The 72,089-nt window shown below is 38.9% G+C and overlaps 2 protein-coding genes and 1 non-coding gene across 3 annotated transcripts; 2 read left to right on the forward strand and 1 right to left on the reverse strand.

Moving 5' to 3' along the window:
- The first annotated feature begins 27,953 nt into the window (after window positions 1-27,953).
- On the forward strand, window positions 27,954-28,060 carry LOC111888425 (small nucleolar RNA R71). The gene has a single exon (XR_002849192.1). It is a non-coding gene; the product is annotated as a small nucleolar RNA R71 (small nucleolar RNA).
- Window positions 28,061-32,659: 4,599 nt separating this feature from the next.
- On the forward strand, window positions 32,660-35,527 carry LOC111888422 (defective in cullin neddylation protein AAR3). Its single transcript, XM_023884596.3, has 8 exons — window positions 32,660-33,078; window positions 33,439-33,568; window positions 33,666-33,717; window positions 33,817-33,892; window positions 33,994-34,076; window positions 34,182-34,278; window positions 34,403-34,531; window positions 35,084-35,527. Exons 1-8 carry the CDS (start codon window positions 33,018-33,020, stop codon window positions 35,314-35,316), a joined length of 861 nt encoding a protein of 286 aa, XP_023740364.1. The 5' UTR covers window positions 32,660-33,017; the 3' UTR covers window positions 35,317-35,527.
- On the reverse strand, window positions 35,377-42,903 carry LOC111888421 (uncharacterized). The gene is made up of 5 exons (XM_023884595.3): window positions 42,256-42,903; window positions 42,029-42,154; window positions 41,579-41,929; window positions 38,863-39,089; window positions 35,377-36,312 (listed from the first exon to the last, which is right to left on the reverse strand). Exons 1-5 carry the CDS (start codon window positions 42,863-42,865, stop codon window positions 36,055-36,057), a joined length of 1,572 nt encoding a protein of 523 aa, XP_023740363.2. The 5' UTR covers window positions 42,866-42,903; the 3' UTR covers window positions 35,377-36,054.
- Window positions 42,904-72,089: the final 29,186 nt, after the last annotated feature.

A 72,089-nucleotide genomic window follows, 5' to 3' on the forward strand; every position in this document is an offset into this window, starting at 1 on the left:
CTCAAAAGGAGTATAATGATCTGCTGAAGGATGTCAAAGATATTGCGCAAGATGAAAAGGATAAATTCCAGTGTAATATCAAGGCGTTAAGATTGATAAGATTCGCCCTTCAGTCCGACACCTTCAGGTTGGTCAGCTCATGCACGACGGCAAAGGAAGTTTAGGATAGACTTCGCGAACTGTACTCTACAGACGAGGATCTTGAACATTCTTTCCAAACCTTGCTCTTATCTGAGTTTGGAGAATTCAGGCAAGGAGCCGAAGAAACTGTGACCCAGACGTTCGATCGCTTCAATCATCTTCTCAGCAGGATGATAAAACATGACATCGAAAGGAAGCTTATCGAGCAGAAGGTTACGTTCTTAAATGGTCTAAGGTCAGAATGGAGAGAAGTTGTGTCAACAGTTAAAGCCCATGAGCAGTTTAAATCATACTCTTTGGCGAAACTGGTGGGTATTCTCAAGTCCCAGGAGAAGATTGTGCTGCAGGAAAAGAACGTTGTTTCAAGCCTAGGTTCACTGGCCCTCCTGTCAAAAAGTAAAGCTGTGATGGAGGATGAAGACCTCAACTTGGAGGAGTATGACCTCACGTCTGAGGATTATGCTATGATGGTGTCTAACCCCAAGAGGTTCATTAAGAAGAGATTCCCTAGCAACAAAAACCGAAACTGGCAGGGGAGTTATAGTTCAGAAAAGGTTAACAATGAACCGAAGGTTGAAGGGCCCAAGAAGGAACCGAAGGCAGATGGTGATTCTGGAGTAAGTTGTTACTACTGTGGTGGGAAAAACCACTATGCTAAGGATTGTGTCCTCAAAAATATGGCTGAAAAGGATGAGGAAAAGGATGAGGAAGCCTTGTTGCAGAAAAGGCTTGATGAGATGAGAAAGAAGAAATCTACCGCTAACCCTTCCATGAATGCTCTAATTGTGCAGGGTTCGGTTGCTGATGACGAGTTCGGTAGCATGGAAGTTTGGTCAACCGACTCAAAAGACGATGAAGTGAGGAAGCCTTCTCATGGAAAGGCTTGTGTGGCAAAGGAGGAGAGCAGTGGAGGAAGGTGCTTCATGGTGTCCGATGTATCTCAAATGAGGGGATACAACACTGATGGTGGAAGCAATGAACCGAAGGAGCAGCAGGATATGTGCTTTACGGCCAAACCGCTCAGCGTGCAGTTCAACGAGCTCGATGAACTGATCAAGAAGGTACAATCGGTTTTCGTTTCATTTAAAGTACCACAATCCTCATATGAGAAAGAACTAAAAAATGTTAATACAAGAATTTCTCATCTAGATAGTAGTTTAACTCAAACTCGTGTCACCAATTCTAACCTAACTGATCAATTAAGCAGGGTGTCTTCGAAGAGTGAGGAGCGGCGCATGTGGATCGAGTTGAAGGAGTCTGAATTAGTTAAGATAAAAGACGAAAACATTTATTTACAAAGAGACAATTTAAAGTTGTTAAAACAGCGGAATGTTTTTTGTTTAATTGCAAAACGTCTTTATTCTAATATTACTCAGCTTCACTTGGACTGTGAAATAGGCCAAAAGATCCATCGCATGATTTTGCCCTTCCTTGAGTTTAAGGAGGATGAAATCGATGCTGAAGCTTATAATTCTGAGAGTGTGATATCATCTGATGACATTAATCCGACCTACATGTATGGACTGGACAAAATAGAATCTTTCATTAAATCCAAGGACCACAAGGACATGCTTAAAAACCTTTTGGATGAAAATGATAGACTTAAACTGAGAACCGAAACCATACAAAAATTTGACTCTTTAAACGCCAACTTGAGCTCAGAAAACAAAATTGATGTTGAAAATGCATCTGAGCTTAATGAGGACGACAACATGAGTGAAATTTCTGTAGAGGACACGGTTGACTGCTCAGAATTTGTAAAAAGCGAACCTGAAAACCACAAGAATCTAATTTCTGAAAATTCAGTGGAGTTCGCTCGATTGTCCCAACAAAAGTCCCCGATCTTAGCAGAGAAAGCGGTTGTATATCAAAAGGTCAGGACCACTCCAAATCAAGTGTACAAGGTCACTGGAGTAACCGAACATCAGACCGCTGAACTCACAGCTATTGTAAAAGAAGACAATGCTGATGGCTGCGATGAGTACTTCTGGTCAGCTCCAATAGATAATGCAAATGAAACGGTAGGCTTATCCGAAAGAACCTCATGGATGAGTAAAGGCAGATACATACCAGAACCCTTGAATAAGCCAGATAATTTCGATGAGCCAAGTACGAGTGGTACAAAAGACATTCCTCAAGAGAATGGAAGTTCGGCAAAAGAAGACATTCCCTCTAGTTCCTCAGTTCAACGTGAAACTTCTACAGTTCAAAGTAAACCAGCCAAGGAGAAACCGAAAATGAAAGCCAATATTCATCATCAACCGAAGCAGATGAGAAATAAGAAACGCGAAAGGAACCAGAGATACAGGAAGAATCTCTCTGAAAGGAAACAATTCTGGCAATCCCAGAATGCATATTTCTCACATCAAGACAAGAATCTGAAGTTTGAGAACAATCCTATCAAAAAGCATGAGAGCCACAACAACCGAAAGCCAAGGTTCGGTTCGGAAGAGAATACCAACCGAAAGCCAAGGTTCGGTTCAGAAGAGAATACCAACCGAAAGCAAAGGTTCGGTTCTGAGAATGACTCCAACCGAAAGCATAGGTTCGGTTCAGAGAACTGCTCCAACCGAAAGCAAAGGTTCGTTTCTGAAGTCAAAAGAGATCAAAACTCTCAGGTCAGTCCCACCAATGATCAAAAGCAAAAGGGTCACCTAGAGTCTCCAGCTAAGAAGGCATCTCAATCTAAGCCCACTTCTTCTCATTCATCTAATTCTTCTAATTCTTCCAATTCATCTCCATCTTGCTCTAAAGCTCATTCTGTTCGTTCTCAAAAATCTCATTCGTCAGCTGAACAAAAAGGCAAACAGAAGGTTAATGCATCCAAACCAGAGTCTAAACCGAACGCATCTAATCCTAATAAAATCAAAGTTTTTACCATTAAAAAGAAAGATGAAACAACACTTATAAAACGAACATATCTTGTTGACATCTCTCTTACTATTCCTGTTCCTATGAAAAACTCACGTGGACCCAAGAAACTTTGGGTTCCTAAATCTGCTTAATTTTTGCAGGTTATAAGTGACGAGCAGTTCGACGAAGAATGGTACATAGATAGTGGCTGCTCGCATCACATGACAGGAAGGAAAGAAGAGCTCAGGGAATACAGGTCTCTCTCAAATGGTGGCAACGTCAAGTTTGGAAACAATTCTTTCGGCACCATAAAGGGATACAGAATGATAACTAATGGTGATTTTACTATAAGGAAGGTGGCTTATGTGGAAGGACGACAACACAACCTCATCAGTGTATCTCAGCTTGTTGGAGGTACAGGTCTCAAAGTCTCATTCGACGATGAAGGTTTTGAAATTATTGAGAAGAAGACAAAGAAAGTAATTCTCAAGTCGGAGCGTAAGGGTGAAATGTTTCCTCTAAACCTTAAATCCATCAAAGGAAACCCAGCTATTTGTTTGTTATCAAAAGCTCAATCTGACGAAAGCTGGTTGTGGCACCGAAGACTCTCTCATCTCAACTTTAAAGATATCAACAAACTTGTCACTGGAGGTCATGTTCGAGGCCTTCCATTGCTCAAGTTCGACAGAGATCATTTGTGTGCTGCATGCGAAATGGGGAAGCAGAGTCGTCAAAGTCATCCATCTGTAATTAACACAAAAGTTGTTGAACCACTCGAATTACTCCATATTGATTTGTGTGGACCATCATCTATCGAAAGCATCGGTGGTAGCAAGTATATTCTTGTTATTATTGATGACTTTTCACGATTTACATGGGTATTCTTTCTAAAGCTCAAATCTGAAGCAACTCATAAGCTGAAAGTGTTCATCAAGCAGATTGAAGTACAGCTCAAGAAGGTCGTTCGCAACATCAGGAGCGACAATGGTCTGGAATTCAAGAACAGGGAATTTGAAGAATTTCTAGCAAAAAAGGGAATAAGTCACAACTTCTCAGCTCCCTACACACCTCAACAGAACGGAATTGTCGAAAGACGAAACCGATCTTTGTGTGAAGCTGCCCGAACTATGCTAAGTTTCGCTTCCTTACCTCTTTATTTTTGGGCTGATGCAATTTCTGCTGCTTGTTTTACACAGAACAGGTCTTATCTCAACAAACAATTCACGCTCACACCATACGAGATTCTCAACAACAGAAAGCCCAATGTGAAATTTTTCCATGTGTTCGGCTCACGGTGTTTTATCTTTAACTCTAAAGAACACCGCAATAAGTTCGATGTCAAAGCCGACGAGGGAATCTTTCTGGGTTACTCTCTCACTTCCAAAGCATACAGAGTCCTAAACAAGCGTTCGAGAAAAATCGAAGAGACCTATTACGTGACTTTTGACGATAGCTATGTCAAAAAGCTACAGGCCAAAGAAGACACCGTTGGGGAAATCTTTCCTCAAACTGGCCAAGTCACAGTCTCGATCGCTAATCTATACGAGAAGTTTATGGAGCTATTTGACGAACCAGAGAAAGCTACTCTCTCAGAAGTAGGAGCAGCAGACAACAAGGTAGACCACATGAAGCAAATTGTCGAAGAAGCTGCCAGGAGAATGAATGAAGGAGGATCGAATTCTGATGAACCTCCATCCAACGATGCTTCAGTCGAGGGGGAGCCAAGCTCACATGTCGAGGGGGAGCCAAGCTCACATGTCGAGGGGGAGCCAAGCTCACATGTTGAGGGGGAGCCAAACTCACATGTTGAGGGGGAGCCAAGCTCTACAACTGCTACCGAAAGTGCTTCTCCAACCGAAAGTGCTTCTCCAACCGAAGGTGCATCAACGCCTGAAAGTCCAGCACCACAAGAAACCTCTGAACCTCAAGTTTCTCATAGCTCATTAATCGAGGGGGAGCATGGTGATATGTCACTTGACAACGAAAGCCAATCCGAGCCAGAAGAAATGATCAATGCTAAACTAGACCCAACCTTTGATCCAAACTATCCTCCTCTTACCAAATGGACCAGAGATCATCCTATCTCTCAAGTGGTTGGTGATGTCTCCGAAAAGGTTCTGACCCGATCACAACTGAAGGCAAAACAGACATCCTTATTGTCAAAGGTTGAGTTTTGTATGTTTAACTCATTCGTATCAAAAGTTGAACTGAAGACAGTTAACACTGCTCTCGATCACTCTGATTGGGTTCAAGAAATGCAAGACGAACTGAACGAATTTGAAAGGAACAAAGTCTGGCGCCTCATTCCAACTCCTCCAGATGCCTCGGTTGTTGGTCTCAAATGGGTCTTTAGGAATAAAATGGACAAGGAAGGGAATGTTATAAGGAACAAAGCTCGTCTGGTAGTAAAGGGATATTGTCAGGAGGAAGGGATTGATTATGAAGAGACTTTCGCTCCCGTAGCTAGGCTGGAATCTGTCAGAATATTTCTTGCTTACGCTGCCCACAAAAATTTTGAAGTTTTCCAAATGGACGTCAAGTGTGCATTTCTTTATGGAGAACTCGAAGAAACCGTGTATGTGGAGCAACCTCCTGGGTTCGTGAACGAAAAATATCCAAATCATTGCTACATTCTGGATAAAGCTGTGTATGGCCTCAAACAAGCTCCGAGAGCCTGGTATGAAACGCTAACTAAATTCTTAAAGATGTCTAAATTCAAACAAGGTTCGGTTGATCCAACCTTCTTTCGCAAAAAGGAAGGTAACCACCTTATGATAGTTCAAATTTATGTCGATGACATCATCTTTGGCTCTACGAATCCCAGCCTAACAGCTGAGTTCAGAAAGCTGATGGAGACTAAATTTGAAATGAGCTCAATGGGTCCTATTAACTTTTTCCTTGGTTTAAATATTAGACAGGGACCCGGAGGCATCTTTATCAATCAGGAAGCTTACACGAAGACTCTCCTAGCAAAGTTTGGTATGATGGGAGACTCCAAAGTCAAAATCCAAATGGCATTCGGCACCAAGCTAACTCCATCTTTAGACAAACCGGTTGTTGATATCACACTCTATCGTCAAATGATAGGCTCACTAATGTATCTTACTGCTAGCAGGCCTGACATCATGTTTTCTGTGTGTTATTGTGCTCGATTTCAGGCAAACCCACGCGAACCTCACATGCTTGCAGTGAAGAACATTTTACGCTATCTCAAGCGAACCACCTCCTTAGGTCTATGGTATCCTTCCAACTCAGGCTTCTTCGTTCAAGCCTATTCAGATGCTGACCTTGGAGGATGTGGACTCGACAGAAAAAGCACCACTGGTGGCTGTCAATTCCTTGACGGGAAGTTGGTTAGCTGGCAATCCAAGAAACAAACGTGCGTGTCGTTGTCTACTGCCGAAGCGGAATACATAGCCGCTGCATCCTCCACCTCTCAAGTGATTTGGATCCAGAGTCAACTTCGAGACTATGGACTCAATATGAAGAAGATCCCATTATATTGTGACTCTGAAAGTGCAATTAGGATCTGTCATAACCCAGTGCAACACTCTAAAACCAAACACATAGCACTGAGGTATCACTTCATCAAAGATCACGTGGAAGATGGAAACGTCGAAGTACACTTTGTCAGAACCACTGATCAACTGGCTGACGTCTTTACCAAAGCTCTTCCTGAAGCATCATTCAACAGAATACTGCAATGGCTAGGTATGATGGAATCAGAGTCAGTACCTCACACTATCTCTCAACCTCAAACGTAAGAAGCGAAATTAACCGAACGTTCGGGTTCGGTTAAATCATCTGACTCGCTCCTCACCTCTAAGGTAGTTTTCTTGGTTGTATATTTCTTGTACAAAGTTGTTTATCTTATTGTTAATAGTATTTTCTGATTGCATGTCTAAATTCCTTGGTTTTCTAAAATTTTCCAAAACCGAAACCTACCGAAGGTTCGGGTTCGGTTTCTCAAAATTTTCCAAAACCGAAACCTACCGAAGGTTCGGGTTCGGTTTTTCAAAATTTTCTTGAACCGAAACCAACCGAACGCTTGGGTTCAGTTTTTCAAAATTTTTCTTGAACCGAAACCAACCGAATGCTCGGGTTCGGTTTTTCAAATTTTTCCCAACCGAAACCAGCCGAACGTTCGGGTTCGGTTTTTCAAAGTTTTCCAAAGTTTTTTTTTCAGTCTTATTTTCTTTGCTTATTATTTTTTTTTTCTCTTTTAATTTTCTTTTTTTCTTTTATTTTTTTTTCAAAAACTCCAAAAATATTTTTCTCTTTTAATTTTTTTTAGTGTTCGTTCGTTTATGGGGATATAATTGTTGGATTACTTAAGTGTCCCTAGAAGCATGCTGCTGTATGTGTCCCAAGCCTCTTAAGATTTTGAATAATAGCCTTCATGACCTGGTATAAACAAACCTTGTCTTCCCAATAAGGCTACCACATTTATTCTAATCGTGAGCTACCTCACTCTCTTCTCACATGAGTTAAGAGTTTTCTGCTTGGTCCTTATTTTCGCAGCAGAGGTATTTTACTTTCTTACACCATCTCCATTACATTTCTCCATTACATTCGTTTCATCAACGTAACCCTTGAGACTTTCAGAAATTACCACTGAGGTTTATGGTTACACAACAGCTGTGTTTATGATCTAAGCTTCGTGCCACTACGAGCTGAGTGAAACCCAACATTTAACACCAAATCTGAATTAACGGTGAACAATTAATTTGCTCAAGTTTTCACCAAAGAATTGACGGATGTACCTTCATGAAATCTCAAATTTTATTTTATGTGATTCCTATGAAATTGTTAAACACCATAACATTTCTTCCCTTGGGATCCAGTTTTTAATTTTTTTTTTCGAGATTTTATATTTTCCAAGCTATTTAAAATTAATTCCTACCTACTTGTTCAACAGACTACACCGGTCTCACAAGTACTTTGATCACTTTCTTTCTTATTTCAAGATTAGAATTGTTGCATCAAAGCGAAAGTCACCCTGAAGTAGCCTAATTAAAAGAAGCCTTTCAACATTTATTAATAAGTGTTTGATCGTAATTCAACGGGAATCCACATTAACACTTTAAGGTCTCTCTTGACCTTGAAGGAAGAGATTCGTGCCCGGGATCATTTGTTTTGTGTCATTATTGACATCACATTTATTCCTAAAAAGAGTTGCTTTATTTCTTTTCTTTTTACACTCTTCGCACGAAAATCTTTGATTTTCCAAAATTCCGTTACTAATTATTACAGGCTGTATTATTGCTTTGGTAGTTCATTATTAAGCTGTGGTCAAAAATCATCCACGTGGGCAATTTATTCAAAAGATGCGATTTACAAGATAAGACGAAAGGTTGCTGACTCAGGCGGGAGTTAAAAGGATTGAAGTTCAACCGGTGGTTAAAAAGGGGCGCGTGTGAATTTGAAACGCCCATTCTTTTACTGACATCATGGACGCGTGTGCGAATTTCAAGCGACACCCCTCTGGTACTTAAAGGCGCGTGAGGATTTGAAACGATTTGTTCTGAAACGGCGCTTGTTGGGCGGCGTGATCCTAGGAATCTGACACTCTCTCTCCTACGTGATCATCGCATGCCTTAACTGTCACGCATCTGTCATTCCGGAAACCTTTTCGTATTTCCATAGAAGATTTGAAACGATTTTTCTCTCTCCTTTCACCCACTATAAAAGGCAGTCTTCACTACCATTTACCTCTTTACTGCTTCAGAATTTACGAGAGAGCAAAAACTCGAAAAAGCTTTACTGTTCATCTTCTTCTTCCTACCTTCAACAATGGCAGAATCATCTTCCGTCCATGCTACCTCACACATCCTTCCTATTCGTCCACACCAATGCTTGGTGATCGACCTCAACCCTCTGGCGTACGACTCTTATATGTCGCCGATCATCGAGTGCCTGAAGTACTCCCAAATCGCTCCAGCTCTCTCCAGGATTGAGTCTGTGCCCATGGAGATTCTCTCACAGGTGTATGCGACTGCCTATTACGACAAAGCAGTCGAGCGGGTGTTCTTCGAGGTTGCTGATCACAAAACCTCCATTTCTCAACAACGATTTGGTACTTTGCTAGGTTTGGCTTCTGACCCATCGAGAATAAATCCGGAGACGATTCCGTTGGGCCATCTTTACAACATGTTTTACAACATGGGGTACACGGAGGTCCTCACCTCCGTTGCGAAGTTCAAGAAATCCTGCTTGCCGCCACAGTGGAACGGCATGTTCACAGTCTTCTTCAAGGGCTTATCTAAAAGGAGCTCAGGATCTGATGGTTCAAGTCGACTGTTCCTGTCGATTATGTATGCAATTTACAACGGAGTCAACCTAGACTTTGGGTTGGTCCTCTGGCAGCAGCTCATCCAGAGCCTTTCTTCCTCATCACGACATTCTGAGGTGTCGTTTGCCCGGTTCTGGATTCTCATTACAAAATGGGCGATGGATAAGTTGGATATTCCCACTAATGCTGGTGCATCGATGTCTTCGGTCGGTACTTTTCATACCACGAAGATCATCGTCTCTGATGCATCTAAGTTTTCGTTCATTGGCTCTATTCCGGAGACAATGTATGGCGATGTTCCCTCTGACAGCAGGCTCATCCGGACGATTAAGGAGTTCAAAGCGACTGGACCTAGGCAACTTACACCGGAAATGCTAAAGTCCATCCATGATGCTGACAAACCGGTTAACAGGGTCAAAAAGGCGGAAAAAGGGAAGCAAGTGACCAAAGCTCCAAAAGGTCCTTCTCCCAGGAAGAGGAAACAAACAAAACCTGCCCAGTCACCACAACCGAAGCGAAGGAAGACTCAACCGAAGCGAAAGCTTGTCATCCCTTCCTCTTCAAGTGACTCAGAAGGTGAGAGTTCGGATTCGGACGGCTCTCAACGAGGCGAAACCCCTCCAAGAGGCAACACCCCAACCCGATCTCCTACCCCAGACATGGAAATCCATACTTCACCCATTCCTTCACCCACTCAAACAATCCCTACTTCCATTCCCACCATAACCCCCACTACAACCATTCCTACAACATCTTTCCCTATACCACCACCCATTTTCACAACTGCAACCGAAACACCACCTGTAACCGAAACCACACCCGTAACCGAACCACCTCAAACCGAAACCCACCATACAACCAAACCTACCCACACTCAACCACCACCCGAAACTACCCCAACCAACACTCAACCTGAACCTACAAAAACCACCACACCCCCAGCTTCACCACCCCCACCATCTCCAGATCATGCCTCTGATGGAGATAACCCGTTCCTTGGCAGTGAAAACATGACCTTCGATTCGGTCTACTTTAGTCTGTTTCAGGTTCAAAGTGACGAAGAGGATGATGCTCCAGTAACAAGGAAACATCTAAAGGAGCTAAACGAGAAGGTTGATTTGCTTCTTGCGTCATCCACAAACACTCCATCCTCTCTCTCTCTGAAGCCGCTCTTCAGAAGATTGTTGATGCCTTCTCCAGGGCTCAGCATGATTCTGTAGCTTCAGCCACAGCCACCATAGACGCCTCTAGAAAAGCCTGTGAGGCAGCGACCGCAAAAGTCGATAAACTATTCTCAGACGCCTCTTCCCTGTTGAAGTCCTTACAGGAGAGCGCTGATGCCACCAAGACAACTTTGGAACCAATCGTTCAGCAATTGGCAAAGTTCGTCTCAACGGAGTTACAGTCATTCGCTACACTTCGCCAATCAATCAGCAATGACAACTCGGCTCTTCGTGCCTCCATTGATGAGCGCCTCGCTAAGCTACAAGAGGATCTCGCAGCTGAAAATTCGTTAATGGACGTTCTGGCAAGCAAAACCACCGCCCTTAAGGTCAAGAGCACTCAGCTTTCAAACTCTCAACAATAGCTTGAAGCTCTTCGATCTGAACGGGAGGTTATAAAAACTTGTGTTTCGGATGTACACGCTGCCCTATCTAACATCCTAGAAGCACACGATCCGATACTCAATCATTCGGTAAGGCGAACCCTTGCTGAAAAACTTGCTCCTGCCATGGACCTTCTCAGCAAAATCGAAGGCTTACCTAGTTTCGTGTCCGATCCGAAACAAGGGGGAGAAGTAAAGTCCGGATCGAAACCACCTCCTTCCTCCAAAGCTACTCACACAACCGAACCACCTCCGACTGGTCAAGCTTCGGGTTCGGGTGTGAAGGATAAAGGGAAAAACATAGCTGAGGAAGAAGATGAAGATGAAGATGAAGAAACCATTGCGGACATGTTGAAATGTAAAAACAGTCGCAATGTTGATGATGATATCAATCGTGTGGCGCGAGAGGTTGAAGAAGCCGAACGCAAGAGGAAAGAAGCCCACGATCTCCTTGAGAGCAGGAAGACTCTCTTCCCTGCCTGGACTCGGGAGCGAATGATTAAGGAGGCCATAGATACTCCTAGCATCCTATGGCTCGAGCCGGTGATCTCCTTCGACTGCTATAATTCTGTCGATTCGCAGTTCGACATGCCGTTGACTCGAAAGGCGTTTATCTTCCACGCCTTCTCCAATATTTTTGAAGTCCCTCATCCTAACCCTGAGGTTGATAGGGAGCTGATCGAATTCTATCTGAAGGCTGCTCGTCCTCAGTATCAAACATGGAGGGCCCAGAAGATAGTGAATGTTCGGGTTTTGAAGCCTTATACCGAAGGAAGATTCATCAATGTTCGGTTCAGAGTGATTCAAGGGTCTGCAAAAACTGAACATCTTATATCCCTGGCAGATCTACCGAACCTAAATCCTCATGATTGGATCGTTTTGCATAACATCCTCTTGACGAATGAAGTTGAATATGGTCCGATTATAGACCATCTCAAAAGGATGTTAGTCTGTTACATCATGGAGGTAGCCCTAATGGATCAGGAGGTAGCCACAGTATTCAAGAAGAAACCGAAGATAGCTCCTGTGGGATCGGCCAGTGATCTCAATCAAATTAAAATGGGCAAGATCGACCCGAGATGCAATTCGGTTATGTTCACTAGAGCAGAAGGACAGAAATGTCTCTTTGCTTTAGCTGACAAACATCTTTACACCACTGCTTGTCTAGAGCACGTGTTGTCGATTATCCGAAGGTGTAAAGAGAATGCAGCGGATGATGTTAAGTACTTCAACGACATGATCCAATGGTACATCAGGTTTAGACAGATGATACTTGCTCTGATCTCTCGTCTGTTTCAGACTGTGAAGAAGAAAGTACCTGCTACCGCTGCTGGCCCAAGTAACAAGTGAAGATCTCGCTCCAATTGACGCAAAGGGGGAGATTGTTGGGTTGAAGATTCGCTTAAGGATTGCGTCATTGGGCTCGACTGTTAAAACATTTATTTTGTACTCCGGTTTGGGCCTGTCCAACCGAGAGCCTGTTAGGTTTATTATATAAGTATATGCTTGCATGCATATTAGGTTAACGATTCAGAGTATAACGATCTAGATTACAAGATAGAATTACGATTGCTTTGATTTTCTTTATCGTTCCTGTAAACCTCTAACCCTCTACAGTTGATGTTCTTGATCGAGCTCTTCTGAGGGTTGTTTTAAAATCATTCGACACGTTTGATTCATTCTTGACTTGTTCTTTATTTTCGTGTTCTTGCTGTTTAATATCATTCACCTGTTTAAGATCTAATCGATCTTCAAGATTAAGTTTTAATCTCATCAGTTTTGGTTTACAATTTAATTGAATTAAAGGCATAATTATTAAATTTGACCACCTAGTATTTTAAAAGTGTAAAATATACCCTATACTATATGTAACATTAAAAGTCTAACATTATATATATGTATGAGTAAAAGTTAGTCTTACCGTTAGTAGGCCTCATTCACGAAGCTGGTCTATAAGGGGTATTTAAGGAAATTGCCTATAAAATGGCAATTGAATGGGTATCCACTCTTACCCACCGCACTCTTGACTAGTGGAGGGTCGTTAGCCGAACGGGTAGGATAGGACGAAACCTTCCATTATAAGTATAATGAATTACTAAAGTAACTAAATGTTTTTCAAATTCTCAATCTTAGTTACTTAGGCAAAAGTGAATTGATGCAATTCCATGAAATTACACTTTGTGCCCTTGCGAAGACGTTAGTGGAGCGTGTGTGGTTTACCAGCACACTAAATGGTTCTAAGCAAAGGGTGACTCAATGTTTTGTCGTAGTTCGGTGGAGCGTGTGTGGTTTACCGGCACATCGAATAGGTGACTGTAACATGTGGGGGGCACCATGTAGTTTGCATGGTTATTCACACCCTCTTTGTGATCCTCGGCATCCCGGTCACAAACAAGAGGGGCATATCGAGATTTAAACATGCCATTGAAATGTTCAATGAATCTCAAAGGATCTACGAGTTTTCATAGATTTAAAACGTAAATTTCTTTTTCGTTTTTCATGGTGGAAATTAGTGAATCGTCATTCACTTACCTTCAAATGTTCTGCAATTTGGGTTACGACATCCCTCTCCCGAGTTGTAGAATATTGTGTTGGGTACTAGCCTTAGTATTTCATTTAGGTGATTTACTAAGGACTCAATCAATCAACTAACTTGAATTCGTTTTCTCCTGTTTTGTAGATGTCAAAGTTTGACAACTATGGTCTTACCAAATCCCATGGAACAAGCTTTCCACATGAAGATGATATTCCACGATTCGATCGAGGAACAAGAAATCATGCTTCACTTCCTCCACCTCCTCCAATTATTCTCCCTAACCCACAAGTTCAAAGGCTTGAAAATTTCAAGATCACTCAAGCCCTTTTGGCAAGTAAACATAAAGAAGGAAAGTCGGTGTGTGCACACGTCCTAGGGATGAAGTCACACATTAGAATGTCGGGATCCGTTGTCTGTGAGGAAATGGCTGTTGATTGGGTTCTTCAGTCACTTCCTAACTCATATAGTGAGTTCTTAAGAGAGTACTATATGATGAACCGCGACGTGACCCTTATAGATCTCACCTACATGCTTATTGCTGCTGAATCAGAAATGTTTTGGCGCAATGGAAAAAGCAAAGTTGATTGGTGAATCTGCCTTCAAGACCTCTATGGATGTAGACAATGGCAACGAAAGACATGCTATGATCGAAAAGTTTGATCATAAGAGAAAGGCAATGTCTGAAGTAGTTCCATGTCATGTTCCAAAAGAGTCAATTTGCTTTCATTGCCAAGAGAAAGGGCATTGGAGACGAAGCTGCCCCATTTACCTAAGAGATCTAAGAGATGGGAGAGTCGAAACATATGGCTCTAATATAGGTAAAATCCATTAACTAGCTCTTTTAAGCTTCTATTCTAGATCCTTAATACATAAAGTGATAAGATTACAATTGATGTTTTGTAGGATCGAAGAAAAGAAAGGAAGCTTAAGGGAAGAAGTGATCAGAATCTAACCGTGAAGGAATGGATTTCGATCGCATTTCTCGAAGATTAGATTCTTGAGCTACTACTTAGAGTTAGAATTAGATTGCTAAGAAAGATGTATTAGCATAGTTTTTCAATGAATTGCATTGTAAGGACAAATTTTTCTGCAATAAAATAAATTTTGATTTTATATTACTTATTTATCCTTGCAATGGCGTATATGAAAAATTGATGTTTGAATATTAGCAATAATGGATTTGGTTCTTATTATGTTATTTATGGAAAGTCGAGAATTTACCAAATAGGGAGAGTTTCTCATCGCCCAAATTTCAATTGGACAGAAACTTGGAATCATGCAACTTGGTTGCATGATGAATGAGAAATTTCATATTTGGAAATTAGACTAATTCATTGACAAAGTGTCAAGTGAAGGACTAGGAGATCGAGCACACAAAGTTGTGTGTTGATCAAGTTCACCATAAGAGTAACAAAGATATTCATCATGATTTACTAAAGGTTTAGTAAATATGATTATACTTATAAGATTAAGTGTAATTCTGAATTGATTGAAAAAGTTTAAATCAATAGCAGAACGAATAAGAAGAATCAAGTAGGCAGAAAAGTAAAAGTTTCTCCATTCTAAGAAGAAGGGAGAGTACCTTTTATGCTTTATGATAGGTCTTAATGTTTAAGAACCATATCTCAATTGATCCTCTAACTGAGTCTTAGTACAATTGTATGTTTAAGAAGAGGAATCAAGGATTGGAGAAATGGTTAAATCAAAAAGTCAATCATACTTCGTTCCAATAACAAGTCTTAAAGTTAAGATTGTGACAATGAGTGGCAAGTATTAAGAAGGTTTATAACATTCATCAAATGTAGAATATGGAAAAAGGTTTTCTTGTTCTCGCACATTTGAAATTGATAAGCTGTGATGTCTTGGATAAGACAAAGACCAACTAAGACCAATTTATGAAGTGTTTTGATAAAAGCTACACTAACTCTTGAATATTTGTTTGTCAAGAAATGTTTATTGACAAGAGAATCTTATATGTCAAGGAGTCAGTGGGAGTCTTAATGGTCTTGAAAGGTTTCAAGAACAAATCAAATAAACCTTATCGATCATCACTAGCACACGAGTTGAGGTTTACAACCTATCGTGTTGACATTATTTTTTTTCTATGACATTCCAATTGAGTTAATTATGCATATGAGTTCTACAAGTTCTCGTTCGAATGCATAAAAGGCAAGGACCTTGATCAACGGAGAATACATTGATAGGAAAGGGTCAGCTGCTTAGCTACTTGGAAGACGTGGTGGGCAGATGTGCTACCATAAGGCAAGAAATCAAGATTAAGAAAGTTCGGTCCATATGAGTTTGAATTTGTCGTAAACTTTGGTTTTGACAAATTCACATGGATAGGAACACATACATCATTTAAATCTAAGTGTCATAAGATTTCCTCCTTCATGAAAATGATTGTGAGGAAATGCTTTCACTAAGAAAGATTTTAAGAAGATAGTGATTGTAAAATTGCAATCTCAAATTCAATTATGGTTACGGTATCCCTTTCCATGATTTGAATTGTGAGGTCTGGCAATTAGTCTTAATTGTTTAGACACACATATAAACTATTTAAGGCAAATGTGTATAAGTTCAAGAAGCCTTGATAAAAGATTATCAAAGCACTGAGTATTAGAAACATGAACTTAAGAAATTCAATAAGTATTGATTTTCTAGAAGTTAAGTTGGTTTCTGAATACATGTCAAAGCTAGTGGGAGCATAAGTGTTATGTTGATAGTGGGAGCATAAATGTTATGATTGTATGATTATTAAGGCACGTATTGCAAGTTGGCAATATTAATTATAGAAAACAAGAGTTATATCTTGCAAAGTCAAAAGGGTTGTAAAGTTGTTTTGCTATAATTAAGGGAGAGAATATTATGCTTCATTTCAAATCTAAAGGCTTAGGTTGTGGAATGTTAATAAATTTAGTCAAAGGTAAATAGTGTGTTCTTAAAATTTCGATTATGATTATGGCATTCCTCTTCATAGTTCGAATTTTGAGAACATAGCACATAAAATATTATGGCAGAAGATTGATAAAGTATCGAATCTTTGTGTAAGACATTATGCATCGTGTCCCATACGCTTCGGGTATTGGATCGATTGCAAATGCTATAATATTTGACCATTCTAAAATTTTCCAAATGTCTAGCGCATTTAGAGGGAAAAGGAAAAGAATCGATTTGGACTAAGATAATTAAACAACTATCAAAGGACAATCCAAAGTTCGCCGAGGATTGGTCGCTTGTGAGCAGTTAGAAGTATAGTATTGGAAAATATGGAAATGTTTCCTTATTGGATGGACCATATCGACATTATTATGAATAGATAAGATTCTATTAAGAATGAGTTGTCATATGGAAAATATGGAAACGTGTCCATATTGGGAATTGAATATTGAAAATCTGTGTGTAGATTAGAAACTTTTATGAAAAAGGATGTTCAAAGGAATGTACTTTGAGTGAGAGACATCATATCTAAGGAATTGTTTTGTAAGAATCTCCAATTGAGGACTTTGTAATTTCATTGGCAATAGTCTTTGTGACTTTGGTGCGGTGACATTACGAAAGGATCAAAATCTAACATATTCCATAAGTGGCAAGAATTTGATATTCTTACACTTATGAAAAAGAATTTGGAGTTGTGAAATGAGAATGATTGAAAATGTGTTCAATTTGATCTATTTCACAAAGTAAGAACCATAGGTAAACATTGTGTGCATGCTTGGAGCATAGGACAAGTGTAATAATTCAAGTAAGAACTTGATTAACCGAAACAAAAAATAATGAGTAATTGATATGGTGATAAATAAAAGGTGTTTTATTTATGCTCAAAGGTTTGAGGCCATATGGGATTAGTATTATCCTTGTGTTTCACTTTGCATGTTTTGACTTCCTGAATAATTTAATTGGTTGAGAACAGTCAAATTATTCGAACGGGCCACAGTCGTTCATATGTTGGAAGTAAGTATGAATGAAGACTGTCGTGAATTGGTGTGTGGATTGTCTAAAAGAGTATTAGACATAAGCAAATGTTTGATGCAACGTTCATGAGTGCTTATGAATATGATTTGAGCATTGGATTAAACCCACGCTCACTTGGATCACTCCATGAATTGTATCACGAGTGATTGGTGAGACGATAACATCTTATATTCTTGAAACCGAGATGTGTGAGTTGTATCTTGCAAATCGGTTGCACATTGATAATATGTAAACGCACTAGTAACTTGGTGTTATAAAACATATTGTTGTGTGTGATTGGGTGAGTAAGTGCAAGCAAGCATTGTATCAAAGTTTATCTGTTCCTTTTATCCAAGGTAGGATAATAGCGATATCTTTGGGCCCGTCGATGATTTAGTGATGACAAACGTAAATGCTCGGCCGAGCTAGGGCTAATTTGATTTGTTCAATTAGTCAGTCGTCATAAATCGGGAATCGAGATATAGTACAAAGAGAATGATTTGAAATCATGTCTCATACGATATCTAGAATGGAGGAATATATGATCCCTTATCTAAGGACACGCGTATCTGATATGATCAGAGTTGACAGCGGCTTTGGAAAGTGATGTGTGTTAGATGCACTTGTTTTATTCCTACTTTTTATTAGTAAATTTAGCACACAAAGGCAGTGAACCTGTCTTTTAGTGGTATAGTTTAGTAAGTAAGGTATCGAACTCAGGTAACGGAAAATTAAACTAATAACTAATTTTAACTAAAACAATTAATGAAAGTAAAAGGTTTTTCTTCTAGTTTTGCAAGACTAGAACCTTAAGCACACTTAATTAACTAATTAACTGAAGCAAACAACTAATTCACCAAATTTGACAAAGATGTTTCTATTTAGGTTCAACCAATTCACTCCTATGGTTATTTTGTATTTATGATAGATTAATTGTTATTGGCTACCAATTATAATGGTTAGGTTCATGTTCATTACTCTTAACCCTTAGACAATCAATTAATTCAAGCAGTGATCAAGTGTTTAAACTAATTAATTCCCTAGATTAACAATTTGGATTAAATAAGATTTGTAGTGGTTAATCAATTTAGTGGTTCAATTAACCTCTTGTTTTATGGTTTCTCAAACAAGCTCACACATTAATCTAACTATTGTCTTATTAATCTTAGTTTCATAATCATTATTCCTAAGCATATGATTTAGAATTCACATAGACATATGAGGTTAACAACTAAGAGATGTTCATGCAGCTTAATTGTCTTCCAATTAACAGAAAATAATTGTGATTAATGCATAAGGTTCTTTAACAAACTTAATTTAATAGATCACCAATAAACAATTAATCAAAAGCTAAGAATTAAACCATAGGAGTTCCTTGGTATTCCCCAAACAGAAACAAAAACGTATTTAGCTCATAGTTGCAGTAAAAACAAACAATAAAACAAGTTTAACTAGATTAGACATACTCAATTCCTAAAGCTAAGTGGAATGATTAACCTAGTTGCTTTAATTCTTCAAAAGGTTGAAGATTAGAATTCCTCAGCGTCTTCCAGGGTTCCCAATCGCAGAAGGATCTTCAAAAATTGCCATAAAAGTAGTCCCATCGGATAAAGGCTTGGTTTTTATAGATATCTCAAAACAGCGTGTACTCGGCGAGTAGCAGACCCAACTCGCCGACTAGACTCGTTGTTATCCGTCTTAAATCAGGAGTCGTGGCTATCTTTTGGAATATTCAGCTGGACTCGCCGAGTAGACTCGTGTACTCGCCGAGTAAATTAGCATTTGTCCCTCAATCTTCACTCTTTGGTCTTCAATTGCTTTCCCTTGTTCCCTTTCACTCCCAAGCATGTCTTTTGGACTGAAAACAAAATTTAAACAATATTAAGTACCTTTTGTCCATATTATTCACATAATTAGTTAAAAATGAATAAAAATGTATGCTAAATAACTAACTAATTGTGCACATATCAAAATACCCCACACTTGACTTCTGCTTGCCCCCAAGCAAAACTAAATTTTAAACATATCGGAATCACATATAACAACTCCAATCTAACCCAGCCATTATGCCAAGACCACAACGCATACATTTGTGTCTAAAATTTTTCCTAAGGACCCCCATACTCCAAATACTCACAATCCTCATAAACATTCGCCCACTCACCCCGAACTATGCTCATTTTATGCAACCCTCCGAATCCATCCACAGAAAACCTCTTACCCTCAAGGTATTTTTAATTGAGCAACCCAAGCATACATAATCTAGAATTACAACTTTTCGATACCACTATGGAGCTCTTTTGAATTCTTCACTTTCTTCATAATTTGATCTTTGATCTCTTTGAATTCACCACCTTTAATGTTTGATTTTTGGTATCTTCAACTTTTTGAATTTCTTGGAATTTTGATCTTTTGATCTTCACTTTATTTGCTCGAAAATTCTTCAAACTTTTCTTGTAATTCTCTCTCTTTTTTTTACATGTACCTCACTTTTTTTCACTCAAATTCCTACATGCTTAAGCAGGGGCGCTCAATCTCAACCTTTATTGGCTAATGATAATAATTTTTCTGGATACATTTCAGGTTTAGGTTGCTAAAAATATTGCATCCCTCAGGCTGAGCGGGGTCGTGTTTTTGTCCCATGATTTCATTGGAATAAGGAAGCCACAAATGCACTAGAACATGTATAGGCTCAACTAAACATTTGGGTTTTCATGCAATCATCAACACAATTCTAATATGGAATCCTGATTTGTTTTTACCAAAATTTTCTAAATTAAATCCTTAAGTAATATTTTTGGTATGCAACAATTTTTTTAAAATTAGCCTAAATTAAGATTCTAAGTTTTCTAATATGTGACCAACCCCCTACCCCACACTTATTTTATGCAATGCCCTAATTGCATACTATGCAAAAAAAATGCAAATATAAAGAGGGAATTGGAACAAACTCCCCTGGGGTAGCAGTTGATAGGTTGATACTCTCTTCTTTAGCTCCTTCTTCTCTTGACTTTAGCCATGGGAACAGCTCATCCATGGCTTGGGTGTCATGTCTCGTGTGGTTGACAGCTCGAAAATTTCACGGAACAAGCTCTTAAGAAAATATCCAGTGGCAAATCCTCACAAAAAGTGGGTAGTTGTTGCATTGAAAGTGCCCAAAGCAATTCTGGAAATCGAAAATTGGCAGTCTACTCGGCGAGTAGTAGCTTGGACTCGGCGAGTAGCTCTTGTCTTAGAACGATATCGTGTAATAAATCAGGTACTCGCCGAGTAGAGTGTGTGCACTCGGCGAGTAGGCGCTGTTGTGCCAAAACTGGTCCAACTGACGTTCCCTTTGACTCTGGTGTTGAATTTGGAAATGCAAACTGACCCTCACTCTAATTCCTTCAGCAGCAACACTTTCCATTACTCTCGACTCTCACGGATGCAATCCTAAGAACAAGACTCCATATTTTTCATGAAAACCTCTCATTCCTTTCTTGACCCTCACAAATTAGTATGCCTCCTAATCTTCTATCCCTGAAAAAGTTAAACAAAGTGACAATAATAATCAACCCACAAAACAAACATCATCCAAATGTTTAACATTTGTTCAAAACATAACAAAACATCATAAAAACATAAAAAAAAAACCTTCATTCTTCATCTTCCATGTCGGCTCCTCCCGCGCCACTTCCTCCTTCTCCATCTCTTCTCCTCATTCGCTCGTCCCAACTCATAATATATGGATATCCGGGACCGGGTCATGGGGCAATATTCATTTGTTGGAAAAGGTATTCAAAAGATTGGTTATTATAATTCACCCCTTGTCCAATGTCATCCAAGTAGCGTCGGTACTCCAATTGGTTCCATCCGTCATTGTCCTCCTCCATCGGAATAACCGGTGGGTCTTCTCGCACCTGCTCACTACGCTGTCGGACCCGCCTTCCCGGCTCCTCGGGGATCATCGGCTCGTCTTCATGTGGAATGGTGAATGAGTCGCCAAACTTCTCGACTATCCGTGCCCTCCGATATAGTGCAGTGTTGAATGGTGGAGGGTGGATAACCGTGAGTGCCCGAGCTTGTGGCAAATCTAGAATCCCATACGACCTCGCTAGCCTAGTCACAAACATGCCTCCATTGATTTTTGAGTTGACTTTTTCTTTAACCGCCCCTTCAGCGAGGAATTTGGCAATGCAATATGGGATGTTGCAAAAAGCGTCGGGAGTAATAATACTCCATAAATAGAAGATGTCGAGGGTTGGGACCTTGTCCCAATCCTTCCTCTGGTTGATGGTGCTAGCCACAAAACGGTGGATGAGGCGGTGGATTGGTGAGCGAATGTGGCCTTCTTGGGCGGTGGAAGGGATATACACCCGGTTAGCAATCTGGTTCCACCATGTTGAGGCCACCACTGCCTCAGGAAGTTCTTTATGGCAGTTCTCCAAAAAGGCTTCAAAATCTTCAGTCATCATCATGTTCTGGTCATAAATTCCTAACCTCCAAGAGAACTCAGCAATGTTGCATTGTCGTATCTCCCCGCCCAAAGAAAAAGAGATGTGTTGTGGTTGTAATACTCACTACCACCTCGGAATGAGATGGTAGCGAAAAATTCCCAACACATCTCGACATACACGGGTTCTTGAATCTTGAATAATTGTAACCACCCATCACATGTGATGGTGGTATACCCCAGACTGCATTCCTTCACCAAGTAAGGTGTAAGCTCCTCCTCCAATCCCACATTGCCCAACCACCCCCAGTCGACTGCATTTGGTAGATGAATTTCCTTTTGCTTGAGGGCCTCTAATCTGTTTCTGGCCCTTGTTTGGGATGACTTAGAAGTGATTTGTTGAAAAGAAAGCCATGGGATATCACTTTGGCTCCCCCCACGAGAAGACTGCCCCCTTCTGGCCATGATTCCTGCATACAAACATAAAAAAAACACAAACAAACAATACCCAGTAATTAAAAACAAAGAAATCGGGTCTGATTAGTCATCTACTCGCCGAGTACACGACCTACTCGGCGAGTAGGATGAACATCGGGGCTGTTCTGGTGCCAGTCCTGTATAAACTGTCCAAGAATCCACATTTTTCACAGGGGTTTGTTGTAATGACCTATCTAACCATAAATCATAAAGAAATTCATCCTAACATTACCTAATTTATGGCTAATTTGAAACCCTGGAATTTGAGGAAACCCCCAAATACGAAATCAAGCAAAATCGGGGCAAATCTATGATAAAGATCGAACCTTTAACAACTTTATAGTGTAAAGATGTTACCTTTTTCTTTGAATGATGAAGATTGAGTGGAAAATTGGAGAGAATTGGACGAAATCACTAAAATCGTCGAGGCTGCTTGAGAGTTCGCTGTGCACGGCGAGTATGGGGATGAAATGGGTGAAAACCCTCTTTTTTACAGTTTTATATTTCACCTGTGTTTAGTGTCTACTCGCCGAGTATAATTACAGTTACGCGTTTTTTCGGGTTACTCGAGTAGGTACTCGCCGAGTATACGTGCCTACTCGGTGAGTAAACCTTGCAGTTTGAAAAAATTTGAAAATTTTGAAAAAATAGTGTATTTTCTCATGTTTTTAAGTCATCCACCCCACACTCTAGGCATTGCTTGTCCTCAAGCAGTTATATTCTCAAAAATAGATGAAGAAAAGAAAAAAAATAATGAAAATAAAGGAAAGGAAAGAAAATGAAAACTTGAAACTCGGGTTGCCTCCCGAGAAGCGCTTCTTTTTAGGGAGTCATTAGCTGGACTCCTCCCCTTCTACGTGGTTGCAATCCCTTCCAGCAGCAGCAACTCTTCCATTCCTTCATTCCGGGGGACTCCTTCTTCATACTTTTTAACCCTATGACCATTGACCTTGAAAGGCGTGCCATCTCTTGATAGTAGCTCTATAGCACCATGTGGAAACACCTTCTTCACTAGAAAAGGACCATCCCATCTTGACTTGAGTTTCCCCGAGAAAAGCTTTAGTCGTGAGTTGAAGAGCAACACTTTTTGGCCTTCATGAATTTCTTTATCTTTAATCATTTTGTCATGCCACATCTTGGTCTTCTCTTTATAAAGCCATGAACTAGAGTATGCATCATTCCTTAGCTCTTCAAGAGCATTCATTTGCATTAACCGATTGGTCTTTAGTTCCTCCATGTTGAAGTTACACCTCTTCAAAGCCCAAAACGCCTTGTGTTCTAGCTCCACCGGTAAATGGCATTGCTTTCCATAAACTAACCTATATGGTGTAGTACCAATAGGTGTTTTGAAAGCTGTCCGAAAAGCCCAAAGTGCATTATCTAGCTTATCCGACCATTCCTTGCGGTTGCTCCCCACCGATTTCTCCAAAATTCGCTTTAAGGCTCGATTTGTCACTTCAGTTTGTCCACTAGTTTGTGGATGGTATGATGTGGAAAACTTATGGGTTACCCCATATTTCTTTAACACCTTTTCCAATTGGTCATTGGCAAAATGTGTGCCTCGGTCACTTATAAGGGCTTTCGGGAACCAAACCATGAAAATAATTTCCTTAAAAAACGCACCACCACCCGACCGTCATTTGTTGGTAATACTTGTGCCTCCGTCCATTTGGATACATAATCCCCCGCCACTAGTATGTATTTGTTTCCTTTAGACATGCGAAATGGTCCCATGAAGTCAATTCCCCACACATCAAACACCTCGCACACTTGGATACTATGTTGTGGCATTTCATTTCGGTATGAAATGTTTCCCACTCTTTGACAAGCATCACATTCTTTGAAAAATTGGGTTGCATCTTTAAAAATTGTGGGCCAATAAAACCCAATGTCAAAGATCTACTTTGCCGTGTAGTGTGCTCCATGATGTCCACCCGTGGGCCCGCTATGACATTGCTCTAATATTTTCCGGCTTTCCTTCCCGAATACGCATCTTCGTATGATCCCGTCCGCACAACTCCGGAAGAGGTATGGCTCGTCCCAAAAGTAATATTTTAATTCGGAAAAGAATTTCTTCTTCTGTTGACTGCTAAAATCTTTCGGGATGTATTTTGTAGCTAAATAATTAGCTATGTCTGCGAACCATGGCTCTTCTCCCACGGTCACCATAATATACTCGTCCGGGAAGTCGTCTCCATCTTTATCTTCTTGCAATTGCGGGTTCTCCAGTCTTGACAAGTGGTCAGCTGCTACATTCTCCATTCCTTTCTTGTCTCGTATCTCTATGTCGAACTCTTGAAGAAGTAGCACCCATCGTATCAGTCTTGGCTTGGCATCCTATTTTGCAAACATATACTTGATAGCCAAGTGGTCAGTAAAAACAGTAGTTTTAGATAAAACCAAGTAAGGGTGGAATTTGTCGAAAGCATACACCACATCTAATAATTCTTTTTCAGTGGTGGTGTAATTTTCTTGGGTTGGGTTTAGAGTCTTGCTAGCATAATATATGGGTTGAAAGTGCTTATCAACCCTTTGACCAAGGACAACTCCTAATGCATAGTCACTAGCATCACACATAATCTCAAAGGGTAAGTTCCAATTTGGTGCAATAATGATCAGGGCATTAGTTAATTTTTCCTTTAAAAATTCAAATGCCTCTAAACACTCTTTAGTAAAATTAAATGGTGCATCTTTTAGTAGTAATTGTGTTAGAGGTCTAGTTATTTTGGAAAAATCTTTTATGAATCGCCGATAAAAACCCGCGTGTCCTAGAAAACTCCTAATGCCCTTTACATTAGTTGGTGGGGGTAATTTGGCAATGGTGTCAATCTTTGCCCGATCCACTTCAATTCCCTTTTTGGAAACTTTGTGACCCAAAACTATACCCTCCTTTACCATAAAGTGACATTTCTCCCAATTGAGGACCAAGTCGGTTTTTTCACACCTAGCAAGCATTAAGTCAAGATTTGTGAGACAATCATGGAAAGAAGATCCAAAAACGGAAAAGTTGTCCATAAAAACTTCCATGAATTTTTCAACCATATCGTGGAATATGGCTGTCATACACCTTTGAAAAGACGCGGGTGCATTGCATAACCCAAAGGGCATGCGTCTATAAGCAAAAGTCTCACTTGGGCAAGTGAATGTGGTCTTTTCTTGGTCTATTGGGTCTATGGGTATTTGAAAATAACCCGAAAATCCATCTAGAAAGCAATAGTAGTTATGGCCCGATAGTCTTTCTAACTTTTGATCAATAAAAGGTAAGGGAAAATGGTCTTTACGAGTGTCATCGTTTAGCTTTCGATAATCGATGCACACTCTCCAACCGGTTACCGTTCGTGTCGGAATTAGTTCGTTCTTTTCGTTGGTTATGACCGTCATCCCTCCTTTCTTGGGCACCACTTGGACCAGACTCACCCATGGACTGTCGGAAATGGAATAGATAATTCCCACATCTAAGAGGTTGACCACTTCCTTTTTGACTACTTCTTGCATGTTCGGGTTTAACCTTCTTTGGTGTTGTACAACCGGCTTTGCTCCTTCTTACAGATTGATCTTGTGGGAGCAATAAGATGGGCTGATTCCCTTGATGTCGGTGATGCTCCATGCTATGGCCCGCTTCCGCTTCTTCAATACTTGCACTAGCTCTTCCTTTTCAGAATTGGACAGGTCAGCAGCTATGATTACAGGTTTTTGGTTCCCTTCTTCAAGGAAAGCATACTCCAAATGTTCTGGTAAAGTTTTGAGCTCTGTTTTTTGGTTCTGAATGTTGGACTCGCCGAGTGCAGGTAGGGTACTCGGCGAGTTTGTGGCTGTATTCACGATTTCTGCCTTTTCTTCAGAGGAACTCGGCGAGTAGTTCGGTCCTACTCGGCGAGTAGAACTGTTAGTTTTTTTTACCAATTCTTCATAATCTGCTTCTTCCAGCAGTCTTTCAATTTCCATCAAGTCTTTTTCTGGATCAAATTCTTCATCATCAGTTGTGAACTTGCTGCAATCTTCAGTTATGCATTCCTCCAATAATTCGTCAAGCATATCGATTGAGAATGACGTGTCGTCACTGTTCCTTGAATACTTCATAGCTTGGTCTACCCCAAATGTGACTGAATCTTCTCCTACCCGCAAGGTGAGCTTTGAGTCCCTCATGTCTACTATAGCACTTGCCGTGTTGAGGAAGGGCCTTCCAAGGATGATTGGCACTTGTGGATCCGCCTCCATGTCTAGAATGATAAAATCAGCGGGAAAGACGAATTTGTCCACCTTGACTAATATGTCTTCGCATATGCCTCTTGGGAAGGTGACTGTCTTTTCCAAGTGTATTGCCATGCGAATTGGTCTTGGTTCTGGGAGATCCAACTTCTTAAAGAATGAATATGGCATTAGGTTTACACTTGCTCCCGAATCGGCTAAGGCATGAATGGTGGCCAAGTTTCCAAATTGGCAAGGTAAAGTCAAACTCCCCGGATCACCTTTCTTCTTTGGTAGCTTATTTAGCATAGCAGCTGAGCAGTTTTCATTGAGTACTACCTTCTTCACTTCTTCCATCTTCCTTCTATTAGTGAGAAGTTCCTTAAGAAATTTTGCATACTTGGGCATTTGCATGACGGCTTCAATGAAGGGTATGTTTATTTGAAGAGTCTTGATATGGTCTAGAAACTTCTGATACTCTTCTTCCTACTTCTCCTTCTTATCTCAGGCTGGGTATGGCATGGGAGGCTGGTAAAGTTTTTCAGGAATCTGTTCGGTGGTATTTTGTGATGTACTCGCCGAGTCCATACGTGGTACTCGGCGAGTAGGGCTGTCAGATTGTATGTCTTGGTTCTCTGCTTGCTTTTCTGCCTCCTCCTTCTGTGATTTCTTGGATGACTCAGTCTGAATAGGTGCCAGGGGAGTGATTATCTTCCCACTTCTTGTTGTGACTATGTTTATGTGCACGCCTCGTGGGTTATTTTCAGTTTTGCTAGGAAGTTCCCCCGGTGACCTTTGGTTGATTTGTTGAGCAAGTTGCCCAAGCTGCGTTTCTATATTGTGGATAGATGTTTGCTGGTTCCTAAGCATGGTCCTTGTTTCTTGAATTGCAGCATCATGGTCACTATGTCTTTTTTCTGAAGCAGCTACAAATTTGGTGAGCATTTCTTCCAAGTTTGGCTTCCTTTCTTGCACCGGCTCCTCCTTTTGGTAGAACCCTCTCCCTTTTTGCCTAAACCTTTCCTCCTTGGCTTTCTTGTACTCTTCATAAGGGAGCCATTCTTTCTTTTGTTTGCGCCAGTCTTCATCATATCGGTCTCCACGTGAGTAGCACACTTGAACCTTCTTGTTGCCATTCTCATCTAAATCACAGTCTCTAATGAGGTGAGGCCCATTGCAGTTTTCACAACCCACCCGAATAATATGGATCGTTTGATCCATTTTATCCATCCTCCTATCCATGGTTTTTAGCATAGCCATGACCGCGGATAAGTCTTCAGTAGTTGCATAAGCGGCTCCCCTTGTGACATCATGTCTAGGGTTGTGGTATTCTGTAGAGTGTTTAGAGAATTCTTCAATCAATTCTTTGATCACCGGGGGCGGCTTCTTTGTGAGCGGGCCTTGCGAGTCTAGTAACTGCCTGGTTGTGACATTGACTCCATCATAGAAGATGGAGACTTCTTGCTGGCTGTTTAGATCATGGTGTGGGCAGTTTCTTAGTAAGCTCTTGTACCTCTCCCATGCTTCATATAGCGACTCTCCAACTTGTTGCTCAAAGTTAGCAATGGCCTTCTTCAACTTGGCTATCTTGGAAGGTGGGAAAAAGTGATCAATGAATTCTTCTTTCATCTTGGCCCAAGTGGTGACTGATCCGGGGGGAAGTGACTTGAGCCAGTCTTTTGCAGCTCCTTTGAATGTCACCGGAAGCATATGAAGTAGCTGAGTCTCGCGGGGCACATTTGGAACATTGAAGTAATCGGCTACATCATTGACTTCGTCCAAATGCTTGTAGGCATCTTCATGGTCTTTTCCATAAAAAGGTATTTCTTTAAGTAAAGCTAGGATATGACTCTTTAGCTCGAAAGTAGCAGTCGCGGGAATTGCGGGTTGCACAAGTCCCGGGCCAGTGTCGTCGCGCATCCTCTTCTTCCATTCTCCCATGGGGATTTCATCAATGTTAGCCATTGTGATAGCTAACTCTTCCTCTGAATCGGTTTCGTGCTCGTATGTAGGCTCTTCTTCTTCCTCGGTCTCGTACTCAATATCTTCCTTAGCCGGTTCGTCGATTACTAAAGAAGCACTAGATGCTCCTGATTTGCTGCTCTTCTTTTTCCCAAAAACAGTCTTCAAATTGGACAAAGGTGACTTCTTTGGTGTAATCGAACTCTCCACGTCTTTTCCTTTGTTTCTTTTCAATGCGGTTTCGGGATCTTCAAACGGGGGTACCAGCGGGGTGTTTGATCCTCTGGTCATGAAAGTCCTGAAATAAACAAGATAAAAACGTAAAAAGAACAAAAAAATGTACTAAAAAAATCGAAAATTAAACTGCTAAATACGCTTGTACTCGCCGAGTAGGTGCGACTGCACTCGGCGAGTATAAGTGTAATTTTGAAAAAATTAAAAACTTAATATTAACACTAAAACAGATGCTAAAACCTAATTACTAACTACTAAATTGTAATAAATTAACTCTATGCAAGTAAACTCACACAAAGGATTGAAAAAATTAGGAATTAGATTAATTATTTAGAACCGTTCCCCGGCAACGGCGCCAAAAACTTGATGTGTGTTAGATGCACTTGTTTTATTCCTACTTTTTATTAGTAAATTTAGCACACAAAGGCAGTGAACCTGACTTTTAGTGGTATAGTTTAGTAAGTAAGGTATCGAACTCAGGTAACGGAAAATTAAACTAATAACTAATTTTAACTAAAACAATTAATGAAAGTAAAAGGTTTTTCTTCTAGTTTTGCAAGACTAGAAACTTAAGCACACTTAATTAACTAATTAACTAAAGCAAACAACTAATTCACCAAATTTAACAAAGATGTTTCTATTTAGGTTCAACCAATTCACTCCTATGGTTATTTTGTATTTATGATAAATTAATTGTTATTGGCTACCAATTATAATGGTTAGGTTCATGTTCATTACTCCTAACCCTTAGACAATCAATTAATTCAAGCAGTGATCAAGTGTTTAAACTAATTAATTCCCTAGATTAACAATTTGGATTAAAAAAGATTTGTAGTGGTTAATCAATTTAGTGGTTCAATTAACCTCTTGTTTTATGGTTTCTCAAACAAGCTCACACATTAATCTAACTATTGTCTTATTAATCTTAGTTTCATAATCATTATTCCTAAGCATATGATTTAGTATTCACATAGACATATGAGGTTAACAACTAAGAGATGTTCATGCAGCTTAATTGTCTTCCAATTAACAGAAAATAATTGTGATTAATGCATAAGGTTCTTTAACAAACTTAATTTAATAGATCACCAATAAACAATTAATCAAAAGCTAAGAATTAAACCATAGGAGTTCCTTGGTATTCCCCAAACAGAAACAAAAACGTATTTAGCTCATAGTTGCAGTAAAAACAAACAATAAAACAAGTTTAACTAGATTAGACATACTCAATTCCTAAAGCTAAGTGGAATGATTAACCTAGTTGCTTCAATTCTTCAAAAGGTTGAAGATTAGAATTCCTCAACGTCTTCCAGGGTTCTCAATCGCAGAAGGATCTTCAAAAATTGCCAGAAAAGTAGTCCCATCGGATAAAGGCTTGGTTTGTATAGATATCTCAAAACAGGGTGTACTTGGCGAGGGCAGACCCAACTCGCCGAGTAGACTCGTTGTTATCCGTCTTAAATCAGGAGTCGTGGCTATCTTCTGGAATATTCAGCTAGACTCGCCGAGTAGACTCGTGTACTCGCCGAGTAAATTAGCTTTTGTCCCTCAATCTTCACTCTTTGGTCTTCAATTGCTTTCCCTTGTTCCCTTTCACTCCCAAGCATGTCTTTTGGACTGAAAACAAAATTTAAACAATATTAAGTACCTTTTGTCCATATTATTCACATAATTAGTTAAAAATGAATAAAAATGTATGCTAAATAACTAACTAATTATGCACATATCAAAAAGCTACGATTGCAGATCAGGATCTGAAGTCATACACATAATAGTTATTAGACTCATCCAAGTGGGAGACTCTTGGATTAGTGTCTAACTCCATAACTATTTTGGTATGTACTTGACCCGATGGTGCATGGTCCTTTTGGGTTGCCTTCACCAAAGCAACTTGATAGGATGAATTATGGAGAGAAAGGATTAAATATCATTTATTAATATATTATGAGAATAATATATTAAAGGAGAAATCATATTGTTTAATTAATATTAGTCAATAATTAATTGGTAATTTGTTTTGTGACTAAAAGAGATTAATTAAACTTAAGGGACTAGAATTATAATTATGGGATAATTGCAATTTGGGCTATGAATTGTCTTAAATTAAGGAGTGGGCGAATTCTATGGGGAAACCCATAAGGAAATCGTCCAAGGCCCTAATTAAAGGAGTCCATGGGTTGCTTAGGGCTTAAGCATCCAAATTAGGGTTTCCTTGTTAGATAACCCTAATAGCCTCATTATATATAAGACCCTTATGACCCAAAAACGTGGTGAAGACTCCTCTAGGGTTTGTAGACGTTTTTGGGCAGCCTCCATCCTCTCTCCTCTTCATCCTCTTGCTTATGGTGTTTGTGAACCATTAGAGGAGTGACATTTGTGACTCTAAGCTTTCTAAAGTCAATACAAGGAGATTTGGGATTGTTATTGCTACATAACAATCAAGGTATAATCTAAACCCTAATTATATGTTATATTGATTATCATATGCTAGATCTAGGGTTTATAGTCTTGGATAACTTGCATGTACAATAGAGAAACCTAGATCCAAACATTAGGGTTTGTATGAGCACATAGGATGTTCTTATAGCCAAAACCCATCACATGCGACCATTGAAGGAGATCAGAGATCGCATGGTGGAGCCCAGTGCTGTTGAGGGCGGAACCAGCTCTGGCGAGGGCAGCGCTTTCGAGGGTGGAACCAGCGATGTCGGAGCTCAGTGGGAATCAATTTCATGGAGGTGGGAGTCATATCAGAAGTTGTGCAAAACTTGTGGGTGTGCGAGATCGACGATGGGGCGGCGATGTTGTGCGATTCTACGATGGGAGGAGGTTGTTGGCGTTGGAGTTATCAAAGGTGGGAGGAGACATGAGAGGATCTAGTGAATGTGGGTTATGAAAGCGTTCGTTCATACAAGGGCATATTTTTTATTCAGATACAAGTTTAGGTCTGAAAGTTTAAGAGGATTTAGAGAATTAAGAGCCTTTTATTCATAGGCTATCAAATTCTCTACATCTAAAATATTAAGAGGTTGCCTCTTAAATTTTCAATTAAGAGGCTACCAAACAACCCCTAACCAGGAGTGATAATTCTTGACACGACCCGCGATACGATAAGAACCGGGGTGAAAATAAGCGAGCTTGGGTTGCAATTTTTTGACCCACCAACATGTCATCCCGCCATATAAACTGATCGTGTTTGAGTTATTATTTGGACTCATAGGTAAACTCACCAACTCGTATTGTCTTTTTTTTTTTCTTAAAGATATTACCGTTTTAAAGCATACTCCGCCAGGTATGGTTCACCATTTGGAGTAGACATAGAGATATCTTGCCTTGCATTTGTAAGCGATGTTGCATTACCCCCTTATGGTCACCCTGAAATGAGCATGAGAAGATTTGAACCCATAATCATCATATGAGAAGATTCACCGTATAGGATATTAAATTTAAGTTATGCGAATATGACCATCAATCTATGCGTGTTGTGTGGCTAATTTAAACCGGTCCCCACCATTACACAAATAATATATAGGTTTATGGGTCAACCTAACAACACACCAAACTGTAAACCCGAATCTAATCCACAAACTGTGAACCTGTATAATTAAACGGGTTAGATGGGTCGTGTCCAGGTTAACGTTTCTAACCCATCAACCCATGACACGGACAATTATGTAGGTTGATGCATTCTAATCCGCTAATCCGAGGAAAAGATACGATTGATACCCTCAACAATAACACTCGAGTTGCAGTTGCTTTCGAGAAAAATTCCGATCATTTATCACAAGGAGACAAGAATGATGTGTTTGTAAAACCCTACGATTTTTTTGATTTCCTTTTTGCCTTATTTTTTATGCCACGTCATTACTAATTTCACTTTTTTTTTTATATAATCTAAATATTTATATGTATTTTCAGTTATTTTAAATCCAAAAAATGAACGTATTTAAAATCGTATTATTAACTTACGAATGACGTACACGAAATCGGAAAACCAATTTGGGGGAGGGAGCAGTTGTATCTATTCCCAATTTAGAAATTTCTCTGTAACCCTAAATCGATTTACGGAATCTGAGGTACAGATTATTTAATGCTTGAAAATACCTTTCGAATGATAATTTGGGGTAGAACTGTTGAATCAAGATTTTGGGGATCGAGGCATAAATCACATCCCTGATCCCCACCCATCGGACCCATACGCAGAAACGTACTGGAATCTCCTCAATTTAGGAACTAGAAGACAGAGTGATCCGTTTTTGAGGAATCGATGGTCTAGGGTTTCGTTTTTCAACGAATCCCGAAACCAGAATCTCCTCTTTCTTCGTCAACCTCCGTAGCGACGATGGATTCTTCATCCTTTTCAAATCGGCTCGACATATTCGAGATTTACCGGCGCTATTGCGGTAACATCCAATCCAATTATTTTACTTTATTCTGAAACTACAATTATTTCCTTGATTGATCGATAGTTGCTATGGGTTTTTTCATTTCTTACCTTATGAATGATGCGTACGAAAGAAAACAATGTCTCTCCTATCTCCTGACATCTAATATCATCAAGAGTTTCAGTTGGTTAAAGATTAAAAGTAGATTCAGTAATCAATTACATTAAACTTGGAATGATGTTCATGGATTCGCTTTAACCCTCGCAAATGAGGTTGTAATCCACAGGCTATGTGATTCTGATGATTCAAACTGCAATAATCACTTAAATAACACACAACCAAACACCCTTTAATTCTTCAATTGGCTTTCTTTTGCAGAAATCACATCAGAGGCATATGCTTTTGGAGAAGATGGTTACAGACCATTCAATGAGTCAAAGAAATCCAAACTATACAGAGATGCATTATCCCAGCTCCTACAACTAGTTGAGTCAAGAGTGGACAAAAGGTATTATATGTTTCTTCTTTCTTTTCTTTCTACTTATATTCATCATAAGTAGTTAAAGATTGATGAGTGTTGTGCTTCTTACTTTCTTTGATAACAGAATGCCAATACTTGAAGAAATTCCTATGCTCATGTCAAGGCTTGATTTGATGGTGAGATGTGAACAATTTTTTATTCAATGAAACATATATTTATATGTGTGTTACTATATTATATATTAACAATGAATACTTTTTTTTTTATACCTCTAGGTAGACTCATGTGAATTCTCACGTTTCTATAACTTTATGTTCTTCATATGCCGAGAAAATGGTCAAAGAAGCATAAGTAAGTTTGCATATCTATAAAATATGGATAATTAATTATTTCATGTTACTTCTTTAAACCCATTTTTTAGATTATTTTTTTTTTCTGTGAACTTTTCTCAGCTGTAAGCAGAGCAATCATTGCATGGAAATTAGTTTTATCCGGAAGGTTCCGACTACTCAATCAATGGTGCAGTTTTGTTGAGGTGGTTTTAGTAAATAACAATAAAACTATACAAATTTGGTATTTTTCATTAATTTTTTCATGTCGTATATTAAAAATAAACTAATTTTATAACTTTAACGTGTAGAAAAATCAGAGGCACAATATCTCAGAGGACACATGGCGACAAGTTTTGGCATTTAGCCGATGTGTACATGAAAATCTTGAAGGATATGATCCTGAAGGTGTACTAACTTTCTCCATTAAGTCGTTCTTTCTGTATTAAGTGCTTATAAATTATTAAAAAAAAAAGATGATTAAAACAATTTTATATGTCTAATGTCCTCTTTTGTATTTGTATGTGTCTAGGAGCTTGGCCTGTTTTGATTGATGAGTTTGTGGAGCATATGTATATCATAAATGGATCGGAAGATGCTCGTAGTTTCTCTTGCAATTGTGGTGACTTAGAAACCGAACCAATTGTTGATTCTCTCCCTGGTATGTACATACAGACAGTACGGTACAATACATTTTTTTAGGACTCACAGTCTGGTACAAATACAATACACTTTATCCGGACCGACCGTCTGGTACAATTTTTGTACTTTTTGGGACCAGCACTTTTGTAGGACTGACAGTCTGGTACAATACACTTTTTTTTATGACCGACAGTCCGGTACAATGCGCTTTTTTTCGACGGTACATTACACTTTACGAGGACTGAGAGTATGGTACAAATACAATTTATCTGGACTGACTGATCGGTACATTTTTTTGTACTTTTTGGGACTAACAGGTACCATATACTTCATTAGTACTGAGAGTATGAGAGTGGTACTGGTTGTCCACTATACTTTTCTAGGACTGATAGTTTGGTACAGATATATTGGACCGCCGGTACATTTTTTGTACTATTTAGGATTGGCGGTCTGAGTATGAGACATACACCTTTTTAGGACTGAGAGTCTGGTACAAATAGTGTACAATTTTTTTAGGAATGTATATGGTATTGGACCAACAATGACAATATTTGGATGCTTTGTTTTGAAGGATTGAAAATTCTTCCTGGGGTGAAGAGGAAATTGGGTGAGGAAGAATTTAGGGATTCAAATACAATTATGAATTCAAAAAGAAGGCAAACTGATTTTCGGGAGGGATATGGAATGAGTAGTAGCCCATCGTGTGCTGTGGAGGGCAGCCTTTCAAAAGGTTTTGCAGAACTTTTCTCTGGTCTTTCTTGTTTGCAATTTGATCGTGAAACGAGGGTTCCATTTACATTATAATTGCTTTTTTTTTTTTTTTTTTTTTTTTTTTTTTTTTTTTTTGTGTGTGTGTTTTAGTTGTGTGTGTCTGTGTGTGTGAATTCATATATATTTCGTGCGTATCCCCATTTTTTTTTTTTTTTCTTGGTTTCTTTTTGGGGGTAGGCGATTGTTTATAGTGTATTGTGTGATTGATAAATGGAATAAGAAAATCACACCGTTTATGTGGTAAGATCGTTTATGTCATGTGATAAGTAATGTTATTTTGGGCCGATAAATGTTGTTAACGTGTTTGATGAAATGCCTCAAAGAGCTTTGTGAACAAATAGATAAACATTATGGTGTTTGATGAAATGTCTCGAATAGATGATGGCTTATGAGGCATTTCAATGCCTCAAAAGGAGTCTTAAAAAACAAATTGATGCAATTTAAGTGTTTGATGTAATGCCTAAAATTGTAAAGAAATGCTTCAAAAGAGTTCTTGAGGGTAGAAAGAACATTATAAATTGAAAAGAACAAAGAACACTATAAATGCTTCAAAAGAGTTCTTGAGGGTAGAAAGAACACTATAAATTGAAAACAACAAAGAACAAGCGGTTGCCTTTTAGGTGTTTGATTGAATGCCCCCAAAAGTATTGTAAACAACAAAAGAATAAATGGTTGCCTTTTGGTGTTTAATTATATGCACGAAAGAGTTTTAAAGCAAGAAACATGAAAGCTATACATACTCGTGATTTTATCATGGTTGAGATGTAGCATTCAAGAAGGGGGAAATAGCAAAGGATGAGAGCATGATCTTGTGATTTTACCATGGTTGAGATCTATGTTATTGAGCTTCTGTTGGCACCAATGGAGTTGAGGAGTGGATATAAGTGACATCATGAGTACTCGTGACACAAGCTTCAACTCGATCATGGCAAACATCATGTCTTTCTTCTGAGAATCTCCTAAATCTGTGACTTTGTTTCTCAACCAACATCTCTTTTTTCCCTTTAAATGCTTCATCCACAACTCTTTCTTTAAAAGCAAACCATAAACACACAAAAAAAAACAGCTCAAATTAATTCATCTCTATATCAAACACAGATTAAGCTCCTAAGCCAGCAACATGGGGTCGACAAGAATTTCAATTCTAATGTGGATTGCTCTGGATACTAAGCTCTTATGCCGGACACTAGCAGGCCACAATGTGAATTTCAATTAGACCTACACATTGACGGTCTCTCGGACCGATCTCAGGTCGGTCTCAAAACAGTCCGATCTTAGGTCGGTCTCAAAACAGTCCGATCTTAATGTGTTCTGGTCTTTTCAGACCAGTCTCGCGGTCATTGCCAACGCCTTTTCGGTTCAGATTCGCGGTATTTCATTCCTTTTATTTATTTATTTTTTTTCTGTATTTTCAATCCGATTTTTCAACCCCACAATTATTTTAATTAGATTTAATCATGTATAATAATCAACAATACTTATAATTAAGATTTAAACTTTATATTAAGTTTAAATTTCATAATCCACTATATATATTTTAAATATATTATTGAAAATTTGTTCACACATGTTTCATTTTGAAGTTAGATTTTGTCTTTTTACCAATCAATAAAAGTTATGCCGGATAAATTGTAAGTAGGAGTTAGTTAATTTCACAAATAAATAAGTTAGATTGGAGTTGAATGATTTCATAAATGTCTGAGTTAGATTAGAGTTGGGTGGTTCATAAATGCGAGTATGAAATACTCATATGCATATAGTATGAACAGGTGGTGGTTGGGTTGATATTATCACATTTAAAAGAAAAGAGCCTAAAGAAATTGGCTGCAAATTCTAAATGATATCATTGTATTTGTTTTGCCAAAACCCTAACTTTTGAGTTGATTGAAATGACTTTTGGGTTGCAGAAAACACGTTGCAAAAACTATGGTGCTTTGTTTGCAAGTGAAGGGAATTATGAGCTTACACGTCACACTCTCTTAGGGCCGAGTCGTACGACTATAGTCAACGACAATTAATAAGATCACGTATATGAGTAGTTCTCATTTGTACTTGTTTATCTTTATCTTTTCCTTTGATGTTTCTATTTATTGTTTTCTTTGTTGTAACAAATGTGTGAATTTGCTACAACAAAGAAAACAATATGAAAGGAAACGATAAAGAAAACCATAACTGAAACGATAAAGATAAACAAGTACGAATGGACGCTACTTTTAAACGCAATCTTATTGATTGTTGCCGACTAAAGTTGGGTGCCTAGGCATAAGAGAGTGTGATGTGCAAGCCCAAAATTCCCTTCACTCATAGGAAAGCACTATAAATTTTTGCAACGCACTTTCTGCATCACATAAACATTTCAACTAACTCAAAAGTTTGCCAAACATCGCCGTATAGATGGGGGTTTGGCAAAATAAATACAGCAATATGGTTTGGAATTACATCCATTTTTTAGTTGAGCTCTTTTCTTGTAAGCATGATAACACTTACCCCAAGCATCACCTATTTATACTATATATAGAATATTTATACTATATATAGAAGGGTATTTCACATGCGCGTTTATAAACCATCAAACTCTAATCCAAGGTTTTGAAAACTGGACCGGAGACCGAATCGGTCATCTTACCGGTTCGATGGTTCAGGTGGTCCAACCGGTCTCAAAAACAGGAAAAACCGGATGATGTCATAATTATATTTAATATAAAAAATACAAAAAATGAAAAAAAAAAAATAAATATTTTTAAAAATTTTCGGTTTTGACTAGTTTTACCAGTTTAACCGGACCAGTTTTTACTGGTTTTCACTGGTTCACATGAATACCGGTTTTTTAGCATTTAAGAACCGGATCCACGACCAGTTCCGGTTGAACCGGTCGAACTGGCCAGTCCGGTTTGATTTTCAAAACATGGCTCTAATCTAACTCAGATATTTATAAAATTATCCAACTCCAATCAAACTTCTCTATTTTGTGAAATTAACCGACTCTTGCTTACAACCTATCTAACATATTTTTTTTAATCCATCGGTAAAAATACAAAAACTAACTTCAACATGAAATATATGTATGAACAACCATTTAATAAAATATTTAAAATATATATTGGGTTATGGAATTTAAACATAATATGATAGCTTTAAACCTTAAATATAATGCTTATTTTAATTATAAAAGGGAAACGATAAAGTTTGAATATTTTGGGTTAGTCTAGGGTTTAATCCCAATATTTATTTTTTGAACAGAAAAGTCTCGATTATTTTATATTTTATCTCAATTAACAAAACAATCCATATTTTTATTTTCAATAGAAAATGACAGATTAGCGTATAAAGTTAGATAATCAAATTTTTTTGTTCAAAAAATAAAATTTTGGATTAAACCGTAAACTGACCCAAAATATTGAGATTTTATTGGAGATTTCAGTTTTAAGCCATTTAGCGAGTTGTTGTGTGGGAGTTTCAGTTTCAGTGTTGTTTGTAGAAAGCCACTATATCTTATTTATATTTCAAGTAATATACTTGTAAAGTAATCTATATTGGTTTATTTATAACTGAGTGTTTTTGTTGAGTAAAAATGATCACCTGTTGCAATGTACGTGTAAGATCATGCAAGAGATTGAAGTCTTGTGGGTCTTCTAATGGTGAAGGAGTCCATGAAAGATGGTTACTTGTTCTCCACCAAGGTTTCTTCTTGTCTACTTCGATAAATGACTTGAAAGTCTTCATGCATTTCTCTATGGTTTTCAACACGTCCGTCGCCCTCATCATTAGCTCTTCGTTCCTTTCTTCTTTCTTGTGGTTTGCTTTTTCTTAATTATATGCACAAAACATTCGATTTTTATTAAACAAAAGGCACCAACATATTTGATAAAAGTACCCTTTATCCCTTATGTTAAGATATAATATAATACCCGAATCTGGAAAAAAGAAAACCCGTTGATGTAAAATCGTCAAACTTAATTTTTTTTTTTTTGGCTCAAACCATCAACCATGCACACTCTATAGTTTATAATAGAACAACAAACTAACAACTCGAATAAGAAGCCTTTGTAAAGCCCAAAATCCAAACTAGTAAAGTGACCCTATAACCCCTATAAAATCAACGTACAATGAAAAAAGCGTAACAAGTAGGGGTGCAAACGAGCTGAGCCCGAGCCTGATCAGATTCGGCTCGGGCTCGTTTAAGTTATGCGAGGCTCGAGCTTGAGCTCGGCTCGATTCGAGCTTCTTGTACTGGGCTCGGCTCGAGCTCATAAATAATTATACAAGCTCGACTTGGGCTTGGGCTCGGCTCGTTTTTTGTCTGACATGCCTAAATAAGCTTAAGCCCGGCTCGAGCTCGTTAAGAAGCTTGTTTACTAATACCCTAAATCCTTAATCCCCAAATATGTTTTTATTTCAATATATAAAAATAATAATAAATTATTTTATATAAAGGCTCGTTTAGGCTCGCGAGCCTAATCGACCTTAGTGACATAGGCTCAAGCTCGAGCTTGTTTAATAAACGAGGTTAATATTAAGTTCGAGCTCGGCTCAGGCTTGTTTAAAATCGGTTTCGAATTGAGCTTTTAACGATTCGATCCCGAGTAACTCACGAGTAGCTTGACTCATTTGCGCCCCTAGTAACAAGTTTGCGATTAAGTTCCATAAATCCATTATATTTTGAAGTTTTTCTTTTTCGGTTTAGTCATCAAATTTTTTGATTTAACTAAGTTTATTTCTTTTCTAACAAACCACTACATAAAAACCACTATCACGGAATTTATTAGGTTTAGCATTGGAAGAAACTCCTTTTTAATGATTTAACCAATAAAACTTTGAATATTTGATAAAAATACTATTTTTAAGCAAAACACATATTCTTCCGTTTTGCAATTCAGTATTGGAAAAAACTTAGAGCGGTTAGACTAAAAAAAACATTATATGGTTTCTATGGAATTTGGACAATTATTTATGTACTAATATTTTTCATGTGAAATTTAAACTTCGGTCAAACTCTATTTTGAAGTGTTCATACAAATGATCACCATTAACTCGTTAATATGCTTGTTTTTTATTTAGATTATTTTTGACATACTAGCTGAAAAACTAGTTGATAGCTGAAAGCTAATTGTTATATGAAAAGTTAGCTAATAAAAATGACGTTTGGTAAAACTAACTGATAAGCTAGTTGAAATATGTAAAATAATATAAAATGACATTTAAAATAATATGTTTTTTATAATTAATTAAGGGTATATTTGAAAAAAAAAAGAAGCTCATAAGAAGCTAGTCTAAGTAATTTAAAAAAAAAAAAAAAAAAAAAAAAAAAAAAAAAAAAAAAAAAAACTAGCCTATAAATTACTTTTTGATATGCCAAACATGACAATCTAAAAAAACTCGAAAAATAAGTTGACTTATCAGCTAGCTGTGACTATGGCTGGAAACGAACCGAACAAACACGAACGAGGGTTGTTCATGTTCGTTTGTTTAAGTTAGTCAAACAAATGAACGAACACGAACGGATAAACGAACTAGTTTTCTTGTTCATGTTCATTCGTTTAACAAATTAACTTATTTATGTTCGTAAACATGCTAAACAAACATAAACAATCGGAGACAAACAAATATAATTGAACATATATGAATATAAACAAACATATAATATAATAATGTAATTAAACATAATTGAACGTATATTAACATAAAAGAACTTTAATGAACGAACATAAACAGACGTAAACGAACAACATAAATGAACGTTCACGAACATAATTGAACGAACAATACCATTGTTTATGTTCGTTCATCTATCTAAACGAACAAAAATTTGTGTTAATTTTTTTCATTTATTAACTAAACGAACATAAATGAATTTTCCGCCGAACGGTTTACTAACACTTCCTTGAATATTCGGTTCATTTACAACCCTAATTGTTGTGCACCAAATACAACTTTAATCTTGATATACCAGCGTTTCTTTCTCATTTAATAGAGATTTAATATAGAGAATATGATAAATGAGAAATTTCAATTTAAGAAACTAAATATTCCTTATATTTTCTTTCGATTTATCTTTCTACCTATTTAAAATAATGATAAATTTCATATTTTGATAAAAATTAAAATGAGATGTAAAATTAATATTTTTTTTAAGACACTTGTTATCTTTAATTAGATAATAAGCAGGAAGAAAAGTTCAATTTCAAATCGTAACTTAATATTTTTTTCCATTACTTTTTTCATATACACTCAGAAAAAACATTGACCACATTTAATAATAATGATAAAAATAATAATAAACAATGTGTTAGTGTACCTGAAACTTGAGGAACTAGTAGTAGGCTTTTAAGTGAAGACCTTCTCTGATTAAAATTCCAATACCTTTTGCCATTTTCAGACCTTTCATCCTCCATAAACCTCTCTAGCAGAATCTGAAACCTCTGAAATTTAACTACCAAAGTACTACTACACAATGCACCATAATCCGATGTACAAGTATCATGAGCACAGGAATCAACAATAGCTTCAAGCTTTCTATATTGATCATGGAGTGCTTCCCATGATAAACATGATTGAGCCACATACACCATCTCAAAATCACTTTCCAAGCTCTTTAAAATTCTTTCATCACCACCCAAACGTCGTTTATTATTCCCCACAAGCGCCTCTAAAACGTTAATCAATTAATATATATCAAGAACGATTAATATTTCATTGATGGATTAATTGATTAATTAATGGTGAAATTATGAGAAAAGAAACTCACGAAGTGCACATGTTCGTTCTTGGTTGAGAAGATCAAACCAGTTCACTCTTTTGGTGTAAGATTTGTAAAATGAATCTTTTTCTTCTTCTTCTTCTTCCTCTTCTTCTTCATCAGGTTTAAAGAAAGCTGTAAATATGAGGGAAGATTATGTTATGTATTTACAAGAAAACCAGGAAAAAACGGATTTAACGACGTCGTTAAGATCATGTTTGAAAGTGACACTGCACCTGTTAACTCCGGTGTGGCTCCATCGTTGTCGGTGTCTGCTTGATCTTCTTCTGGTAAAGTGCATGAAGATGACGGGGTGTTTGAAATTACCTCCATGTCCCTAAAGGTACCAAAAGAGTAAGAACTAATAGGTGAACTTGCACCAGAAAAGCTTGTGCTTTCATCATCAAGATCCGAACTTGAACATATAGACATGGTTTCTTGATCGACAGACTCGATGTGAACGTCACAAAAGGTTATTTTAGTAATTTCAGGAGAACACTCATGGCGTAAAAGCAAGATCCCATGAGTATTATTTGAGGAGCTTAGAGAATCATCAACTTCATACCACAAATCTTCTTCTTCTTCTTCTTCTTTTTGTGCTTCGGTGTTGCCATTGTTGAATCTTGAAAACGTGTGTGTTATGATCATTAAGACTCCATTGACATGTGAGAATAGAGAGTGGTTAATGAGAAGGATCCATCTTTTTAGGGTTTTGATCCAGAGGATAATTTGACAGAAGAAGAGGAAGAAGGGATGGATATAGAAGCTTAGAAAAAACCACTTCATAAATCCATCTGGGATCAAGAAGACTTCAATAATAAGCCAACAGTTTGCAAGCAAAGCCATGAATAAAAGACTCTCGCAAGCCTTAGTAAACACATATAAAGAAAGTAGTAGTTTGTTTGTCCAAAATATTATGTATCTAAAATATGAAAGATATGTAAAATTGACCATTTAAACAATTTTTTATCTTCTTTTATATATAGTTTTATGAATAGTTGACATATTAGATATGATTATTATTACAATAATAATACTATGTTTTTAATAGAATGATTTAAAAGATTGTAAATACCTAAGAGATTTAAGTTTTTTCATTTATTTTCTTAAAATAGCAATGAAAAACCTCTCTTTACTCGGTTTTCCAATCAAGCTTACACACACATATATATATAACACACACATATATATATATATATATATATATATATATATATATATATATATATATATATATATATATATATATATATATATATATATATATATATATATGGTATTAGAATAATTAGAGTAATGTTTAAGGTTAAACGAAATAAATAAGTGAAAAATAAGGTATATAAGGTTAGACAGGGGAGTTAGGACCAAACAGAGTTAACGGGGGATCGACTCGGGGGAAACGGAAAACGAACGCGGGAGCGGGGAGGCTACTTCCGCCAATTTTTGGTCTTGTTGACATCCCTAAACACATATCATACATAGGGGTGTAAATGAGTCAAACTACTCGTGAGCCAGGGCTGGTTCTGAAAAATTAAATATTCTCAAAGGCTCAGGACGAACAAGAAAAAAATGGTCATTATCTTTATTATAATTTTTATTTTTATATAAAAGTATATAATGAAAAAAATTGACCCCTTACAGCTGCCCACTTTGCTCCCCCCTCAACGCCCCCCATGCGTGAGCTATTCAAGATCTACTCATTAAAAACTTGACTGGAACTCGGGTTAAATGGGTTTGAGCCGAGCTCGAGCTTAGTTTCAGGCTCATTTATTAAACACGCTCGAGCCGAAGCTTCATCTATCGAGCTCGATTAAGCTTGCAAACCTAAACGAGCCAATGCATATTTATGTAATATAATTTTTTTAATTCTAATTTTATATTAATATATAATTAATAATTAAATAGTATATATCAAACATTGATAAACGAGTTTTTTAGCGAGCTTAAAAACACAAATGAGCTTTATATTTGACTATTAGCCGAGCTAAGCTCGAGCCAAGCTTAGGCTCATTTATGCACGTCTGACAAACGACTCTAGCCCGAGTTGAGCTCGAGCTCGAGCTTACCGGAACACAATTATGTAACTACATAACTCATTTTACCACTGTAAGTAAAACGTTCATATATATTAATATTTTTAAAAGAACATAATGAAAATGACCATTGTGAGAAGTAAGGGGTGATTGGCCTTTTGAAAATCAGAGATGATTCTTGTGGGTCAAGATTGCCATGCTAAATTGGCTTACCAAAACTCAAGTTGATTAGATTAATAGTAAAATAAGTATATATTGCGATTGATGGAACCATTTATGATATTAAACTCGAATCTTTAAAATGGAAATGGTAAAAAGAGTCAATTATAAGCCACCATTCAATCAATTTAGAGTACGGTTTTTCTTGGAGCTTGGGTGCCAATATATTAGGTGTTATATAATAATAATAATAACAAAAAAATAAAAAACGTTTACTTTTGGAAATATCATGCAAATGACCCAATGTGGATAATCACTAATGGAAGTCAATGACTGTTACACCTCATCCTTTACTTGCTACATATCCACTACATCATCCATCATTTAATATTTCATTTGATCCAAAATTAAAACTAAGATTATGAGTCATATATATTAAATATTAATAAAAGGTGAGAATAAAATTTGTAAACAAGAAACACCTTCAATGAATTTTCTCCATTAAAAAATCTTAAACGGGGTTTGTGTTGAAATGCCAATTTTTTTATATTTACTATCTTAAGGTTGTCGAATCTAATAGGTTTTAAATAGGAATATATACAGTAAAGTCCCAATATTTTCATCGATTTGACAAGAAAATCTTAAACTTTATTTTTTTGACAGTAAAGTCCAAATTACCGGCAATTTTTGACACTTTTACCTTTTTTTCCCGGTTAGCCGGTAATTAGGACTTTTTTGTCAACAAAATAAAGTTTAGGACTTTCTTGTCAAATCGTCAATTAGGACTTTACTGTCAAAAAAATAAAGTTTAGGACTTTTTTGTCAAATCGTTGAAAATATTGGGACTTTAGTGTATATATAATTTTTTTGGTTAGAAATTTAATGGTATGATACTCTTTAAGCATAAGAGTTATTGAAACATTCTCTAATCAGCTAGATCCTATTAAAATCTTTTACGTTTGCTTCTTGATAAATCGTTTTTTTAATCTCAACAAACAGACATTGAAAAAAATTGAGATAATCAAGAAAGAAAGAAAGAACCAGGATTGTGTTGGCTTTTTGCAGTCTCAAAAATGGAGAAATTAGAAACCTAAAAAAACGAAATTGCCCTGGCTTTATACAAACACAAACAACACATGTCTAGTCAAAAGGGTGTGAATGTGGAGAAAGGAAAGAATGACAATTTCGTTTTTTTTTTTGGTTTCTTATTTCTCCATTTTTGGAGCTGCAAAAAGTCAACACTACCCTGGTTCTTTCTTTCGTTCTTTCTTGACTATTTCAATTTTTTTCAATGTCGGTTTGTTGAGATTAAAAAAAAGATTTAACAAGAAGCAAACGTTAAGGATTTCAATATGATCTAGCAGATTAGTGAAGGTTTCAATAACTCTTATGCTTAAAGAGTATCATACCATTAAAATTTTAACCAAAAAAAATTATATATACACTAAAGTCCCAATATTTTCAACGATTTGAAAAAAAATTGCTAAACTTTATTTTTTTGACAGTAAAGTCCTAATTGACGATTTGACAAGAAAGTCCTAAACTTTATTTTTTTGACAAAAAAATCCTAATTACCGGATAATCGGGAAAAAAGGGTAAAAATGTCAAAAACTGCCGGTAATTTGGACTTTACTGTCAAAAAAATAAAGTTTAGGACTTTCTTGTCAAATCGATAAAAATATTGGGACTTTACTGTATATATCCTTTTTAAATATATGCATATGATATTATGATATACAAGATTACAAAGATAACGAGACAGATGTATAAAGCTAAAACGTCAATCTTTACCGTGATGGGCTTACTATTTTTCTTATTATAAAATATAAATATAAACTAGGCCACCAATGAGCTATGGATGCCCTTCTATAGCCCATGTAAGAAAAAAGGTTTATTTTGCTCTTTATTTATTATTATTTTATTTTATTTTATTTAGTTTTGAAAGTAAAAAGAAAAACAGTTTGATGCATTATGTATTGACCTCTCTCGATCTTTCTCTATTCTGCATAAAATAACAAATACAATCCACACATAGCCCAAACTCGTCACTCATAAATGTGTCAACAACAAACGTCAATTCTTTACAGTATTTCCAGACGCTCTAATTAGAAAAAAAAATTATCGTTCAAAAGCCGGTCAAAGTTCAAACCAATCGAACCCACCCTCGTTTCCCTATTGGATGTTGTTTCCCTGTTGGATGTTTTCATTTGTGGTAGAGACCACATTATACCATGACCACACGATTGTGGCTATTGCCATCTCAACCATAAACATGGTCAGTGACACCGACTCTTGTTTGAACTTATGATCCAACCTGATCAAAATGAAGAAATTTGAATGACAAAATCGAAAGGATAGTTGTTTGGAGTAGGACTTTACGGTTATAAATATTCGTAGCTAGGGTTCTTAATGAATCACTTTGTAACTGTTGAGTAATAAAGAAATCTTCGATTCTTACCCATGGACATAAGTCCTATCGACCGAACCACGTTAATTTTATGTATCGTATGTATCTTAATCTTATAAACTAGAAATAATGTGTAATGTTATAACTACATTATACTATGAATTATTATTATAGATTTGTGATTTCATTTAAACAATTTAATCGGTTGTTGGAATATAATGAACTAGTGAAGTTATTAATTTCGGAAATTTTGATTATCATTTTATTTGTTATCTATTTAGGGTTTATGTTGGACAACAAAGTATGACTAATGCCATTGTCGTTGAGGGATTTAATGGTTTGAACCAAGCATAGCGACTTTTTGGTCATATCTATGAGGTTAATAGTTTTTCATAATAGCTTGTTGAAAATATGAAGATCTAATGAGAAAACATCAATCGGTTAATACTGTCTTTTATAGCAAAGTGAAAGTGTGAAAAACAAGTAAGGGCATACAACTAAATGCTTATGTTGATGTATATAGACATCTATTCATAATCGCTTTGCGGGTTGGTGTTGTTTTTCTATATTGTTCCATGACCGCGTTAAACACATCAAAATCACTCGATCCACTTATTGTGCAAGTTGTTGAGATTATTGAAGATTCCACAGAATTTGGTACATTTCAACCTCAAATCGCACAATTTTGAACTAATTTGGTTGAGATTTTGGCTTTCATGCCCCATTAAATCACAGAAAATGGTTAAAACTTTTTCTCAAAAACAACTTGATGTTTGAGCATCTCCAACGGCGGGTTGGGAAGCCGAAATACATGCTTGTGCTAAATTTACTTCTTCCTCCTTTGTCCAAGCCACCCTTTCGTTTTGAGTGGTTTTAGCAGGGTTTTCCCCCTTTCTTCCTTGTTGGCTAGGGTTGTTCGAGTTATGTTTCAACAATAAAATGCGGAGGATACAGTGGTGAAAAATGTGGGTGTAAATGTTGTGGCGGTGAAGGTTGTGGTTGTGATTGGAAAGCTTGTTGGTATACGAAAGTGGTTTGGAAGTGTTGTTGATAGGTTAAGAAAGCTTGGTATGATTGTCAAAATTTTTGAGTTTGTAGGATAGGAGAACCACTTTGGAGCAAATTCATAAAACCACATTGAGGTGATTTCATATTTTGGTGTCGACGTGACGTTGTATCTAACCCAAAAGGGTTATCGGATTGCAAGTTCGATTAATTGGTAGGGTATTTGGATTTTGATCCATGATATTTGGATTTTAACAAGATTAATATGTGTGTATGTACATAGAGGAAGAGAAGGATTGTAACTACCCAATTTTCACGTCCAAAAATTTCGTTTTTAAAACATTACTTTAGAAAACATCACAATTAAAACATTGCTTAATTAAACCATTCACAACGAAAACCAACTTGAAATCCATAATAGTTAAACAATCAAAATGTCAGAGTATCAATCCCAGGATAAACTCATAAATGCGGAAACAAGGAGTGTGTGTGATGAGCCGCTATCGCGCCTGCTCCTTCCCCTTGGCTGAAGAGGTACCTGAAACAACAACTGAAAAACGTAAGCACAAAGCTTAGTGAGTTCCCCCATAGTACCACATACCATCCAAGCATATAACATACCACATTCAGCTAGGAGTTACGGGCCTCGCCCACACTCATGAAGATACGGGCCCTGCCCACACTTCGCTAGCCGGGAGATACGGGCCTCGCCCACACTCTACTATCTGGGAGATACGGGCCTAGCCCACACTCCACCCTCGGAGAGATACGGGCCTTGCCCACACTCAACCGCTAACCCATAACATACAAGTATCACACAGACAACAAGTACGGACAACTCTAGCATACTGGCACGTATATCATAATCGACTAAACCAAGAGATACGAGCTCGGCCCACACTCTCGTGCTAACATTTCGTCTACACGGTTCGGCCTTGGTGCCTTCGACCCGTTCCTACTGGGAGGAGAACTCACCTCGAAGTAGCTGCTGGGCTGTGTGGGAATTGACTGTCTGCTGCTGCCGTTGCCCCGGAAATCCCCCGGCTGTAATTCCCACAACATACTTAATCAAACACTGCTAAATTGACCTTTGGGTAAAATGACCATTTTACCCCTAATCATGCCCTAAGTCAAAGTCAGAGTCAACTTTCAGTTGACTCGACTCGCCGAGTTGGCTCTCCAACTCACCGAGTCCCTACCCAAACGATTGTCCTGAATCTCGTTTCTATTAGTCGAGTTAGGCGATGACTCGACGAGTTCTCCTTCTCAACTGATATTCAAGTCCTTCATCCTACTCGCCGAGTTGTATGAACAACTCGCCGAGTTCATCTTCATCCGATGAACACTTATGCTAAGACTCTCCGAGTTGTATGAACAACTCGCCGAGTCTGTTCTTGATCTAAGAAGATTGCTTGAACTCGCCGAGTCAGGGCATTGACTCGCCGAGTTCCTCCATGTATGAGTTTGGCTTCCAACTCATTGAGTCACACCCCGTGACTCATTACTCACACTCGACACAACGAAAAGGGGACAACTCGAAGACTCTCGAGCAGACTCGTCGAGTCAGATGAATCGACTCGCCGAGTCGTCACCATGCAGTCACTATATACGCGATTTTGCTCGATTCCAGTCCATGCCATTCACAGATCTGGGTTCCTAGAGCATGAATGACACGTAAAGTTTCCAACTTTACGTGTAGATACTCACCAATGAGGGGTTTAGGGCTCAAAATGCCTCAAAAGGGGTAGATCTAGGGTGAACAAGCAACATGGGTCCATAAAGGCAATGGATCTGAGCTCCTGGAGCTCAATCATGCCTAGATCTAAAGGCCATTCAACTTATTACGAATTATATTGCACATACAAGCTTGGGGAAGGGCTCAAGAAAGACTTAATGGAGTAATAAGCATAGAATAAGAGGGAAAACGGGTTATACCTCAAAGGAATCACTGAGAGAACACTAAGATGCTTGGCTTTCTTCCCTTCCTCTTGATCTACTCCACTTCCTTCTCAAATCCTTCAAGAACACACAAAAATGCTTCAACTCTCAAGGAAATAAGCTTTGAACGAGGGTTGGAAGCTCTGAGGGTGAATGGGGGCTGGCTTGGGGCGGACATGAGGCTTAAATAGGGTGCAAACCCCTGAAACTTAGGGTTTCATCCAACAGCGGTGACTCGCCGAGTCCGGAATATGGACTCGCCGAGTCGCCAACTTAAACATGTCCCAGGTCCCGACTCTACTCGACGAGTCGGACCTATGAATCGCTGAGTCCAAGGCTAAAAGAAAAGAGAATACTCAAATAAGATTTACGTACCAGGAACTAGGTGCTACAAATATCCCCCACTTATTTTAGACTTCGTCCTCGAAGTCTGCTGCTCGATCCTGAAACAGCTCGAGGTAATGCTCCATCATCTCGTCCACCGGCTCCCAAGTCCATTCTGAACCCTTGCGGTGCTGCCATTGCACCTTCACTAGCTCTACCCTCTTGTTCCTCAAATCCTTCGACTTCCTGTCGAGGATTGCGACTGGGCGCTCAATGTAATTCAGGTTGTCATCAACCTGTATATCCTCTAACGGCACTATTGTTGAATCATCCACTAGGCACTTCCGCAACTGGGAAACATGGAAAGTGCTGTGGATCTGGCTGAGCTCGACTGGCAGATCCAGCCTATACGTCACCTTGCCCACCCGGGCTACAACCTTGAACGGCCCAATAAACCTTGGGCCCAACTTGCCACGCTTCCTGAATCGAATGACGCCCTTCCACGGCGACACCTTCAGGAGAACCATATCCCCGACCTGGAACTCCAGGTCGGATCGGCGCTTGTCGGCGTAGCTTTTCTGCCGACTCTGAGCAGTCTGAAGCCTGCTCCGAACTTGTTGGATCCTCTCGGTCGTCTTGAGCACCACTTTGGTGCTCCCCATGACTCTCTGGCCAACTTCACCCCAACATATCGGGGTCCTGCACCTCCGTCCGTACAACATCTCAAATGGAGGACGGTCAATACTCGCGTGGTAGCTGTTGTTGTAGGAGAACTCGGCCAAGGGAAGGTAGGTATCCTAGCTACCACCAAAATCCAACACGCATGCCCACAACATGTCCTCCAAAGTCTGGATGGTCCGCTCGCTCTGGCCATCCGTCTGCGGGTGAAAGGCGGTGCTAAAATGCAAGCGAGTGCCCAACTCGTCATGAAACCTCTGTTGGATTAATGTCTAAGTCCATAACTATAATTGGTAAGACTTGACCCGACCCGACATGGTCCATTTGGGTTGCATACCATCATGCGCTTGGATAGACTATAATGAGAGAAATAAGACACTTATGGTTATTAATATACTATAAGTTCTAGTATATTAATAATAAGAATAATAAGATTATTTAATTAGTATTGATCAAGAATTAATCTAGGATTAATTAAGTGATCAAAAAAAGACTAATTAAATATATGGGTTGATTGTGTAAATCATCCATACTTGTATAGTGGGCTAATGCTCCATGGATAATCAAGTTGGGCTAAAACCCATAGGATGGTCCATGGATGCTCCATGGTGTATTTGTACCCATGGATCATGGAAATGAAAGGCCATGTCAATTAGGGTTTACATGGTGTAACCCTAACTATATAAGCATCTTATTCTTGACCAAAATCGGCCACTAGAGTGTGAAGTGAAAGGGCTAGCCGATTTCATCAGTTGTAGAATTCTCTCAAGCTATTCTAAGTGTTTTGGTGATTGTGATTCCACTTGAGGCTTCCACACTATTGGGGCTAAGCTCTTAAAGCTTGAAGACATCAAGCTACATCAAAAGGTATGTATTCTATCTTGTTACATTCATTGATTTGTATGCTAGATTAGGATAATACCTTGGAAGTTCTTATTTTCATGTTTAATAGAGAAAACATAGATCCAAGGTATTTAGGGTTGCATGTACACTTAGGAGTGTTAGAATGCTCAAAACCCATCAGTGGTATCAGAGCCTAGGCTTGTTTTCTTGTTATACCTGCAATAGAAGCTGAAAAAAATGAATTTGTTGCTGTCTGATCAAGAGACTCGGCGAGTCCATCAGAGGACTCGGCGAGTCCATGCCTAAAAAGTGATCAAATCGATCCAACTCGCCGAGTTGGTTCATGCACTCGACGAGTTGGACCCCCAGACAGCATATTTTCGAGTTTTTTGGCTAGAAATGGACTAGGAACATTACCCTAAGTTGTTTTTGAACTTATAAACTTGTTTTTTGATGTGGTAATGTTCATGCTAATCCATTTTCAAAGATAATTGTCAATAGATTCATGTTTTGTATTAGTTTAAGGTTTAGACTAATTACATGAAAAAGTTTGATTTGAATTATCTTGTTCCTATGAGTTGCTTAGATTAATAGAAAAGTTAATTGAAATAGTTGTTTTCAATCCATTTCAATTTAAGAGTTGAGTATAAAATGTGTTTGTGTAACTTCCCTCAAGTTACTTGAAGAGTCACATTAAAGACTCATAAAACTCATAATAGTTGGCAATGGTTACAAAATGAAGAGTCTTGTGTCATTGAATAATTTTTTATGACTCCATAACTTGTCCTCAAGTTATGGAAGTTCAAGAGTCACTTCATTAAAGAAAAATATGTAACCATAATTAAATCCATAAGTTATAAAATAAAGAAAAAGTTAGTTCTTTTATTAGTTTAAAGTCTTCCATAACTTGTCCTCAAGTTATGGAACTTGAAGAGTTTTTGGATTAAAACTACTTTAAACACATAAGTTATGGAATTAATTAGTTTTGAATAGTTTCAAAACTTGCCCTCAAGTTCTGGAATTTGTAAAGTTTTCACTTATGAATACTTTAATTCCAAGTTAGCCCTTAGAATTTTAAAAGTTAAAATTCAACCCTTATACTTTATAATATTATAAGTTAATAATATATATATATATATATATATATATATATATATATATATATATATATATATATGTATAAGAGTAAAGTCAGTCTTACCGCTAGTACGCCTCATTCACGAAGCCGGTCTATAAGGTGGGTATAAGGTTGTTGCCTATAAAATGGCAACTTAATGGGTGTCCACTCTCACCCACCGCTTGCTTGACTGGTGGAGGGTCGTTAGTCGAACGGGTTTGACAAGACTATAATTCTCCCTTCATTAAAAGTATTAATGATAATACTAAGTAACTAAACTCTTAATAATACCCAATCTTAGTTACTTAGGAAAAATGTGAATAAGGTGCTAACCCATGAAATTACACTTTACACTTTGTCTAAGTCGTTAGTGGAGCGTGTGTGGTTAACCGGCACACTAACTTGGACTTAACAAGGTAGGTAAAGGGTGACTTAATGTTTATCATAGTATCGATGGAGCGTGTGTGGTTAACCGGCACATCGATTGAGGGGTAAACACTTAAGGGTACCAAGTAATTTTCATGATTACTTCACACCTTGTTTTGTGATCCTCGGCATCCCAGTCACAAAACCTGAAGGGCACACTCAAGATTGAAACATGCCTTTGAACAGTTCAATGAATCTCAAAGATCTAGGAGTTTCAAAACCAATTAAAACCTAATAATACATTTCGTTTATCTTGGTGGAAATTGGTGAATCGTCATTCACCTACCTTCAAATATTTTATAGCTTGGATTACGGCATACCTCTTCTAAGTTATAAAATAGTTTGTTGGGTCCTAGCCTTAATATTTCATATTGGGTGTCATATTAAGGAATTTAAATCAACTATCTTGAATATCTCCCAAAAGTTGTCTGGTTTAGGCACCTATGATCTTCCCAAATCTTTTGGAACAAGGTTTCCTAATGAAGATGATGTCCCATGGATATCATACTTCTTTCTCCTCCTCCAATTATTCTCCCCAACCCACAAGTTCTTGAAAAGTTTAAGGTCACTCAAGCCCTATTGGCAAGGCAAGGTCTGGGTGTGATCACATCTTGGAGATGTAGTCACATATTGACAAGCCAGGAGAGTTGGGTGTCAAAGTCTTGAGAAAGTCGATGGTTCAATCACTTTCTAAGTCACATAGTGAGTTCCTTGGGACACCTATGAAACAGACTATGACAGGACCCTTAATGATCTTATCTATTTGTTAAGATCAACTTCCTTAAAACTTGATGGACATTGACAATAGTGACACAGGAAATCCCGGAAAGCATTCTCTTCCCATTGGAAAGGGATCGGCCATAGTCAACTCGGTTGACCAAATGGTAAAGAGAAAAGCTAAGTCTATGATAGTCCCGTGTACCATTATCAAAGGGTCCATATGTTTATATTGCCAAAGGAAGGGGCATTGGTCACGAAGCTGCCAAATTTACCTAAGGATGTTAAAGTCAATAAGTTTGACTCTACTTCAGATAAAGTCCACTATCTAACTCTGTTAAGTTTCTATTCTGAGATTCTTGATACATGATGTGACTGGGTCACATGGTGATGTTTAAGAATCAAAGAAAAGTGAAGAAACTTAAAGAAAGAATATGCTGAATCTGATCGCGTAGATGGATTTCTATCGCATAGCTTGGAAAATCGGATTCTTGAGCTACTTCTTAGGAGTTATGATATTTTTGCTTAGGAATAGATAACAACAAGTTTTCATATGGATTGTAAGGATTAGTTTTTCCGCAAAGTTTTAAAATAATAGAAATTTTTTGATTTTATTTATTTTAAAATATCCTTATAATGGCATTTGAGGAAAAATTGTTGCTTATAAGATTCCATTAACAGCAAGAGTGGAAATATGAAATTGATTCTTTCATTTGTGGTAATGTCTAAATTTACCAAATAAGGAAAGATTCTCATCACCCAAGTTTCAATTGGACCGGAACTTGGAATCATGCAAGTTGTATAGCATGATGAATGAGAATTTTCAAGTATTGGAAATTAAGACTAATTACTCGTTCACATGGATGTGTGAGTCAAGTGAAGGACTAAGGGATCGAGTACACATTCTTGTGCACTGGTCGAGTCCACCACAAAAGATTGATAAAACTATTCGTCATAGTTTACTAAAGCTCAGTAAATATGGTTATACTTACAAGATTAAGTGTAATTCTGAGACATTGGAAAAGGTTCCAATGTAAGGCAGAGCGAATAAGAAGAATCAAATTAGGCAGAAGGATAAAAGTTTCTCAAATTTGAAAAGATGGGAGAGTACTTTAGTATTAGTTTTTGTGATCATCTTAATGATTAAGAAACCATAGCACAATTAGTTCTCTAAGGAAGTCTTAGTGCATTCTTATGACTAAGAAGAGGGATCTTGAATTGTTGAAATGGTTAAATCAAGAAGATGAGTCATACTTCGTTCCAATACAAGTCTTAGAGTCATACTCCAAGATTGTCATTTGAGTGACATGTCTTAAAGAAGGTTTAAAACACTTGTCAAATGTAAGAGTAAAAGTTTTCTACTCTTGTACATTTGAAATTGGTAAGTTGTGATGTTTTGGATAAAACAAAGACCAAATTAGGCCAATTGTGTGAAGTGTTTGTCTTGATTAGAATCCACACTATCTCTTGGATATTTGACAAGCGAGTCTTATAGATCAAGAGGACAGTGGGAGTCTTAAAGGTCTTGAAAGTCTCAAGAAATAATCAAGAATAAAACCTGAAGTTCTTCACTAGCACACGACTTGAGGTTTATAACCTATCGTGTTGACATATTTGTGCCCATTCCAGTTAAAGTTGGCTTTGCATATGAGTTCTTAGAGTTCTCAGTTTGTTGCATAACAACTTGGAAGCAATGGCAGGCCCTTGAGCTGCCAGGTGGCAAGAAGTTAAGATTGAGTTCAATCCATATGGTTTTGGATTTGTCATTATCTTTGTCTTGTGATTATGGTTTTGACAAATTCATATGGGTAGGAACTCATACACCATATAAATCTAAGTGTCATAAGGTTTCTCTCCGATTCATGAAAATGATGGTGAGGAAACGCTTTCACTAAGTAGATTTTATCTAGATAGCAATTGTGATATTTGCATTCTCAAAGTCGTTAGTGGAGCGCGTGTGGTTAACCGGCACACTAATATGGACTTGTGAGAAGTGGCAAAAAGGTCTAACCATTATGATTACGGCATACCTCTTCATAACTGTTTAGACACACAAGTGTGCTATCTAAGGGAAGGTGTATGATTTTTGATAAAGTTTTATCAAAACAATCTAGTATCAGAAATCTGAACTTTGGTAAGAAAGTCAATGAAGTATTGATTTCTAGAAGTCTAGTTGATTTCTGAGAACATGTCAAAGCTAGTGGGAGCATAAGTGTTATGCTAATAATCATCATGTTAGTGGGAGCATGATAATTATGATAAGTATTGCAAGTTAGCAATGTTAATTATAGAAAACAAAAGTTTCAATTGGGAAAAAGTTGTTTTGCTATAATTAAGGGAGAGGAAATTATACTTCATCTCAAATCTATATGCTTAGATCGTGAGGTTTTAATCATTTAGTCAAGGATATATATATATATATATATGAATTTCGTGTTGGAATGGCTCAACATAAGGAAATTCTGTATATGGGTCCATTATTTGCGTTCTAAAATTCGATTATGATTACGGCATCCCTTTTCATAATCTAAATTATGAGAACTTGGCAAATTGAAATGGAAATATTATAGCAAAAGACTGGTTTAGTCTTTATGTAAGACATCATGAATCGTGTCCCATATGCTTCGGATATAGGATCGATTACATGTGCTATATTCATCCGTTCTAAAATTTTCCAAATGCCTAGGGCATTAAGAAGGGAAAAGGTTTAGAACTGGATATGACTAAAAGGATTAAACAATTGTCGAGGACAATCTAAGGTTTACCAAAGATTGGTTACTCAACGACAATTGGAAGTATAGTGATAATTCTGGAAGGACCATATTGACATAATCTGTAAGGAGGCAACTCTTGTTCAGAAGTGATAGTCAAAATGGAATCTGGAAATGTTTCAAAGTTAGAATTTTCAATCTGTGTAAGATTAAGGAAACTTAATGCAAGAAGGATATTTCCAAGGAGTTGATCTCCTTTGGAATACTCTGTAATGATTGTTGCCAAGTCTTTGTGAGTTTGTGCATAATCGTTACAAGAGTATCAATGCATATAAGTTTAGAATCTAACAGATTTCAGTAAATGGCATGAATTTGGAATTCTTGCATTTGCAGTAAGTATTTGGGATTGTGAAAAGAGAATCATTGAAGTTATGTTCAATTGATCTAGTTCACAAAGTAAAGATCATAGACAAACATAGTATGCATACTTGGTGTATGGCATGACTAGTGTTTAAGAAAACATAGTGTACATGCTTGGAGCATGGGACAACTATTGTTTTAAATTCAAGAATAAAGTTGATAGCTGAAACAGTATACAATGAATAATGTGTAATCATATGGTGATAAATAAAAGGTGTTTTATTTATGTTCAAAGAGTTGATACCATATTGGATTCAATTATTATTGTGTTTCACTTTGCATGTTTTGACTTCCCGAATAAACTAGGTTATTCTTCCGGAATGACTAAGTTATTCAAACCATCCACAGTCGGTCATATGTTGGAAGTAGATATGAATTAAGACTATCATGGGTTGGCTTGTAGAGGTCTAAGGTGTTGGACAAAGGGCTACAACACTCATGAGTGCTCATAAGTTCTGAGTATTGGATTCAACCCGCGCTCATTGGAATCACTTCATGGATTTTATCACGAGTGATCATGAGACGATAATATCTTATATTCTTCAAACCTAGAGATATGAGTTGTTACTATGAGTTGATAGTACATTGATTGCACGTAAACGCATACGGTAACTCGGTGTTATAAAACGTGCCTTTGTGTATGATTCAACAAGTAGTAGAACAAGCCATATGAGTCGAAGTTTATCCGTTCCTTTTACCTTCGGGATAAAAGCGATATATGTGGGCCCCTCGATGATTTGATGATGACAAATGGAAGTGCTCGGCCGGGCCAGGACTGATTTGATTTGTTCAATTAGTCAGTCGTCATAAATCGAAAATCGGGAAACAACAAATGGACAGAGAGAATGATTATAATCCATGTCTCAGTCCATATGATATCTAGAATGGAGGAATATATGATCCCTTATCTAATGGACAAGTCACTGACAAAGGTCAGAGTTCATCTACAAGGTCAGAGTTCGACAGAAGCTTTTGAGAGCTACGATTGCCGGTTGCTTCCTAAAGTCATACGCAATAATAGTTTTAGACTTATCCAAGTGGGAGACTGTTGGATTAATGTCTAAGTCCATAACTATAATTGGTAAGACTTGACCCGACCCGGCATGGTCCATTTGGGTTGCATACCATCATGCGCTTGGATAGACTATAATGAGAGAAATAAGACACTTATGGTTATTAATATATTATAAGTTCTAGTATATTAATAATAACAATAATAAGATTATTTAATTAGTATTGATCAAGAATTAATCTAGGATTAATTAAGTGATCAAAAGAAGACTAATTAAATATATGGGTTGATTGTGTAAATCATCCATACTTGTATAGTGGGCCAATGCTCCATGGATAATCAAGTTGGGCTAAAACCCATAGGATGGTCCATGGATGCTCCATGGTGTATTTGTACCCATGGATCATGGAAATGAAAGGCTATGTCAATTAGGGTTTACATGGTGTAACCCTAACTATATAAGCATCTTATTCTTGACCAAAATCGGCCACTAGAGTGTGAAGTGAAAGGGCTAGCCGATTTCATCAGTTGTATAATTCTCTCAAGTTATTCTAAGTGATTTGGTGATTGTGATTCCACTTGAGGCTTCCACACTATTGGGGCTAAGCTCTTAAAGCTTGAAGACATCAAGCTACATCAAAAGGTATGTATTCTATCTTGTTACATTCATTGATTTGTATGCTAGATTAGGATAATACCTTGGAAGTTCTTATTTGCATGTTTAATAGAGAAAACATAGATCCAAGGTATTTAGGGTTGCATGTACACTTAGGAGTGTTAGAATGCTCAAAACCCATCAACCTCTTCCAAAACCTGGAAGTAAAACGCACATCCCTGTCCGAGATAACCGATACTGGCCCCCCGTGCCGCGCCACGATCTCCCTGATAAAGATGTCGGCCAATTTCTTGGCCGATATGCTCTCCTGAATCGGGATAAAGTGAGCACTCTTGGTCAATCGATCCACGATGACCCAGATCGAATCCACACCACGCGCGGTCCTGGGAAGCTTTGTGATAAAATCCATCGTGATATCTTCCCATTTCCACAGTGGAATATCCAACGGCTGCATCTTGCCATGCGGTCTCTGATGTTCGGCCTTGACCTTCCTGCAGTTCAAGCACCGCTCGACGTACCATGCCACATCCCGCTTCATGCAGGGCCACCAATAATCTGGACGAAGGTCCCTATACATCTTCGTCGCCCCGGGATGAATAGAGAATCGGGACTTGTGCGCCTCCTCCATCAAGATCTGGCGCACACCTCCGTGATACAGCACCCACACCCTACGGTGTAGTGTCAATAGTCCTCGGCTATCATAATCGAAGGAGGAAACCTGTCCCACAACACGCTTGCTCTTTCGATGTTCCTCCTTGATAGCCTCCTGTTGAGCCTCCCGAATCCGCTCCAATAGGGGAGTCATTACGGTCATCCTCATACAAATATCCCTGATCGGCGCCGCCTTGCGGCTAAGCGCATTGGCCACCACGTTGGCCTTCCCCGGGTGGTAAAGGATCTCGCAATCATAATCCTTCACCACGTCCAACCACCGACGCTGCCTCATGTTCAGATTCGGCTGATCCATGAGGTACCTCAAACTCTTGTGGTCCGTGTAAATTGTACACCGAACCCCGTAGAGGTAACGTCGCCAAATCTTGAGGGCAAAAACCACTGCCCCCAACTCCAAATCATGCGTCGGGTAGTTCGCCTCGTGAGGCTTGAGCTGCCTCGAAGCGTAGGCAATGACATGCCCCCTCTTCATCAGTACCGCGCCCATCCCTAAAATAGACGCGTCACAATAAACCACAAAATCCTCTACGCCCTCTGGCAGGGCTAAGATCGGCGCCTCGCACAATCTCTGTCTCAGCGTCTCAAACGCAACCTGCTGCTCGGGTCCCCACCGAAAGACTACGACTTTCTTCGTCAACCGTGTCAGGGGTATGGCTATCTTTGAGAAGTCCTGAATGAATCTCCGATAATAGCCGGCCAATCCTAGGAAACTCCGAATCTCAGATGGAGACTTCGGAACCTCCCATCTCATCACGGCCTCGACCTTGGCTGGATCGACCAGAATCCCGTTCTGGTTGACAAGGTGTCCGAGAAATTGCACCTCGCGCAACCAAAACTCACACTTGGAGAACTTGGCATACAAGCTCTCCCTCCTCAGGGTCTCCAATACCTCTCGCAGATGCTCCTCATGCTCTTCCTGTGTCTTGGAATAAACCAAGATGTCATCGATAAAGACTATCACAAACCGATCCAACATCGGTCTGCATACGCGGTTCATGAGGTCCATGAACGCGGCAGGAGCATTGGTGAGCCCAAACGGCATCACCACGAACTCATAATGGCCATAGCGCGTCCGAAACGCGTTCTTCTGTGTATCCTCCTCTCTGACCCTCATCTGATGATAACCCGAATGCAAGTCGATCTTGGAGAACCAAGATGCTCCCTGAAGCTGGTCAAAAAGATCATCAATCCTCGGGAGTGGATAACGGTTCTTCACCGTTAACTTGTTCAGCTCCCGGTAATCTATACACATCCGATGCGACCCGTCCTTCTTTTTCACGAACAGAATCGGGGCTCCCCAGGGTGAACTGCTCGGACGAATAAATCCCTTGTCTAGCAGCTCCTGCAGCTGCGTAGACAACTCCTGCATCTCAGGAGGAGCCAACCGATACGGTGCCTTGGCTATCGGAGCCGCACCAGGAACGAGGTCGATCCTGAACTCCACCTGTCACTCCGGAGGTATCCCAGGAAGCTCCTCTGGGAAAACATCTACAAAATCTCGAACCACCGGAACCTCGCTCACTGTCGCCTTACCCGCCTCCTGGGTATCCATCACATACACGACATACCCTACGCATCCCTGCTGAAGATAGCACCTAGCCCTCGCTGTTGAACATACAGTGGGTCCGCCCTGTGGCCTCTCGCCATGAACCACTAAGTCTCGCCCTCCTAGGGTCCTGAATCGCACCAGCTGTTGTGCACAATCTATCACCGCCCAATTAGGGCTCAACCAATCCATGCCTATAATCACCTTGTTTCCACGCAACGGAATGGGAACCAAGTCTACCAAGTAGCGCTCCTCAAACAAACGCAATACGCAATCTCGAAATACCATCGATGCTTGCACCGATCGATCATCAGCAATTTCCACCTCTAAAGGGCAATCTAACTCGCCCGACGACTCAGGAAACTTCTTGCTAAGCGCAAGTGAAACAAATGATCGGGATGCACCCGAATCGAACAACACCTGAACTGGGATGCCGTTCACATGGAACGATCCTAATGCATACATATACACACGGAGCACATATCAATATTACAACATCATAAAAATAAAATAGAGGGAAAGAATCATACCTGTCACCACATCGGGTGCGGCGCTTTCCTCCTTGGTAGTCAGCTGAAATGCCCGACTCCTCACCACTGGAGCCTCCACCTTGCCCTGCCGGCCATCCGTGATCCGCAGGGTCGCTGGAGCTGGCGCCTTCACTGACGCTGAAACTGTCAACTGAGGGCAATTGGCCTTCTTGTGGACCCTCTGGTTGCAGTGGAAACACAACAACTCAGATGTTTGTATAGCCGCAACAGGAGTAGTACAATCCCTGCTAAAGTGCCCGGCCTTGCCGCACTTGTAGCAGCCTGCTGATCCCATCCGACATGCTCCCTCATGTGTCCTGCCGCATTTCCCGCAGCGGCCCGGTCCCCCCTTGGCCTTTCGGCCTCCCATCTGATCCCTTGGGCTTCCTCCCTGAAGCCCCAACCTCCTGCCCTGCCTCTGCTTTCCTTTTCCAGATGTGCTCTAAATCAATCTCCCTTTCCCTCGCCCTGGCAATCATGGAGTCCAAGGTAGGGCAAGCTAAAAAGCTAACATGCTCCCGGATGTCAACCCGTAACATGTCTTGATAACGGGTCCTCCTCATATCCTCATCACCTGCATACTGGGGCACCAACAAAGCCCTCTCTCGGAACTTGGCGGTGATCTCCGCCACAGTCTCCGTTGTCTGCCTCATATTTAAGAACTCCCTGGCCAGCTGCTGAAGCTCGACAGCTGGCGCGAACTCCACCCTGAACCTGGCCGAAAAGTCCGACCAGGTCATAGCCTCGACAGCCGAGGCTCCTAATGTGTCCCCCACGGACTCCCACCAATCCGTAGCTCGGTCTCGTAAACACCCCGCTGCGAACCTCACCTTCGACCCCTCAGGGTAGAAGCTAATCATCTGTGTAGACTCAATGTCGGCAATCCATCGCCTGGAGGCAATGGGGTCTTTCGCCCCATGAAAATCCGGCGCACCACTGCCCCTGAAGTCCTTGAAGGACAGTGTGCGAGATCCTGACTGGCTAGATGCCATATCACTCCTGAATGCCCGAAGGCGATCCTCCATCAACTCGATGATCCCTTCCTTGATCGACCTAAAGATGATGGGGGTCGACTCAAGGATGCCTCTGGTAATCTCTGACGCGATGAACTTGCGTAGTCCCTCATCCACCGGCTCGGAACCTGATCCCGAACCTAACCCCTCTCCTGAATCGCCATCTATCGGCCTCGATCGAAGTACCACCATTTTGCAATACATAACAACAATCATTAGTGATACTGATACTTCCTGAGGGATCACAACTACTTACAAGTTCCCTGGTCTTATCTTGGCTTTCCTTGGTTCGGGTACGGATCCTCTACTTTCAGTAGTACGGGCCCATACTACCTTCCACATCTATCCGTACCTTCTTCAAGGACTGCCTCGACTCCACCAGATCCCTTCCACTACGGCTGATCACTGCTATACTTATCCTAGGCTTGCCCTAGGGAAATCTCAGGCTCCAACCTACCAGGTCCTCAGCTGCTGAAGGCCTCTTAGTAGTGCCAATTAACCATTACCTGAATACCATCACATGTGGTGAGGCTCGGATAATCCTTCGAGTAACAGGCTCATCCCTACAACGGTTAGACTCAAACGAGAGCTGCGCAATAGGGCCAGATCGAGCACTCTAATATTATTCAACCCTGATCACATGTGACGTGACGTATTCACCTAATGGCTAACTCCCACCATTCAGAGTCCCACGAAGCACAAAGCAAGCAACATTCGAACTAAGGGAACAATCTCAATCAACTCTATCTGCTTACAGGAACTGTACTAGCATACAATGCTAAGCTCATACCATCAGGCATAACCTAATCAGGCTTTCCTACTTGCTGTCTACTCAATACTAGCATGCAATTCTCATACAACTGAAACACATAAAGCAGGTACATAAGGCATCACTCCTAGATCCTTAGTCCTATTCTAGCATGCTGTTCCACAAAAGCTTATAAACATAACATAAACTTGTATGGGTACTTTGGGGAATACTTACTTGAGCTCGGCCGGTCGCGCACATCACACACTTCGTTCTTTCTCAAAATTCTTTTCTCAATTTTTAGAAAACATTTTCTTTAGAAAATCTTTTAATCCCTCGATTTGAGTCCAGACACCCCCGAAGGTGTATCCGAATCCCTCAAACCAGGGCTCTGATACCAACTTGTAACGACCCAATTTTCACGTCCAAAAATTTCTTTTTTAAAACATTACTTTAGAAAACATCACAATTAAAACATTGCTTAATTAAACCATTCACAACGAAAACCAACTTGAAATCCATAATAGTTAAACAATCAAAATGTCAGAGTATCAATCCCAGGATAAACTCATAAATGCGGAAACAAGGAGTGTGTGTGATGAGCCGCTACCACGCCTGCTCCTTCCCCTTGGCTGAAGAGGTACCTGAAACAACAACTGAAAAACATAAGCACAAAGCTTAGTGAGTTCCCCCATAGTACCACATACCATCCAAGCATATAACATACCACATTCAGCTAGGAGTTACGGGCCTCGCCCACACTCATGAAGATACAGGCCCTGCCCACACTTCGCTAGCCGGGAGATACGGGCCTCGCCCACACTCTACTATCTGGGAGATACGGGCCTAGCCCACACTCCACCCTCGGAGAGATACGGGCCTTGCCCACACTCAATCGCTAACCCATAACATACAAGTATCACACAGACAACAAGTACGGACAACTCTAGCATACTAGCACGTATATCATAATCGACTAAAACAAGAGATACGAGCTCGGCCCACACTCTCGTGCTAACATTTCGTCTACACAGGTCGACCTTGGTGCCTTAGACCCGTTCCTACTGGGAGGAGAACTCACCTCGAAGTAGCTGCTGGGCTGTGTGGGAATTGACTGTCCGCTGCTGCCGCTGCTCCAGAAATCCCCCGGCTGTAATTCCCACAACATACTCAATCAAACACTGCTAACTGCCCTTTGGGTAAAATGACGATTTTACCCCTAATCATGACCTAAGTCAAAGTCAGAGTCAACTTTCAGTTGACCCGAGTCGCCGAGTTGGCTCTCCAACTCGTCGATGTTGGATAAGGTGTCTAAGTCCATAACTTATTTGGTATATACTTGACCCGACCGGCATGGTCCATTTGGGTTGCATCTCATCCAAACTATTTATGGATAATTTTATGAGAGTTATACACATATGTTTATTAATATATTATAAGTTATAATATATTAATATGAAGTTATGTTATTTAATTAGTATTAGTCTTAAATTAATTATGAATTAATTTAGAGATTAAAAGGAAGACTAATTAGATTATAGGCTATTGGTTTTATATGGTGTGGGCTAACACTCATTTGTTAATGGGCTAGGCTTTGATGGAAGTCCATGGATGATCCATGGAGCTTTTAACCCATGGATCCTTGGAAAAGGAAAGGTCATGGGTTATTAGGGTTTCACCCTAACCATGTACACTATATAAGCATGCTTATGGTGCATGAAATGGCAACTAGTGAACTAGTGTGTGTGTGCTTGTGTGTGGCCGAAAAATACAAAGTGTGTATACTCTCTCAAAGTTTTCCAAGAGTTTATGGTGTTTTGTGATTCCATTTGAGGCATTCACACTATTGGTGCTTGGCCCTCAAACTCCTCAAGAACCAAACTCATCAAAAAGGTATGTAATCTCTTCTAACTTTTTATGTTGAAATGTTCCCCATGCCATGTTAGATAGGTTATAAACCTTGGAAAATTATTATTTTGCATGTATTTAGACAAACATAGATCCAAGGTTTATTAGGGTTGAATGCACACTTAGGAAGTGTTAGACTGCTCAAAACCCAACAGTGGTATCAGAGCCTAGGCTTGCTTGTTTGATACTTGATGCAAAATAGTTGAAAAAGTCAAAAAACTTGCTGTCTGACTGATGAACTCACCGAGTCCATGGGGGGACTCACCGAGTCCATGTGTATCTTCAACCTACTCGCCGAGTAGGTTCATGCACTCGACGAGTAGGAGCGACAGAGTGCAGATTTTCGACTTTTGCTGCTGGAAATGGACTAGAAACATTACCCTAAACTGTTTTGGTGTTTTAAAACTTGTTTTAGTTGGTGTAATGGTTGTTCTAATCCATTTACAATAGCATATATCAAAATTCCATGATTTTATGTGTTCATATAATTCTTGAAATTTTGATGATCATGTTCATGTTCTTATGAATTTAGAAGATGATAGGAATTATTTGCTGAATTGTTTAGAATTAATTCTTAATCATTTATGTGTTTTAATGGAGTCCATAATTTGTCCTCAAGTTATGGATATCCAAAGGTCACTTTCCTTAACACACACATTTAAACACATAAGTTACATGAAAGTGAAGAGTCTTCATTTTTATGAACCTTTAATTCATAAGTTATGAAATGAAAAGTTTTGGATAGTTACAAAACTTGTCCTCAAGTTTTGGAATTTGTAAAGTTTCACACACTTTAATAAACTTTAATTCCAACCCTTAGAGTTTTAATAGTTAAAATTCAACCCTTATACTATTTATAACATTAATGGTTAATTATTATATATATGTATAAGAATAAGTCGTTCTACCGTTAGTAGGCCTCATTCACGAAGCCGGTCTATAAGGTAGGTATAAGGTTGTTGCCTATAAAATGGCGACTTAATGGGTGTCCACTCTCACCCACCGCTTGCTTGACTGGTGGAGGGTCGTTAGCCGAACGGGTAGGACAATGACTTTAAATCCTCATTAAAAGTATAATGATTATTATAAAGTAACTAAACCTTTTTAATTCCCAATCTTAGTTATTTTAGGAAAAATGTGAACATGGTGCTAGTCCATGGAATTCGCACTTTGTACCTTACCAAGTCGTTGGTGGAGCGTGTGTGGTTAACCGGCACACTAACTTGGACTAGTAAGGATCACGAATGGTGACTTAATGTTTGTCATAGATCAATGGAGCGTGTGTGGTTAACCGGCACATTGATTAGGTGATAATATTAAGGGTACCAAGTGAATTAGCATGGTTATTCACACCTTGTTTTGTGATCCTCGGCATCCCAGTCACAAAACTTGAAGGGCACAATCGAGATTGAAACATGCCATTGAAAAGTTCAATGAATCTCAAAAGAATCTAGGAATTTCAAATCCAATTAAAACCTAATAATTCATTTTTTTTCATGGTGGAAATTGGTGAATCGTCATTCACCTACCTTTCAAATATATTATTACTTAGATTACGACATCCCTCTTCTAAGTATAATATATTGTGATTGGGTCCTAGCCTTAATATTACATTTGGGTGTCTTATTAAGGATTCTATATATCTAATCTAAACTTGCTTTCTTCCTTCAGATGTCTTCCAACACTAATGCTTCAGGCTCTAACCCAACTGGTTCTTTCTCTCTCATGAATCTTTGTGGGAGGGTCATCTTTGATGGTTCCAACTTCATGGATTGGATTAGGAACATCAGGATGGTTACTCGTTATGAGGACAAGGAATATGTCCTCGATAAGGAGTTAAAAGAGCTTGATGAGTATACTGCTACTCCTGAGGAGATCGCTGAATTCAGGACACATGAGAGAGATGCTACTAAGGTAGCATGTATCATGATGGCCACGATGACAGCCGAGCTCCAAAAGTCATATGAAGATTACTACCCTTTTGAGATGCACCAAGACCTGATGGAAAGGTACCATCAGAGTGCTCGTCAGGAGCGGTATGAAATAATCTCCTCCATAATAACTACCCGCATGAAGGACGGTGATTCCGTCACGGCTCACATGCAAAAGATGCAAATGTATGTGGACCGTTTGCTGAAGCTGAATGTGAACATCCCTGAGGAGTTGGCAATTGACATCATTTTGCACTCCTTACCTTCTTGTTATGACCATTTTCGTATGACATATCATATGAACAAGGAGGAAGTTACCCTCAGCAAGCTTCAAGGACTCTTGAAGACCGTGGAAACCGGTCTTAAGGGCAAGGCGGTTGTTACCTCTACTACTCCTACTCCAACATCTACCCCTGTTTTGGCTATCGGGCAAGGCAAAGGGAAAAAGAGGAAGCACCCTTCGAAGGGTACCAAGGGAAAGTCTCTTGAAGGCTCCTCATCGAAGACCAAGAGCGGTTCTGTCACTCCTTCTGCCATTCCCAAGGATGCTGAATGTTTCTATTGCCATGAAAAGGCACACTGGAAGCGAAACTGCCCTAAGTACTTGCAAGATCTAAAGGATGGGAAAGTGAAACCCACCCATGCAGGTATTTACACTATATTGTCTAATTACTCATTATATTCTAACTCTTGGGTGCTTGATACAGGATGTGGTATTCACATATGTTCTGATATGCAGGGCCTAAGAAGAAGTGAGGATGTGGAGCACGAGAAGATAAACTTGATCATGGGGAATAGGAAGGCTTCGCCTGTTTCCAAGATTGGAGTTTATACTTTGTTGCTTAATAATGGGTTAAAATTAGATTTGAATAAATGTGTGTACTCGTCTGAAATGGCGAGAAATATTATTTCTTTTCATGCTTTGTACAAACAAGGTTTTATCTTTTCGTTTGATAATGAATGTGGTGGTATTAATGCTTTCTTTAAAAATGTGTTTTACTTTAAAGCGTTACCTTGTGATGGTGTGTATGAAACTGTGTCGATTGTAGACAACTTAGGAAATAATGTGTTGTATATTGATTCTTCTACTAGCCTAGATAAAGCATCATTGTGGCATTGTCGCCTTGGACATGTAAACAAGAAACGCATAGGCCAACTCCAAAAGAGTGGAGTCTTGGAGTCATTCGACCTTAAATCGGATGATAGTTGTGAATCTTGTCTACTTGGAAAGATGACAAAATCACCCTTCACTGGAACGTGTGAAAGGGGTGAGGGTTTGTTGGACCTAATACATACTGATGTATGTGGGCCTTTCAAAACCACCACAAGGGATGCTAATCGGTATTATGTGACTTTTATTGATGATTTTAGTAGATATGGGTATGTCTATTTAATCAAACATAAGTCAGAAACCTTTGAAAGGTTTAAGGAATTCAAACAGGAAGTAGAAAATCAATTGGGCAGGAACATTAAGATGCTTCGATCCGATCGAGGTGGTGAGTATCTTAGTACCGAGTTCCTTGACTATCTTAAGGAGTGTGGGATTGTCTCACAATTGACTCCTCCCAAGACACCACAACTGAATGGTGTAGCCGAGAGGCGTAATCGAACCTTGCTGGACATGGTTCGCTCTATGATGAGTCGAGTTTCGCTACCAATCTCTTTTTGGGGGTATGCCTTAGAGACTGCCGCCCATATCCTTAATCTAGTCCCTACAAAGAAGGTTACCAAAACACCTCATGAGATGTGGACTGGGAAGGTTCCCAATTTGAACCACATCAAGATTTGGGGCTGCGAGGCTTTCGTGAGGCATGAGACTCATGATAAGCTCGAACCCCGAAGTGAAAGGTGTATTTTCATCGGCTACCCACAGAAATCCTTCGGTTACCTCTTCTACAGACCCAGTGAGAATGTGGTCTTTGTAGCAAGAAGAGGGGTCTTTCGTGAGAGAGAATTTATGAGCCAAGGAGACAGTGGGAGGCAAATTGATCTTGAAGAAATTCAAGAAGCAATTGGTGAAAGAACCTCATACACTAGCAGTCAACCTGAGGAGGAAACTCCTGTTGAGCAAGCTGACATGTCTATACCTCCGAGGCGTTCCACACGGGTTAGGAACACACCTTCGTTTTATTATGGCTTTCATATTACTATGGAAGGTGATACGTTTATCAGCGATAGTACACTGGTAAATTTGGATGAACCTAGCAGTGTTAAGGAAGCCATGGCAGGCCCGGAGTCTGCTAAATGGAAGGAGGCTATGGACAGCGAGATACAATCCATGTATGACAATCAAGTTTGGAACTTGGTTGACAATGTACCAGGCCGTAAAACAGTCGGGTGCAAATGGATCTTCAAGAAGAAGACCGACATGGAAGGAAAAGTGCATACCTATAAGGCTCGACTGGTTGCAAAGGGTTTTACTCAGACACAGGGTATTGATTATGATGAAACCTTCTCGCCGGTAGCAAAGATTAAGTCTATTAGGGTTATGCTAGCCATTGCAGCATTTCATGATTATGAAATATGGAAAATGGATGTCAAAACCGCTTTCCTTAATGGAAAGTTGGCTGAGGATGTGTATATGAATCAGCCAGAGGGTTTTGTCAGTGCAGAGTACCCTAATAGAGTATGCAAGCTTGAGAAATCCATTTATGGATTAAAACAAGCATCTCGTAGCTGGAATCTTTGTTTTGATGAGAAGATAAAAGAGTTTGGCTTCTCGAGAAGTGAAGATGAGTCTTGCGTGTATGTCAAAGCTAGTGGGAGTATAGTTAGCTTCTTGGTACTGTATGTGGATGACATACTACTTATAGGAAATGACATCCCAACCTTGCAGGAGGTTAAGTCCTGGCTTGGGAAGTGCTTTGCTATGAAGGACCTAGGGGAGGCTACCTATATCCTAGGGATAAGGATATTAAGAGAAAGGAGTAAAAGACTAATTGGACTTAGTCAGAGTACCTACTTGGATAAGGTGTTGAAAAGGTTCAACATGCAGAATTCCAAGAAAGGAGATTTACCGATCCAAAGCAATGCCAAACTAAGTAAGACTCAGAGTCCGAGTACAGAGGCAGAGATAGCTGAGATGAGCCAATTACCGTATGCTTCCGTTGTTGGCTCGATCATGTATGCTATGACTTGTACCCGCCCTGATGTAGCATTTGCTTTGAGCATGGTCAGTAGGTATCAGGAGAACCCTGGCAAGGCTCATTGGACCGCGGTAAAGAACATTCTCAAGTATCTGCGGAGGACTAAGGATTGGATCCTTACCCTTGGTGGGAGTGATGACTTGAGAGTATTAGGGTATAGTGATGTTGGTTTTCAGACTGATAGGGATAACTTCCGCTCTCAGTCGGGCTGGATCTTTACCTTAAATGGAGGGGCAATTTCTTGGAAGAGTTCCAAGCAGGAGACGGTGGCTGATTCGACTTGTGAATCAGAGTCTATAGCAGCGAGTGAAGCAGCAAAGGAGGCGATATGGCTAAAGAACTTCATCGGAGACCTTGGAGTTGTACCAGCTATTAAAGAACCTATGGAGATTTTCTGTGACAACAATAGTGCGGTTGCCTTAGCCAAGGAACCAAGAGATCATGGCAGATCCCGACACATTGACAGAAAATATCACTTCATAAGACACAAGATTGAAGAAGGACTCCTCGTGGCAAGGAGGATATCGTTGGATGAGAATCCTGCAGATCCCCTTACGAAGGGACTGACGAGGGTAAGCATTTTCAGCATGCGAGGCGCATTGGGTTGAGGGACGATATTAGTTTTACAGATTAGATAGATTTCCTGAAACTTGTAAAATGTAATTGACGTTTGATGATGAATAAAATTTGTGATTTATTTATGAGTAAAGTGTTACTATCATTGTCAATTATTTACTATTGTTTCAATTTTGCATGTTTTGACTTCCAGAATAATTAATTTATTCAAACCTCCATAATCGGTCATACGTCGGAAGTAGGTATGAATCAAGATTGTCATGAATTGGGTTTGTAGATGGCTAAAGGTGTTTAGACATGGCAATGGTTGCTGCAACATTCATGAGTACTCATAAGTTATGAGTATTGGTATAAACCCACGCTCACTTGTATCACTTCATGGAATTTATCTCGAGTGATCGTGAGACGATAATATCATATAAGTCTTCAAACCTAGAGATATGAGTTGTTACCTATGAGTTGGTTGTGCATTGATTGCACGAAAAACGCATCAGTAACTTGATGTTATAAAACGTGCCTTTGTGTACAATTCAACAAGTAGTAGAACAAGCATATGAGTCGAAGTTTATCTGTTCCTTCTAGAAATAGAAGCGATATCTGGGCCCCTCGATGATTTTGTGTTGACCCATGTACCGGGCCCGGTCAGAACTAAACTGATGTGTTTAGTGAAGTTCTTAGTCAAACAAATCGGAAATCGAGAAACAACTGCCAGACAATAAGCAAGACATAGTTCCATGTGTTTGTCCGGCTGATATAATGAGAACAGAGGATTATATGATCACTTTTCTTAAAATGGCGCTTCATAGTTCAACGGAGTTTTCGAGAGCTACAATTGCTGGTTGGTTCCTGAAGTTATATAGGCAAATACAGTTATTAGACTTATCCAAGTGGGAGTCTGTTGGATAAGGTGTCTAAGTCCATAACTTATTTGGTATATACTTGACCCAACCAGCATGGTCCATTTGGGTTGCATCTCATCCAAACTATTTATGGATAATTTTATGAGAGTTATACACATATGTTTATTAATATATTATAAGTTATAATATATTAATATGAAGTTATGTTATTTAATTAGTATTAGTCTTAAATTAATTATGAATTAATTTAGAGATTAAAAGGAAGACTAATTAGATTATGGGCTATTGGTTTTATATGGTGTGGGCTAACACTCATTTGTTAATGGGCTAGGCTTTGATGGAAGTCCATGGATGATCCATGGAGCTTTTAACCCATGGATCCTTGGAAAAGGAAAGGTCATGGGTCATTAGGGTTTCACCCTAACCATGTACACTATATAAGCATGCTTATGGTGCATGAAATGGCAACTAGTGAACTAGTGTGTGTGTGCTTGTGTGTGGCCGAAAAATACAAAGTGTGTATACTCTCTCAAAGTTTTCCAAGAGTTTGTGGTGTTTTGTGATTCCATTTGAGGCATTCACACTATTGGTGCTTAGCCCTCAAACTCCTCAAGAACCAAACTCATCAAAAAGGTATGTAATCTCTTCTAACTTTTTATGTTGAAATGTTCCCCATGCCATGTTAGATAGGTTATAAACCTTGGAAAATTATTATTTTGCATGTATTTAGACAA

The sequence above is a fragment of the Lactuca sativa genome, chromosome 3, assembly GCF_002870075.4.
Source record: "Lactuca sativa cultivar Salinas chromosome 3, Lsat_Salinas_v11, whole genome shotgun sequence".
Classification (NCBI taxonomy): Eukaryota; Viridiplantae; Streptophyta; class Magnoliopsida; order Asterales; family Asteraceae; genus Lactuca; species Lactuca sativa.

Coding starts and splice junctions, on each gene's coding strand:
- LOC111888422 (XM_023884596.3), top strand. CDS start 33,018: ATGGATTCTTCATCCTTTTCAAATCGGCTCGACATATTCGAGATTTAC. Junction 33,893..33,993: donor AAATGGTCAAAGAAGCATAA/GTAAGTTTGCAT, acceptor AACTTTTCTCAG/CTGTAAGCAGAGCAATCATT. Junction 34,532..35,083: donor AATTGTTGATTCTCTCCCTG/GTATGTACATAC, acceptor TTTGTTTTGAAG/GATTGAAAATTCTTCCTGGG.
- LOC111888421 (XM_023884595.3), bottom strand. CDS start 42,865: ATGGCTTTGCTTGCAAACTGTTGGCTTATTATTGAAGTCTTCTTGATC. Junction 42,155..42,255: donor AGCCACACCGGAGTTAACAG/GTGCAGTGTCAC, acceptor TCATATTTACAG/CTTTCTTTAAACCTGATGAA. Junction 39,090..41,578: donor ACTAGTTCCTCAAGTTTCAG/GTACACTAACAC, acceptor CATATAATTAAG/AAAAAGCAAACCACAAGAAA.